Genomic DNA, 72,089 nt, shown 5'->3' on the forward strand with positions numbered 1-72,089 from the left:
CCATTAACTTTAAAGCACTATGACCACATCAAAATCTCTAACAATAAGTTTTAAGTGTAAAGCCATAACATCATACACTATATATTGGCACATAAGGTTTTCCATTTTTTAAGATGTAATAAAACTCAACTAATAACTAGCTTGGATCAAAAATAGGATAAATAACTTATAGTAATATTATCCCATTTCCATGACACATGATAAAGACTCACAAACCATTCCCTAACATCATCATTCTAATTATTATCATTGTACCTTGGCCTTGGTTAGCTTCTTGGGGCTTGTTCAAATTCTAATTAATTTTCTCTTTCCTAAAATAATACTTGTTACAACTTTACATATTTAATGATGAGTACAATAAAAAAGTGAAATGTTTGTGTTACCAAAGAGTTATTGCATATTGGGTGAGTAGGCAACCTTATCCTCCAAATTCAAAAAAAAAATCTATTGATTTTTAGTTTTATATTGAAGGCGAAGAAATTCCTTGTTCTCAATATCAAGATTGGGGGAATGGGACTTTTTCAATTTTGGTATGCTCCATATCATAGACAAAGGTGTTGTATATTTTGTCCATATAATCATCATAACCTTCCAAAATGACCACTAAATGAAGGATTTATTCTTTTATGGCCACATCAAAATCTTGATCCTTTTCTTCATAATATGCATCACCTAAATTATCATAGATATCCATATCTTTAAGCTTATTCATAGTGTATCTTAGTGAAAATTTATTCTGTTTCCCTTTTTTGTATAGAGCAAAAGAAGAATTCATTTCCCTTGAAGTTGCCTAATGTTTAAGATCCTCTTGAAAATAAATTTCCTCTATACCATCCTAAGTCATTAATCTCCACCATAGGGATTTATATTTGTTACCCTTCTTCTATGTGTCTAGTCTTGATAGGATTAGCCTTCAAAGTAGCATTTGTTTTAGGGGTAGCGTTTAGAAATTTAGCCTTTAAGGGATTTTTAGCGAGGATTAAATTTCCAAGATTGTATTTATTATTCATACTGGGGTACTATTTTTCCTAGAGGAGATCACTCTCAATCAGTTTAATTGGTGATTAAATTTTAAATTAGGTAGTAGATAAGAAGAATTATGAGGAGGTTATTTCAAATTCAAAATAGTATAAAAAAACATTAATGCTTGATTAAATGTGGGGAAGGTCGCTTTATTAACTCTATTAAATAGGTTGGTGTAAATAAACATTGGCATATCAATTTTCATGTGACTTTGTGATGAATATGATTAAGTGTAGGAAAGGTAAATCCATGAATAGTTATTTATTTTCCTTATTTAATAAAGAGAAATATTTTATCATATGAAAAATCACCAAAGAATAAGGATGGTAGAGAAAAGAGTGATAATACTACTCTTTCAACAACCATCATTTTAGGTTTTTTAAAAAAGAAACTTCTCATATAAACCTTGCAATTGCATGAGCTCCTCTTATTTAAATTCTCACCCTTACACTTAAGCTTCATAGCTTGTGTCATTAGTTATGGAATCACCCTAAAATTATTGATTTTGTCAAAATGTCCTTATGTTCTTCATTCTACATCAAATCCTTGTAATCTTTTTCGTAACACCTCTTTAGAGGGATCTGATTTCTTTCAACTAAACATGATTAAATGAAGGATGACAGGTTTGCATTTGGAAAGGCCTACGCTTCAAATCAATACTAGAAATAGGAGACACCTTTCTTCCTTTTTTGATAATGACCTCTAGAGAGTTATTCAAAAGGACTTTTGGACATGCCTTGTGATCAATTATATCCCACATGGAATAAATTAACACTCTATTATGAATTATTTGCATCATCAACAAGATAGTGATGTGAATCACAAGATATTGTTGGCATTAGTATTAAGAAATTACCAATAGACAGATTGGTAGACTTTGTCATCAAAGGCGTTTATATTTCTGGAAACATAAGTGAAGGGATCATGATTAGTAGATTAGCACAACTAAAAAGGCACATCAACTTGTGATTCTAACATTCAAAGGAATTTAGGAAAGAAGACAAGTCTAGTAGAAGGGATAACAAAGGTAATCCACTTTAACAAAGAATGCTAAGTGAACTCCACTCAAGAAAAAGAAAGACAAGTGGAAAAAGTACAAAATAGAACAACAAGGTGACTCAATATCATGAAGCACAAAGAAAGATACGTGTGACTAGCTAGTCATATAGAGGATAAGATTGCAATTGACATCAAATTTAATGATGATGGGAGAAAGGACTATGGAATAATCAAAAGAAATTAAATTTGAATTCTTTACAACTAAAGCTAGTCACCTAAAATATGCTGCATCCGTGACTTTTGTACAAAAATACCACAATCTAACAAGGGTGGTGCATCGCCATAATGGGAGATTGAGTCAGTAATAGGGGGTAAACTAAAATTTTGAATTCTTGGATTGATTCTTACAAGAGAAGAAAGAAGAGTATAAACATAAATGAAGTTGATAAGGAGAAGGTTAGATTTCTAAGTGAAGAGGTTGAGAGTCAACATTACTAAGTGAAGTGGAATCTCATAAAAGGAGAAGAGTGATTAGAGAGAGATCATCTTCAAGGGAGTGATTGTGCTAAGCGGAGTGAGACTACTCCTAATACAACACAAGGAGTATTGTGTACTCAAGTTGAGAGTAAAATACACTATTGAACTTATGGTTGTTCTAGGAAATTCTTGTATGCCTCATCTTACATTTGGATATGACCTCGTCCAAGTTTTTTTTCATTGTATTTGAATTATGATATAGGATTTTCTTGCTAGTTCTTTCCCTATGGAGTTCTCAAACTACTTTTTATATTAATAAATAATTATCTTGGGCCTTTGTTTCTTTTGCTAAAATAAAATAAAAAATACACTAGCAGCTGGAGGTAAAGTTACGGAGCCCAAAGATGGAAGAGCAAAATTTTAAGAATGGTCAAGTAGAAGAAGGATCTAAATCAAGAAATTTTTAGCAAATAATCTGAAAGGCCATTTATCTATAGTTTACTTATCTATACAACAATGAATCCTATCGATGGAGGACCCTAACAGATTCTTTGTACAAGTCTCTTAACAGAGTGACAAAATAACTTGTATTCAAAAGTCCTTTAACTTTGTTTCTCCTAATAGAGAAAGATCTTAATAGGAATTATTAAAATCCCCTAACATGGTGGCACCTCACAATATCATTGTAATCTCATAATAGGGATAAGCCCTTAATCTAGCACACTTTGGAAGAGTGCAACCTTGTGAGGATTGACTCACACACCATGGCTTTAACCCTAGTGGGGTTTCCAAAAGATGAACACTATGTTGTGTGATGGTATTTTAATTTGATATGTTTTTGCTTAGCCTTTCTCTAGTTTAGTTATAACTTACCTTAACATGTGAATAACTAGTGAGTGTAATTTGAAGTAAAATATTGTGCATAGTGAGTGTGATTTGAAGTTAAAAAATTGTACGTAGTACATAGTGTGATTTATTGATTGGGACAAAGAATATAGGAGTTGTTAGTTTCCATTGTATCATATTTAAATGCCTTTGAAGCCATACTTATTCAACACTTTATAGATGAATTATTGAGAGACATTATCACAAGATTTAGATATATCAAGTTTAAGGTCCATACCTAATTTTTTGCTAGCCTACATTGAGTGAATTATCTCAGTAGTGGTGATGATCACATAAATGATATATCTTCCTTTGACAAAGGTCCTTCAATTTATAAACATAAGTTTATGAAGGACCAATTTCACTTTGTTAAGTTTAACCTTTGAGAATTACTTTTGCAAAGTATTACATTGGCTGATAGGTCTATAGTCAATAATTTTTATCAGGTAAATCACCTTAGGGTTGAGGAAATGAATATCTTTCTAATAAGTCTTCAAGATCTAAAAATATATCTCATTACTCCCCGCGGCCCCCCCCCCCACCAAATCTGAAAGCTCTTGCAAGAAAGGTGAGGAAAGCCATCAATACTAAGAGATTTGAGGCTCCAAGGTAAACACAACATCCTTGACTTATTCAAAAGAAACTTTGTCCATCAAATTTTAATTATCTTCCTTCATCATCAAGCATGGGTTAACATCCAACATATCAATAGGATCAACAAGTAGAAGTTTAGGAGTCAATTAATTTTTATCAAAGAATGAAACAACAATATTAGCTATGTCATCTATATTTTGTCAATAAATTGGTGAAAAATATGTGTATTATCGTCCTAATCATTAAGCCATTAGAAATGAAATCTCTATTTTCATAATATCTCTGGAGTCCTTTTTAAGTTTCATAAATTTCTCCTTAAATTTATTTCTTCTTGACAAATTTTAAAATCTTGAAACCCCTCTATCAGAACAACATTTTTACAAAAAATGTTCGTTCCATTCTTTCATCTTGTCTCTAATAATATTGAACTTCTTACTAACTTGAAACAATTAATAGCCATTTCAAAGAATCATCCACCACTAGTGCACAAGGAACCAAAAAAAAAAAAGAAAAAGATTTTGGTTTCACATAATCTTATATCTGAAAGGAGAACGTCACTTTTTCTCCTTCTTCCCAAACAAGAATTAAGACATTGTGATCAAAGTCAAAATTGGATTGAACAATAGAGTGAAGTTGGCCAAATTAATCCAGTTTGAGGATATTAGGAATCTATCCAACCTAATTTGTATAAGGTCCTTTACATGCCTCCTATTAGACCAAGTGAAAGGAGAACCCATCAACTGAATATCAATCAAGCCTGTATAGAAAATAAATTCGTCACTACCCAAGACTTCTCTAAAGTGTTAAGCTTCATATTGAAAACATTTATATCTACTCTCTAATTGCTTCTTTTCTTAATCAAAAACTCTCTAAAGTGATTTAGCAATAACCAACTTTAATTGTTAAGTGTCTCGTTGTTTCTTCCTCCTCCCTCCTTTCTATGGAGGAGTAACATATGTTAACATTTATTGTAATATTGTGAACTATTTGATGTTGTATTGTATTCTTCATACTATGTTTGTTTTTTCCAAATTAATGCTTTAAATCTATTATTATATATTGAGAAACATTAGAACATCGTAATATTCCCATGTTATCTACTAACTGTTTATGATATGGAAGTCTTCTGATAATATCGGCGGAAGTATTCCTCTGCATGCTCGGCTTATCCTTAAATTATCACAGTCTCCTTCATCATGCATATTCCTCTTTCCAAATGGATTCCTCTAACTAATTCAACACTTTTATCCGATAAAACTCATTCAACGCACCTTTTCTTATTCTAGGCTAGAAGATAATGGAGAAACAAAAATATGCCTTGGGTATATCAACGAATGGATAGGTAACACATGCTGAATAGTCCCTATTAGTTCGAATAATATTTCATCACGAGAGAATAATTTTGGCCTCACTTTTAACATCATCGTAGAATGATCACTCAAATTATTCCTCCTGTCATATCATTCACTGGAACGCTAACCATTGTATATACAGTGCTTTCTTCTTCCATGTAAATATAATTTGCACTCTCTTCTGCAATGGCTTATAAGAAATATATGTATTTTCATCATCTTCCAACTAAGAGTGTGTTGGATAGCCGAGAATGGCTTGCCCGCATCGTAAAATGAACAAACTGTTTTATTTATTGTTTTATAATATGCGGGAAGTCATTCTCGTCTGGCTATCACACTTTGCTTTACAGGGTTACATGGTGATCATCTCTTTGTAATTTATAATATTTTTGCGTACTGATTTCATAAGGTTTTATTAGGAGGAGGATTTTCAAACAGTTATATATCTAAAATTAAATATTATAGTTATATATGTAATCTAGATAATTTATTTGATTTGATCATTTTTTATTTTTTTTCTATAATTAGAATGTAATTGAAGAAGCAATCTAATTATCATAATGGACTATAGAATATGATCTGAAATGTTGATATGACATCTTGAAAGGAATACAAAAGAATGCAAATTGATATGGTAGAATGCGTAAAATCAATGTTGTTGATTAGTTTTATTTTACAGCTTAAATCTTTATATTCTTTTTTTTTTTTTCTTTTTTAGAGAGCAGATTGTTGCTTGTTTATAATTTCATTCATTTATACTAAATTTTGTCTTCTGGTTATCTTTGAAACTATTTGACAAGTTCATTGTTAGTTTTACTTTTTTTTTACATTTTAAAGAATAATATTAGATTTCACCTATAGTAATTCATAGCATGGTTTCAATTATGAAAAGAAAGAAAGTTTAGATGCCAATTTTTTTATAGAAATCATGTCAGGAATAACTAATTTCAAGGTTATTCTTTCTTGATGTATAACTTTTTAATAGTATCTATTATATAAAATCTTTCAATTTGCACAATTCATTCATAAACACAACTTGGTCTAAGGGCCCTTGGTCTAGTGGTGAAGTTGAAAGGCTTACAAAGAGCCCACCGGGAATAAGTCTTGCTCAAGCCCTAGCAAATTTGGCGGAACAGATACCCCTCAGGCCTTAGTTCTATTATATAGAATCTTTCTATTTGCACAATTTATTCAAAAACACAACTTTATCTAAGGGCCCTTGGTCTATTGGTGAAGTTGAAAGGCTTACAAAGAGCCCACCAGGATCAATTCTTGCTCTCAATGCAGCCCCTAATGCCAAATACACCTCAGTCCTTAGTCAATAAGCACAATTAAATTAAATTTTAGAAACTTTTGTAAATGATCTCCTATTATATTATATAAACAAATTAAAAAATTATATTATATAAAAAAATTATAACTGATAATAAGAGATTAAAAAAATTGCTCTTCTAGGCATGCTTCCTTTTTGCATGAGTTTTGGGCCTACTTGGGTAGTGCTCCCGCCAAGTCTTCTCCTCTACATGTTGTTTGGATTGCTGGCCCATCTTTCATTCTTTGGCATAACTGGCTGGAGAGGAATCATCGAATCTTCCAAGATGTTTGGATTGATGTTATGCATCTTTAGTGGAAGATCTCACATTCTCTTTAGGAAACTATTCAAGTCAAGTGTGCGCTAGATGGGAGTATGAATCTGACTGATCTTGTTGTATGCAATCGCCTCAATTTTTATCTTCAAGATGGGGTTGCAGCTCAATGGTATCAAAGAGTACCCAAACATCCTTGGAAACAAGGGAAAGGATGGGTGAATTAGGAGGGACATTGGACTCCTCCTCCTCGTGGAGTTCTAAAAATTAACATTGATGGTTCCTGTTGGTATTGGGGGAGTGGCTCATTGCAGTTCTGGTGAAGTTAATTTTTTTTCTTAGTGCACAAGGCTGACCATACTAACAATCTCATGGAGGCTTAAGCCATTTTATATGTGGTGGACTAGTGTTGTTTGTGAGGAGGGCACAAGATTATCTGTGATTCTGACTCCCAAGTGGTGGTGAACTTGCCTTTTTCATAGGAGCTTGAGGATGTTAGTTGGTAGTTGGCCACTATTGTTAATTAGACTCTTCTCTTTTGTACCTCTCATGACTTCATTAGGTTTACTTATATTCATCGTGAATGGAATAGAGCTACTGATTGTTTGGCCAAATGGGCTTCTGGTCATGCTCTGGGCTGAAATATAATGTATAGTGGGTAGCTTCCTCTTGACCTGTTACATGAATTTGATGAACTTGTTGCTTAGGATAAAGCTCCTTATTGTAATCCTTTTTTATTTTAATAAATTTTTACCCCTCTTTTTCCATTGACAAAGTCCAGAGTTTACAACAAATAAATACTATTTCACAATTTAACGAGTTTGATTTTAAGTTTTAAAAGAAAAATTTAAGCAAATATGTTTGAAAATTTTGTATTTTAATGAAAACCATGTTAATTTTTATATGTATTCAATATACCTAAAATAATAGCATTTTTCATATCCGCCTCACAAGTTTTGACTCTCTTGTATTAGTATATTAGTTTTGTAGTCAAATATTTGAATTTATAAAGTTGAGACACTTGTTGTTTTTGGTATAGTATATAGTTTTTGTGATTTCGTAATTAAAATTTAATAATTAATGATGTTGGTTTTAATGGGAATAGCTTAAATATCACACACTAAGCTTAATTCCTAGAGCAAAAGTATTAAATAGTCAAAGTTGACTTGTTTTTTCTAACTTGTTTTCCCTAAGCTTAATTCTTCCGAGTGTGATGTCTAAGGATGGTTTTTTTAATGTATTTGTTAATGGTCATGCATTAAATTTTTATATATGTTTATTTCAACTTATTAGTACTTTTCGATAGACTAAGTAGTATTGTGATACTTTTTAGATTTTATGCTTTGACTAGTGATTAAATTTTTTGGTTTCTAGGACTTAAAAATTAATTGATTTTAATTTTTTTTACCAAACTAATATGTTGCATAGTATAGATGCATGATTGTTAACATTACAATTTAAAAAAATTAATTTTATAAGATTTGATTGGTTGAATTTATTTAGCTCTTATATCGGCCGTTGTAAAACTAATAATTTTTAAGAGTTAGTTTTTATTAAGGTGAATATGATTAATTAATGTTTAATATTTTTTAATGTAAATGATTTGATTTAATTTTTTAATAATTTAATATCATATTTTTATAATATAATATTTGTCATTCAATTAAAAATGATAAAAATATAAAAAGATATATTTCATATATTATATAATAGTTTAAGAAATACTATTATATATTATTATTATAAAAATATTATTATTTTATATTTTGATAGATTTCTAATATAATATTATTAGATGACATATATACAATAGTACATATATATTACTAATTATATTTATAAATAAAATCTAAATTTAAATTATAATTAATATAATTATAGAAAACTATGATTATAATATTTTATAAACTATAATAAATTTATCAAATTAAAATCATATTTATATAAAAAGTAAAGGCAAGTACTAATCTACTATATGGCACGTGTTACTAATCATTTTATTTCATTCGCATGTCAAGTGTTTTTTATATAGACAATTTCAATGAATAGCATTTATAATTGTAATTCTCATTTAAAAAAATAAACAACTCTCTCCACACCAATATCTACATGACGCATTATTAACTCTAATATGTTATGCCTAGTAAAATGTTTGAAGTTCTTGGCAATCACACTCATTTCAAATGGACTCTTGATGTGTTTTCCTTGTACAAAACAAATGTAGTGGAGTGCTTTCCAAAAGCCATCCCTTCCCTTGGTGTACAAAACAAGTGTAGTGGATTTATACAAGGTAGGCCATTCATAAAAACCGTGGAAGAAGAAGAGATTGACATATGATAAGATTGAGTTCGCAGCATTGTGCATTGTTGTATATATAGAGATCCATTTACACACCATTGATGAATTAGTTGATAATCTTGTGATTGCGTACATGTTCTCCAAAATCAAGACTATATAAATTGGAGCCTATCGAAAACTGCAATAATATTAATACTTCGTGTAGTTAAAACAAAAATTAATTTAAAGTTAAAACAGTTTAAAATTTACATCACCCTTTGGTAATTCTTTAGCTATTACGTGTTGAAGTTGCTTCAACTCCAAAGGCTAATTCATGTAATTAAAGCATAATGAAATAAATTTAAAAGAAGAACATGGTATTTATGGAATTTATTAAATTAATTAAAAAATAAAGTGTGAATAATTTTTTGATAAAGCTTTTGGTGCTTAAATTGATGGACTAGGTTTCCTATGGAATGATGATTCAATTATGGGAACTCCTAGTAGCAATTTTCCAACTGATAGCTCTCACCCAAAATGGATGTGAACCTTTGCAATTTCAGCTTTGTAAGACTGAGGTTGGTAGGCCTATACCTCACACCCTCAAAGCTTTGAGAAAATTACTTGTGGGATCACAAGTGTTGATAAAAGATAAATGAAAAGGTCAAATGTTAAATAAAATTTTAGTGAGTGGATATAAATGTATGATTTGTCTATCTCCATTACTTGGATGTATGTTCTTTTTGCAATCAACATGAAGATTCAAATAAATACATCAGACCAATGCCTTAACCGATACATTCTTTATCAAATTTCTATCAATGGACTTCATAATGCTTATTGTAACCCTCAGAGACAAAGCAATAAATCCCTTTGAGATAGATTGTTTTCACTTTAATGAAGTATGAATTGTTTGATATTCCCAAGAAAACTTCAATATCAAATCTTACTAATTTTAACTCTCCTCAAGAGGCTAACAAGATAGAAATAAAGATTAATTAATTAACACAAAATCACTATTTTTCAAATACTAAAATCCTTTAATACATTCATTCAATTGAAATATTAATTAGAGAAAACTTTGAAAAATTGATCAAACGAAACAAAATGAAAGAGATAGAATTGATATCACCAAAAGATCAATCGAGCATATAAGCCTTTGTATTAAATTCAAAACACTTCACTACAGTTTAACATGTGTTATTGGTGCATATAGTTGACAAAATCTAGAGTGAACAAAAAGATTCAACTCCTCTAATATATTATGTATGATATTCTATGATTTGATATGATATTGATTTTCTATTATAAATCCCATCCTTATAATCATCGGATTGGTTACATATTGAAAGGACATGTCCATTTATTTACAAAATTTATAATTAACTGTCAAATGAAAATTAAACATGATTATGAAATAGAAGGCTTATGATGTTGATTCTGATGATGATGATTTGATGAAATTATTGTACTACTTGATGTGCTCCACATACTTTTCATCCTCCATTAGATCTACATCATTGATTATCTCTTGGGCTTTGACCTCCATCTCAAACATGTCTTCAATCTACATGTTGGCCTTTGTCATTTCCATGTCATCATTGTGTGTAGCTTCTAAGGCTTCTCTCTACATCGCATGGCTCAAATCCATCCATCTCCCATGGTTAATGATATCACATTTTTCTTCATGCTAGGATATAACTCCATGCTCCTTTACCAATTCCTCTATCAATCTGAACGAAACCTTGAACTCTTGTGAGTACACGATATGATCTTTGATTAACTTTTTGGCCTCCTTAATATCCTCATCCTCCTTGAGGGTATCCTTTTCCTTAACCAATTTCTTATACACTTCATTATGTGTTAGGGATAAAGGCTTATAAACATTGTAAATGTCCCATACTTGGCCCAACTTGACAAGCAATTTTTTGAAATGATTTATAATCAAAGCCCTAGAAACATCTTTTATAATTATTGAAACATCTTTCAATTTGGAATTTTCTTCTTGTAACTTCTTCAATTCAATCTTCAGGGCATATTCATATGATTGTATCCTCAGTTGCATTTGAGGTTAACCAGTCTTCAACATGTTCTCATACAAAGCTTTCCAATAGTCTCTTTCAAAGGTCACTTGTTTCACACTCACTTGATTGAACAATGCAAGATCCACTTACATGTCTACAACATTGTTAGGGTCTATAACACCTACCTACAATGTCATCAAATGACCAAATTCTTGATCAACATCAATGATTTGTGGCCTCTTATGTGGAGGATATAATACCCATAACAACATTGATTTCATATCTTCAACAAATCTTGAACCAATTATAATATCCTTGACCCGTTGCACATCCAATTTCATGTCCTATTTACCTAACTTGATCAAATTGGCAAAGGTGTATGATGCACTCAAAGCCAAACCAAGAAGAACCATCACTCTTGCTTCATTTAACAGTTGCCTTCCTCTTGCCAGAGTTATATGTTCAACTTACCTCTTGATATCCTCCTTTAGATTTGATATCAATTCTCGCTCATTCGCAGGGGAGATATTCTGGATACTTTGTCTCAGCAATTTGTTGAGTTGTGCTTATACAATATAGCTAGTTATGAAGGCATCATCATTACAAATGTGATGGACTCTAGAGTCTCTCATCCTTCTTGTCATCCAATCTCTCAAAGATTTGTACATCATGCTCCAAAGGTTGAAGTATTGGCCTTTCTATAGTTCTTGAAATTAGAATAGGAGAATCTAGAACTCTCTATATGTCTTCTCTAGATTTCTCCTTAGCCTTTTTCCTTTGTTCCTTCATTTCCCTTTCTTTTCTTCAATCTTTTGTTGCACGTCTATACATTCCTAGTCCTTAAAACTTTCCTCATATTCATTTTCATGGTGAATATAATCTCCCAATCTCTATGAATTCCTACATCCATGAATATATCCTTTTGAATTATAGTGATTCCCAGAATCCATGGTATACATGTGATACTCATTCTATAGTTTTTCTCTTATCTTGTCATATTACTTAGTTGCATATATAGTAAAATCTCCAAAAGATAAAGTTGTAGGAAGGAAAGATTTATTTCTTGGTTTTCCTCCAAAATGTTGTTTGTTGGATTATGTTGGATTCTGACATCTTCCTAATAATATCTAAATAAGCAATTCTAATAGACATCATTGCTGGTAACCTATATGGCCTTCCTTCAAATCCAAACACTCTAATGAAGGTGATGTATTAATAAGCATACCAATCTTCCCAATTATGCTTTATCTTCTCTCCCATCCCATTGTCTTTAGATCTCAAAAAAAATTAATGTCAGGGCTAATTTAAGGAAAAGATTGGTGTCCAAAAAAAGTATACAAAGATTGAACAAAGTGATCCTCATTTATAAGATAATAGGAACCACTAAGCCTATAATCCTTATTTTTTAAAAAGTTTAAAATCTAATATAAAATTATTCATTTTAAAAATAAATAATATTATTTTTCTTATATAATCTTTCTTTAGTCTTATTTTTAAAATAATTAATTAATCAATCATTTATAAAATGTATTTGAATTTATATTAAGTTTGAAATAGAGTAAAGAAATTAATTAGGTATGGAAAATTAAATTCCAAATAGAGTTCGCATTTTCCTAAGTATATGTTAATTATTTTTATATTTTGATATCATAGTGTCAATTTTCCTAATCATGTACATGTTAGATTAAATTATTTCATTTATTTTATTATCTTATTGTAATGAATTATAAAAGAAAAAAATTTAATACTATACAATCAACTAAATTGCAATAATAAAATTAGTCAAATTTGTTGATTTTAAAAATAGATTATATATATATATATATATATATATATATTTATATAATCTTTCTCTGGTCTCATTGTTAAAATAATTAATTAATAAGTCATTTTAAAAATATATATGAAAGACATACATCTAAGTATTAAGTTTGAAATAGAGTAAACAAATTCTAAATAGAGTTCACATTTTCCTAAGGTATATATGTTAGTTATTTTTATATTTTGATAAAGTTATAGGTGGGTTTTCAATTTCTATTATTTTCATCATACTACCAATTTTTTTAATCATGTACATGTTAGATTAAATTGTTTAATCTATTTTATTATTTTAACTGTAATGAATTATTTTTAAAAAAAAACAAAACTATATAATCAACTAAATTGCAACAATAATATTAGTCAAATTTATTGATTTTAACTAGTATGATACTAAAAATTTGTATATTATTTTTTTTCAATTGAAAGATTTAAAGAACGCTAAATGAATTCAAATAAAATATATCTTTAAAATTGAATCAAATTATTTAAAATAACTTTAAAATAAATAATAAATTAATTCAAAAAATTTAGTTAAATATTTTTTTTTATTTTACAAATTAAATTAGATAGAAGGTAAAAATATTATAAATAAATAAAAATATTATAAATAAAAATTAAGTATAATGAATAAACCATTTCAATGTAAAAAAAATCTTCACAAAGATAAATATTATATTATATTGATAGTAGAAAGGTAAAGTAATTTTAAATCTAGATTGATTTTAAAGACTGCCAATATAGAGTGAATGACATACATGAATGATTGGGCTATGCATCGCATGAGGCAGGGAATTCGTCGGCTGCATAACAGGCTCCTAACTTCAAGGCTAAGTCCATATGATTTAATGTTTATGTTTTAGAACTAGACTCTTGTTAGCTAACTTTTAGACTTTGCCCACATGACCCTAGAAAAGTCACTTTATCCTCCCATTATTTCTTTGTTTAGATATATTTTTTAAGTATCTGAATTATTTTAAATAAACTATTTTTCATTGCAAATTTAGTGAACTATACATTGAAATAGAGGTAACATCGTAATATTCCTGTATTATCCACTAATTTTTTATGATATGCAAGCATTATCATAAAATCGGTGGAATTATTCCTCTCCGTGCTTGCCTTATCCTTAAATTATCACTGTCACTTTCATCATAAATATGCCTCTTTCCTAATGGATTCCTCTAGATAATTTAACACTCTATCCGGTGAAACTCATTCAACGAACTTTTTCTTATTCTGAGAGAAGATAATTGAGTGACAGTAATATGCCTTGGGTATATCAACGAAGGGAATCGTAACACGTATTGAATTGTCTCTATTGGTTCGAATAATATCTCATCACGAGAGAGTAATAATGGACTCACTTTTAACATCATCCCCGGCTGGTCAATTAAATGATTCCATAAGTCATATCATTCACTGTAACACCAACATTATATATACAGTGGCATTCTTCCTCCATGTAAATATAGTCTGCAGTCTCTTCTGTAATGGCTAAGAAATGTATGCATTTTCATTATCGTCCAAGTTAGAGTTTGTTGGACAGCCAAGAATGGCTTGCCTTATTGCAAAACAAATGGATTGTTTTAATTTTAGTAATATACGGGAAGCCATTCTTGTCTGGCCATCACACTTTGCTTCACAGGGTTATGTGCGATCATTTCTTTGTATTTTGTTATATTTCTTGCGTAGTTAATTCTTCAGATTTTATTAGGAGGAGGTTCGCAAACAATGATTAATGTAAAGGAAACATCTTTTAAGGAAGGAGGAGTGTATCCACGATAAATACTACATTTTCTGAATGGAGGAGTGTATTATGCACTGCAAAAAGTAATAACTATGATTTTAGATTAATGAGTGAATTAGTGTTCGTAAAAAATGTTAAGGAAGATGTTTACCAGTTAAATTTTATTCGGTCAGACATACCTTGGAGAAAATTCATTCAGAATGTGCTTGAGTAGAGCCTGATACGGTTGAGATCTTTTAAATTCTCTACATATTCCATGTGATGGATGAATTTGAGCCTGAGATGATCTCTGTGAGTTTTGTTTTTACTTTTCTTGTGATGTTTAGCCTTCAAGTGGGACTTTTTGTTTGCTTAAAGTGGAAATTTCAGAAATTATTTTAAGAATCCAACGATTTCACGGAGACCCAAGCGAAATATTTGATACGACATCTCCCTGGCCACGGCTTCGATGTTATCAGAGACCAGTTGCCACTAAGGCTTGAATGGTAAGGAAAAACCCTCATTTATGCCTCTCTTTGGAGGTGTTGATTGCTATTTTTTAAATCATTATTAAACTAATTAAGGAGTCTGTCATTAGCTTAGCTTAGATAGGTGTCACTGTCATCTTAGCAGCAGCCATGGCCACACGCACACATCAGGCTTTACTAGTAGAAAAATAATTGGCAATTGGAAAGATGTGGCTGTGTTTTTCTTTCCTTAATTTACTTCCAATTTATTAACAGAGACGACTACTTCTTCTTATGGGAAAGAGATGATGTATGTTCAGATCTTTTTCTTCTTCCCTTATAATTTTTGGCATCGAAATTTCAAAAAAGACTATTTGTTTTTGCTAATATTATGATGCTGTGAAGCTTTTGTTTCTTTGCTGGTTGTAAAATCCGATCCAAATGGGGTGAACTATATTGTTTTTCTTGGTATAACAAGAGTGTAAATAATTCTTTGGATAAGTGTGTTGTTTTCTACATACCATGTTAATCTATTCTACATTTTGAATATAGCTGTAGTTTTTGACTCGTTAGATTTAGGATGTCAAATCATCTTTTGTTTTAAAAATTAATTTCACATATTCAAATGTTTTTAAATCTGATTTCTCGAGTTATTTCTTGAAATTTTTGAAAGTTATTTGGGCAAATTCAAAAAAAGTAAGGACTTGTAATGATGGCACACATCAAGCCTGCCCTAACCACACATATTATTAATTGTTTCAAACTAAAATAGCAGAAATTTAAAACTGGGATAGCTTACTTTTGCAGATATTTAAAACTGGGATAGCTTTCTTTTGTAGATATCACAATTCTTGGACATACAAGGTGCAAGACAGCCTTGCATTTACATTTTTCTTCAAATTTAGAGGCATTAAATTATTGTTAATGTATTGTATTCATGTGTCTAATTTTCTTTTAAAGAACTATACTTTACAAATTTAAGCTTTAAAATTGTATTTAAGATTTAAATCTTAAAGTTTATATATTTCAATGAATTTTGTTAAATGTCTTAGATATTTAAAATTAAGAATTTTTATTTGCATGTATGTGACAGTAAAATTGAGGTTTTCATGAAACTTTCAGTGACTATTGGCTTTCCAAAAGACACAATTTAAAGTAAATAGCTTTTGGTTTCACCAGTTTCTATTTCTGTTTTTTTTAATATGATTCTAACTTTTCATTTCATTTTCAATTAGTTTTGTTATTATTTTTAAAATATGAGAATGTATAGTTACATTAAATAAGTTCTTATTAGAAATAAAGGAGCTCATTTTCATGATCCTTAGTTGATATCATCTCCAACACACTACAAAACAAGTCATCCTGACTGTTCAACATCATCCCACTGATCCGTGATCCGGGTTCAAATAGGCCAATTGCAATGTTCAAATGGATGAATAGTTATGTTAATTTAAAAGGAAGACATTAGTTTGCATTAGTTCCTCACTTTCTTTTGTATCATCTAGAAAATCTTTCAGCATAGTAATAACATTTGCCACCGAATGCATACAACAATTCTTTTGAGCTGTTCAATTCACAACAGCCACCCTTCATCACTTTCGTATGCCTTTCCACATTCTTGGGATTGACTTAATAGGACATGCTCATATTTCTAAGCTAGTCACATTTGTTTTTAAGAATATAGTAACCTAATGGTACCATATATGGATCTTCTTCAAAAGAGAAAATGATAACACATATGGAGAAAATGTTTGTTAATTCCGACCACTTTTTTGAAATAATAATAATAATAATTTAAATCTTTTAGAGTGTGCATTTGTATTAGAAAACATAAGCTATTCCAATAGAAAGTAATAGAAAGGAACTCAAAAAGAATGAATGCATATTTGATGCTCACTAACAATGTAGTTTTAATAATTACAAGATTTTTTAAAATATAGTAGAGAGGGAGGAATGAGTTTTTGATAGATTTCTAAATTCTTAAATTCTATTTGAATAGTGAGAATATAAGGATAGATTTTTTTTTAACCATTATAAACATTTTAAAGTTTCTTTTCAATTTACTCTTTCTTTTTTGTTATTGTTTTTAAAGTAAGGATAGTTAAAATATTGAGGTTCTCCATTTTTGATTTTGTAAAACTAGTGTTCAAAGCATGTTAATGAGTACTTCATTAAGTCACTAAGTTGGAAGAGTCTACATATAAAAGTTTCATGTGTGTTGTTAAATAGAAGAAATTCATGCTTATTTTATTTATTTGGCATTTAATTATACTATTATGATTTATTGACATCTAATTTTGTATGAAAACAAGTTAAAAAAAACTTAGGATATAGATGACAAAGCTCAATCGATAGTTGAAATATCAGAATAAATTTATTCAATTTTATAATTCTAGAGAATAATAATAGTGTATGGACGATTATTTTTTATCATTCTTTATTCCCATGACACCCATGCATCTACCGTGTTGGACCCCATACTATTTTTAATAAAATTAATATTACATAATAATGTACTACAAAAACACTGAATACATAAAAATATCTCTTTGTTGGATTTTTCTTGCAATGTTTTGATTGACACTTCTCTATACTAATTTTTTATTCTATATTGTAGAGTCACCTTTCAAATTTCTTGCTCTTAAAAAGTCTTTAGGGCTACACAGTTTTTTGGATGCTCAGATCACATAATTAGAGATTCCTCCATATGCAATATTAGAAGAACTTAGATCTAAGGTAAGTTTGTGTTTAAATGTTTCATATTCTTTATTGGAATATTAGAAGAACTTACATCTAAGGTAAGTTTGTGTTTAAATGTTTCATATTCTTTATTGGGTTCTTACCTATCATCGTTCTCATTCTCTTGACATGCAACTATTGCTAAGCTTATTCAATATTGTTCATGACATTTAAAATTGGATGTTTTATTTAGTTGGGTCCATTAGGATTTGTGGTAGGTGAGGTTATTGAGTTCAATTTCTATATGATATATGTAAGTCATTTATGAGGATATAATAAATCATGTTATGTGCAAAAGAAAAAAGAGCTTTAACTTAAAAAATATATAAATATAACCTAGGTAGTAGATGATTGCATGATTTTGGAAGAAAGCTCATCTATAGTAGAATTTAAATTGGGGCCCTCAAATTAAATACAAATAATAATATAAAAACATATTTTCCACATTTTTCAATAGTATGAGGTTGGCTAGTGGAGTTATATACAACAAAATAATGTTTCAAAAATAAGTTATAAAAGGTTCTTAAAAATATCATAGACAAAGCTAATGAAAGCTTAATTTAAAGAACATTCATCAATGAGTTGTGAATGATATTCACACATTATAAATTGATGAAAATTCAAAATTAAAATTTTCATAAGGTAAGACATTCTAATAATTTAGTTATTTCAATGAATATCTATGACATTGACAATGAATTGAAATAAACTGTTATTCATTACTAAAGAACAATTAGTTTAAGTTTACAAACTAAACATTAAATATCAGTGCATAGTAACATTGAGAAATTATCAGATAGATATTCCATGACTCATCCAACTATTTTACAAAATTATAATGTACCCAAAGTTTCATCAACTTCCCTTTACTCCTTGGGATCTACATCCCCTTGTGTTACATGACCTCTTTGTACATCTCTCTTGAAATATGTGAAACAAGCTTCATTCACTTTGCTTCTTCACTTTTATTGAACTTTCTTACATAACTCTCTTTAAATATGTGAAACAATCTTATTCACTTTTATTCAAGCATTCTCTCCTCATACAAGATGCATAAAACTATCTATTTATAAAGTATCTATAGCAAGAAGATGAGCCTTTTTTTTTGAAGAAGGTGACAATAATTTCTATTAGTGAACTATGTTTTCTTGCAACATATTGGATTGCTTAGCTGAAATATTTGTATATTTTTTCTATAGGTCCTTTTTGAAGACCACCATGACTTCTTAATCATCAACATGAGCAACCCATTCAACCTCAACTTTCCCTAGGGTTCTCTATAAACTATTTGGGTGAGTTTTCATATATGACAATTTTTACAAAGGCTTTAGATTACTATAACATCTATTCGATGATTGAGTGAGTTATCATCATTAGATAAGTCAAATGTGTAGTATGTATCATGAATTGTGGCCTTCATTAGGTTAAGCATACTATCATCACACTTTAGATCTTGCCTTAGGAGTGTTAGTGTTCACAAAATGAGATACAATGGACATATTATATGTCACATTGGACAAAAAAAATCTATAACCACCATATTTTTCATTGAAGGGACAGTCTACTTAGTAGTATCTATGAAATAATGGACTTCTTTTAAACATTTTTTTCAGGGAATTTTTTCTCCCCATCAATGTTAACTAAGAAACATTAAGAGAGAACATGCCAACAATTATTTTGGGTGTATCATAATTTTCAGCTTGTTTCATGTTTGGTGAGATTAAAATTCTTAATCTTGAATTGCATTTTGAGAAAAAAGTTCAATGGTGCCTCCAGGCTTCTTTGTTAATCAAATCAAATCAAAACTATCCACTCAATTTTTAACTAACAAACTTTTATTTAAACCACCATCAATCTATGTTTCTAGTAATTTATTTTCTCTAAAGACATACCTTCCAGTAATTACAAAAGGCAAGGACTAAAGCTTGAATAGAGTTTTTGTTTGCTTAAGTAATCATTTTTAAGTTTTTGATTAATGATTTATCAATGTTCAATAATTTTAAATGTACTAATTTAGTTTAGGTTTTTGTTCTTCTGATATTTTTTTTTTTTCAGTGTGCTCACTGTCAATCAATTAAAAATGTTAAAATAATATTATATACTTTTATATTATATAAAATTTTAAGAAATATTATTTTATATTATTATTATAAAAATATTATTGTTTTGATATTATAATCTCTTTATAATATAATCTTAACATATGATCTACATACAATAGAAATTGTTTACCGATAATACAAACAAAAAATTAAGATTTAAATTAATTATACTTTATAATTAAAAATTGATAATTATTGATATAATTATAATAAAAATATTTATTATTATAATTGTCAAAACTATAACTATATAATACATTTATTTAAATATTTTATATATTTTAATAAATTTATTAAATGAAAAATAATTTTATATTAAAGTCTAAAGACAAGTACTAAGCCATTATGTGCCACTTGTTTTGTGTTCTATTATCCGACTTTTTCTCCCTTTATTGAAATAAAGTTTTTTTTGGTATTCAATGATGAATCCATACCACTCCAAATTTAAATAAGAAGGCAAAAATTGTTAGAGAAAAGGGTTAATTTAATTTCATTAATTAAATTACCTTTTCTCTCTTCTTAAGATTTCACTTTATGCACCTTTTGCATTCATATTTAATAACTAATTAGTAATTATTAAATATCATTTACCTTTTAGGGTTTCAGTCTCTTTCTATAAGGATAGGTCATTTGCAAGTATCTTGCATCTTTTTCATTTTTGAAAATACAATTTGTATATTTTCAAAGCAAAACTCTTGCCTCCTCTCATCTGTTTCTATTGTGATAGGTTTTTCCATATAGGTATTCTTCAAGCTTTGTGGATTTGTTTTAATCAAATCCTTCATAGTATCAAAGCTAGATCTTTTGTTGCTTGTATGGTAGTTGGAAAAATAAAAGAGAATGAGGGTTTGATAGATTAGATCTAGAGTTTTTCAAGTATTTCTCATGTAAAGAAGGGGGTCACTTATTTTTGGAGTAGTTTGATGCCAAACAGACTTCATGAATGAATTCAAAAGGAATTAAAACCCCTATTTTCATATAAAATTTGTTGATTTAGAACAATGTTGATATGGGAGGCAAAAATAATTTGCCCAACTAGGTTGTACGACCTCTGTATGCACTCTAAGGCGTTATTTTGTTGAAAGAAATTGCAAAAAAGAGGTTGTTGGGCCACTGCAGTTAGAAAATAAGCATTGACAATCACTAAAACCACTAGGAGTTATGGTAACTGCTAGCTATGACCACCAATAGTCCTTCAAACTACTACGATTGGGTGACTACTAGCCTCCTCTATCACCTCTTACAAGTGGCTCTGTCGTTGTCTTCCCACGCTCCATCTAGTCATCACTTTGTAGTGTCATCGCACATCTTTTTCTTGTCACCATCGGCAGTAGTTCTGCCCGGCCTCAACCACTGCTCCACTATGGTGGTTATGAAAATTTTATTTATTTATTTAAAAAGAAAATTAAATTCTTTTTATGTTCTTTTGGGGGCCTATTAGATTTTTTGAGATATCTTGAGCATACAGTTGTTTTTTTTATATGGAAAAAGCATTAGAAAGTTGGTTCTAAGATGGAGACAATGGTGTAGGAAGTTTTGGGTTTTGATGTAGTTTGGTTTCCTATTTAGGCAGCCAAAGCTAAGTGTTCTATTTTTCACTCTGGAGGGCATATTTTGAACATCTCAACTCTATTTTTCAATAATATTATATTTTTGGAAGGCTTGTTTAGTTCTCTTTTCAAAAATGCTTGTTTTTCTTCTAGGTTCTAGTCCAAGCTATTTCTATTATAGTTTTTTCTTTATTGATCCGTGGTGGATATCTTGGGTGTTTCAAGTCTGGAGATTATTTTCATGGCATGGGATTTCTACTTTTGTGTTGTACTATCTTTTTTAACAACTCTATGCACTTTCTAAATATTTTTTATATAATTTGTAAGCACCTTTATGTGAACACCCTGAGATAAAGTACCTCTCCTTGAATTTAGGGATCTTGTTCATCATTGTGACTTATGTACTTGCACTACATTATCAAGTTCCATGGGGGTATTGTTGTTTTCCTTCTAGTACATTCTTCCTTTTTCATGTGAGTATCCCTTTCATGACATTAGCCCCATGATGTGTTGATGACACATACCATTATAGGAGTGTGTACCTCTTTCTCACACTCAATATTCTTCATTGTTTCTTTTTTATAAGAGTTATTAGCCCACTTTATCAGTTGCCTCTAAACTCACCATAGTCAACATTAGGTGGGTTCTTCTATTGTTTCTCATGTTGTTGATCTCAGATTGGTTTTGGCAAGGAAGTGTCAACACACTTAAAACCATTTACTTAGTTCATGTTGAACTAGTAACACATGTTAAGAACAAAATTCAAATATTAGACCATGCTGAGTTACAATGAGTGCCAAGTCACTCATGTGCTGAGTCACTCAAGTGTCCATAAGATAGACCATGTTGAGTGAATTCAAGTGTCAAGTAAACACTAGATGCCAAGAAATTCAAGTTCTGAGTTAGAAGCAAGAAATATAATGTATGTCGAGCATCATAAGCTTCATATTCTGAGTAACATAGTTTGGACATATTTTTTTATAATGGCACGAACAACTATGTAAACCATTTTTAGCTAACTTAAGGATAGATTATAATGTTTTGGAGATAAGAATGAATCTATATGGGGATTCCCTATGCAATTGCATGTAGCCAATAAGAAAATGGGAAGGTTTAAAAAAAAAAGGATGAATCTTAACCGTAGATTCATACCTAACCCTAAGCCACCAGAGTCTTCTTAAGGAGGATGAAGCCCTAAACTTTTAATGATAAGAATAGTACACAAGGGGTGAATGATCATATTGGAAGAGTGAACAAGATAGTTTGTAGAGCATTCAAGGTGACTTAGTAGTAAGAGTAAATTGCAAAATTAGTTAAGTAAAGAACATAGGATAGAGAAAGATACAACATTGATACGTTAGATTGTGAAGGATCAATCAAAGATTAGATAGAGGTGATCTATTATTAGGAAAGCAAGTGCCAACTGCAAGATCTATGCTAAGACATTTTAACAGGTGCTTTCAGTTAAATCTCTTAATAGAGTATTCCTAACAAGCTGTAGGAAATCCTTTTATAGGGTGCTTAATTGTAAGTTGAAGTCCTCTAACTAGGCACACTTCTAATAGGGTGTTAACATTCTCTAAAAAAGTGGGACTTAATAGTTTTTGTAAGCCTTTAATAGGGTAGGCATTTGATAGGCTAGATCATGATTCATGGTCATACCATTGTAAACTTAATTGGATACACTTTATTGCTACAGTAATGAATATTTGTGGGTGTCACCTGCACCCCATTCTTACCTTCTCACTTAGAGGGTTTTTGGAAAATCATATTGGTGTTATATGTGTGTTTAATTACATTTTTACATGATTCATGCATATGATTTACATGTAATTTCAGTTTATTAATGCATGTGATGGATGAATGGTGAAAGTTTAATAGATCCAACTTTAAACTTCTAATTCACCCCCCACCCCCGCCCCACCCGTCCTCCCATACCATCCCCCCTCTCCCCAAAAAAAATAAAAAATCTAATCTCTTCCCACTTGTAAATCCAACAATTGGTATTAGAGCCTAAATGCCTAAAAGAGAAGCTTTGCAGCTTAGAGAAAAGATCTTAAAATGGAAGTTTACAAGCTGGGGAAGACTATTGAGAACTAGGAGATTGAAATACATCTCATACTATACCAACTGAATAAGGCATGAGAGGAAAATAAGAAATCCTTGAAGAGAAGGAAAGAGATTGCTATTGTAGAAAATGGCACACTATACAAAGAGATAGACACCACTAAGCTACTTGCAGATGGTAACTCTAGTGAATTTGATGTAACAGTTGTAGATCGCATGGAAAGGAACATAATACAAGCTAAGGAAGTTAGAAATCTCAAGTTGGAGCAAGAATCACAAGCTATACTACTATGTGACGTGACTAAACATAAGAAGAAAACCATGGAAGACAAAGCGATGACTGAAGAAGACAAAAGAATTTTGGCAAACATATTGGAAGAAAAGTCAAAACAACTGAACAAGATCTTCAACATGAAATTGGATACTCTAAGTGAAATGATGAATGCCAACTATGAACTGAATGTCAAGGACATTGAGTAACCACATTGAAGTTGTAGACTGAAAAATTACAGAATGACCTAAAAATAGAAAAGGAATTTGCTAAAAGTTTCAACAAGCCAAATGAAGCCATCAAATACTTTGAGAAATTACTGAGATCCCCTAGATCCGACAAAGACACATTAGTATTGGAGTACACAAGCACTGAAAAGGAGAATCATCCAAAGTTGCTAAGAAAAGGAACATCAAAGGTAAGAACTCCAAACCTACTTGTCATAATTGTGGAAAGAAATGAGATACTGCTAATGTGTACAGGGGAAAAAATACAAATTAGAATGTCAAACCCAAGAATATGACCCATTGTCATAAGTGCAAGAAGTTTTTGGAATGTTCAAATGGGAAGAGTACTTCTAAGAGTGGGGGGCGGGGGGGGGGGTTGGTTAATCAGAAGTAAATAGTTTTTATCCTTTTAAACCCTCATTAACACATAATTGAAAGTAAAGTACATGCATGTAAACATATAAGAAAACATGAAATGAAAACATGCATCAACACATGACACAAGAGATTTGGTAACCCAGAAACCCTCCAAGAATAAGAAGGTAAAACTGGGGTGGGGATGACACCCACAAAAATTATTGTAGCAATATGTTCAACCACTTTTGAAAGTCCGCCCTGTTAAAGGCCTACCCTATTAAAGGCTTTACACTATGTCAATATTGACCTAGTTAAAGGATTTACAAACACTTTACAAGAAGTGTCACCCTATTAAAGGATTTACAATAGGTCGTTAAACCCACCTAATTCAATAGGATTTTCATTGCCTTCTCCAAAGGTTTTCCCACCTAATTGTTATGCTAACCTATCAACATAGGATTTTCATCATCTAATACAATGGTAAGAAAGTATTAGAACATTTGACCTGATAGAGTGCAATCTTTAATTGTTGGGTTCACATACTAGATTTTCTCTTCCTATTCTAATCTTTGCTTGATCTGATCTTTGTATGTGTCCCCTATTCTATTCTAATCAACTAGACATGTAATTGTTGCTCCTTTCACAAAGTTCTTGACACCCTTTTTGATTGGTTTGTTCTACAACAATCTCTTAGCAACTTCATAACTTCAACAACCTCAACATTATGGTGTCCAAGTCTCCTGATAAAGACATTGTGGACTTAGGGTTTGCAATGTAATCACAAACTTAAAATTTCAGCTCAAATCCTTGGATTTCACCTATTGGTTGCATGTTGTCTCCAATTTTTTGATTAGCTGCATGTTGATATCATAGGTAAATGCAAAGGCTTGATCTTATCTTCTTATCCCTTCATGAGTTATGCAAAAATGGTTTTACATCTTAGTTTGTGAATGCGCAAACTATTATGATGATTCTGTGTTACTTGACACATATTATATTACTGGTGTTGTAATGTCCCCTTTTTGGACATTAGGTTTAAAACCTTGACTATATAGATCTTTTCTATTATTTCCTCTCCGATATCCTTTTTCTGTCTTTGATATTAGATATTTATATGTGTTTTCCAAAGTGTCACATCCTTCCAATAATGATTATTATATTAAAAATATTGTTATATTAATTAATAAGGTTTGTTATATTTTATTAATAATAATATAATTATATTAATAATGATATAATTATATTATTAATATATCAAGTATATATTACTATATTATAATACATTTATTAATATAGGATTTTCATATTAAAATATATCTTAATCATAATAGTATTATTTATTATATCAGATTATTATTACTATAATATGATATATATGATATTATAGTATAATATTACTTTATCATTTTAACAATATTATTAATATTACCTTAAATATAATACTTATTTATTATTTAAATTATATATTAGAGTGGGGACATCAAAGTCCTCCCCTCTCGAATTTACTTGCCCTCAAGCAAAATCTTTCATACACAAACAAAACATATTTGCATTCAAAAGACAAGAGAGATTTATGAAATATGAATGAAAACACAAAGCATACACAATGTAGATAGATGAAAACATGAAGTAGACATGATGTAGAAAGATGAAGACATAGAGAAAACATGATGCAAACACATCATACATTATTTTTCACAATGAAGTAGAGCAAAGGAAATAATGTATAAAAAAATACTTCTCCAGTATGCTTTTTGATCATAGATCTTGCAACACAAACAATTATTAGCATGTACATGTATATAATAGCTTCAAAGAAAAGATTAGTCATGATAAATTAGTCTTGTACCAATATCCTACCAAGCCCAAGAGTAGAACTTTGGCCCTCTTGGCCTTGATGGCAGCCTTTGACATCCATCAAGGTGGTCTACTTGGCAAATTCTTAACTGAATAGAGTTGACATGATGTCAAGTCTTAATCAATCTAACCCCAAGATCAAAACTTTGGCCCTCCTAGCCTTGATGGCAGCCATTGACATCCATCAAGGTGGTCTACTTAGATGGTAATCTTATTCTTCTTGCCTAAGCCCAGGAGTGGAACTTTGGCCCTCTTGGTCTTGATGGCATCTAGTGACATCCATCAAGGTGGTCTACTTAGGAGGTAATCTTATTCTCCTTAAACATCCTACTTAAGTCCAAGAGTAGAACTTTGGCCCTCTTGGCCTTGATGTCAGCCATTGACATCCATCAAGATGGTCTACTTAGGAGGTAATTTGATCCACTAACTTATAATTTTCAATATTAATATATCAAAAAAAATCATATTCTTATAATTTCAATTTACATTCAAAATAAATACAAAATAGTTTGTATGTATGTTTAAGTCAATAATAATTCTATGTTAGAATTGAGATATCTTATAATATCTATTTTTTAATAATACCTTCTATAAGAAAAGTTTTCTTTCTTATTTAATAAAAGATATTACCTTTGAAAATCACATACCTCACATAATGGACTCCTTATAATTTTGAGATTTAAAGTTGCTTCCTATTTGGTAGGTTTCATTAGAGTCAAGTTCCTTATGAGCGATAAGTACTCTTTATTCAAATGGAATGTCTTTTTTTTTATTGACTCTCGTTCAAGACATTTTTAGATTTTTCTAGCATCCACATTATCGAGTGTTGCTGCAATATCTTCAAAGCCAAATGCGGATTCCAATGAACATCTTGTACCACCCAGCACTAGTCAAAGAGTTTAGAAGGGTTGATTAAAATCTTCAATAATGCTACCCATCTCTCCAACTATTAACCATCATCGTACGATTTAGCCTCATCAAAATCTACTTGAAGATAGCTATCAAAAACTTCTGTCGACTCACTTATCACTATCCATTCTCCCTTGTTGAACTCTATTAGAGTACTTTCTCTTTTGCTAATAGCAGCATAACTTCAATTACATACAAAATAACATACCATAGCTGCATAGTGCAGTTTTAACTCCCACCATGTTAAACTCTTTCTCAAAGAGGGAATACTTTATTCATTCAAATATTCATCCTTGACTGGTTTCACAATGACAAGTGACAAGACAAAGAAAAGTGAAGGGTTCCAGAATGGAGTGAATGCAAGGGAAGTTCCTTCCACATAATGTCATTACCCATGGCAAGTACTTCTCCATCTATTGTGCCCACGTCTCATCTACGATTGGAGTACTTTGTACTTATCGTGACCTTTACCTGATATCCTCGACCTTATGAAAATGGATTGATGCTTTAAACTTTTGTAGAAGTGTGCACTCCATATGTCTAGCACATCTTGTTTGCTAGATACTCTTCTCCAAAAAATTGATATCATCATCATCTTCATCCTCCTAATGAAGCCTATAGTTTGGCTGCTATATTTATAGGTCCTTATACTCTCTATGCCTGTATTCACCAATGGGTGTCTCTAATGAAGCCACCATATGAAGCCCTTGACCAGTGTAATGATCATTAACAAGATTTATTATTTGTTTGCATGCTTCCTGATATTTTATAAGTTTTTATCCATTCATCCTAACGAGAGACTAAATGTTTTCAATTGTAATGAGTTGGGTGCTATATTTATTTCTAATTCAATCGATTAAGTCAAAGGGTGATTCAATCTAATTAAACAATTTTGAAAACATAATATTCTAATTAGAATGTTGATTCTGTTATATTGTGTCATTGCTGAATTTTCTTTTTGCTTCTCTTTATCTTCTAATTTCCTTGATTTATTCACTAAATACTTTTCATAGGATGGTAGGAAAGATGCTTTGATACCACTTGTAATGTCCCCTTTTTGGACATTAGGTTTAAAACCCTGAATGTATAGATCTTTTCTATTATTTCCTCTCTAATATCCTTTTTCACTCTTTGATATTCGATATTTATATGTGTTTTCCAAAGAGTCACGTCCTTCCAATTATTGTTATATTAATTAATAAGGTTTGTTATATTTTATTAATAATAATATAATTATATTAATAATGATATAATTATATTAATTAATAAGGTTAGTTATATTAATGTCATAAAGTATATTAATAATTATATTATTAATATATCAAGTATATATTATTATATTATAATACATTTATTAATATAGCATTTTCATATTAAAATATATCTTAATCATAATAGTATTGTTTATTATATCAGATTATTATTACTATAATATGATATATATGATATTATAGTATAATATTACTTTATCATTTTAATATTATTATTAATATTACCTTACATATAATACTTACTTATTATTCAAATTATATATCAGAGTGGGAACATCATAGGTGCTCGGCCCATAAATGTTCCTATATTGCTCAGCACATATTACATTTTTGGATTGCTTGGCACCTATTACACTCTCTATTGCTCGACACATGAATATTCCTGAATCACTCAGCACATACTATGCTTTATCTTTCTTGGCATGAACTGTGACTCAGCACCTATTAAGATTCTGACTCAGCAACTACTATAACTCACTCAACATACATAGTGTACTCAGCATATATGGTGGAATTGGTTAAGTGTTTTGATACTTGAATGTCAAGACCATTCTAATACCAATAATCTCCCCCTTTGACATGAGTGTCAAAAACACTTAACTATGCATTAATAAACTGATCTAATTGAGTAAATTCTTTATTCTTGCTTGGCATACATGCAAAATTTCAAAAATTGTTCAAAATTTTGTGAGTAACAATATACCTTATGACTCCCCCTAAGTTGATTATGCCTAGTCCATTCTTGAAACTAAAATTTTGTGTTGATGTGCCTGATTCTCTCTATCCTTTTTCCCATTCCTATTCCCTATACTTGTATATTGTATCTGATCTATATGAGTTCCTTGTTTCAGATCTATATTCCACATGCTTGTCAAAATTTTGCATCTCCCCTCCACTTTTTCTTATTTCTTTTCTCCCCCTTATCAAAATTATCAAAATTTGGTATTCTCCATATATCTCCATTTATCTCCCCATTTATTAATATCTCCCCCTTTTTGACATTGATGTTAAAGGGTTCTAATGAGTAATACCATACTTAGCCAAAAATGTACTATTTACCTCCAAGAGTATCTTTGGAGTTACATTCCAATTCTCGAATGCAATGTGTAGTGACTTGTGCTAGATGGTAGTCTCTATAGCAAGGTGTAAAAGTTCATCTAGGGTAGAAAGATTTGGATCTTTCTTTAGGACTATTTTTCCATATGCTTGCTCCTTGTGGAGGACCTCTAAGTGTGGGGTTATGGAGGACTGGATTTGCATCAATTTTTCCTTTATGTTTGCCTCCTATTCTATTAATACAACTAATTCCCTTTGTGTGTGAAGTGTCTATGTAAAATGCTTCTCACTCTAAGCTAGATTTGTTGGAAGTTGCATGCTAGAAATCTTTAGATTCTTTTCCAAGCTCATTATTCTTTGTCTAGTCTCTTGTGTGAAGTTGGAAAAATCATAGAGTTTGTTGTACAATGAAAAAGTGTTCCCAAGTACAATTTTCATTCTTTCTATTTTCTTAGCCAATTCAACTTGTGCTAATCCTATATCATTTGATATTTTCTCATTTACTTTTTCCAATTGTATCATGGCCTACATTAGTCACCTGGTCAACTATATTTGATAGTTGTTCTATTATAGGCCTTGTTTCATCAAGTGACTACAAGCTGAAGGCATCCATGAAGATTTCCTTTATCTCATTCAATGCTTGCCTATACTTGTATTCTCTTCTCAATACTTCTTGTCTCTTTCTTTTGTTTAGTGCACCTTGTATTTCATTTAACTTTTCTATGGTGAGGGTGTTGGATTCATAGGAGGGAATGATGATCTCTTCATCAAGTTTAGGATCTCCAGAGTGAAGTATCCTGGCTACCTTTCTAGAGCTCAAGTCTAGTGTTTGAACTTGTATTGATATCATATCAATGCTCAACTTCTAAAGAGTCTGAATGGGAGTACCAATTTTTGGTAATTCAACCAATGTTTGTATTATAGCTTGCTCCTCATCTCTTGTTTCTTCCTTATTTTCTTCTGATTTTCCTTTATCACTAAAAAATTGTTGGGGGTGAACCTATTGACTATTCTTGTTTTCCTCTAACATCCCTTGTTTTTGCACTTGGCATCTAAAGTGCATCACTTACTTCTTTTCGTGGAGATGGTGGTGGAAGTAGTAGGATTTTAGTAGCATCAAAGGTTGAAGGTGGTTCTTGTGTTTACACCTTGACTTCTTTTTGATCTACTATTGCATTGTTTAACTCATCAACAATGATCAACACTGGGTTTGTACATAGGCAAGCTTGTTGTGTAGATTGATCAAGGATCTTTGAGAGATCCTCTGGAGTTAAAGGATTGATGTTTTGACATGAAGTGTCAATAACATCCTTTATTTTTATGTTCTTTGTAGGTGTGATGGTGGCATGAGGAGGGCTAGGAGGTGGCATTTGTGTGTCTTGCACACTTTGTTCTTCCTATTCATCTAATGCCTTTTCCTCTCCTTTAGCTGTATTCTCTTCTTCTTCCTCCTTATTTACTTCCTCTTCTAGTCTTCCTTCCTCACCTTTCTTCTCTTCTCCATCTTTCTTCTCTTCCACTTTCTCTATTGTCTCTTTTGCTTCTTTCCTCATTGAGTTGTCCTTTTCTTTGTATTCCTCGTCAAATACATCATCAATTTTCTTGTATATTGACTTCCACAATTTTGTGGATTTATTTACAACATCTTCTATCTTATTTTGGAGGATGCAAAATGATCTATATTTAGGAGAAAATTTGCTATTATGCCTTTTATTTTCCTTAGCTATTTTACCTTTAGTTAGGTTTGGTAGCACTCTAGCTAGGGTTGATTCTCTTATCTCCTTTTCCATTTGTAAACAAAAATGCCACTTATCTTCAACTATCTTGTATAGCTCCTTGGGCATTATACTATCTAACTCTAGATGTGTGTCTTTGTATTCGGCCATCATTGCATACAATGATTCCTCTATTTTATTTTGTTCTTCTTTAATGAGCTTATTAAAGTCTAGTCTTTAAACCATTCAAGTTTTCTTTTCTAATATTTACACATAACTTGTTAATGGCAGACTTGGAGGGACGACTTACCACTCTAAACTGGTTGTTCTCATCTGACTCTATTCTTTCTTCATCTGAGTTTGGTTGGGCAACATATTTCCTTCTCTTCCTTGGTTCTTCACCAGTCTGCTTTGTGGCTTTCTTCTTCTCTTTGGGTTCATCTTTTTCCTTTTGAGTTGCAGCTCTAGTGGTAGCCCTTGTAGTAGGCTTCTTTGTTTTGATTGCAATGGGATTTTTCCCCTTCTTTTCCTTCGGCTAGGATGCAAGCTAACTTTTGGCTTTCCTTTTGGTGGCTTTGGCTTTAGTGGGTGCTTCCTCAACTTCTTCTTCCTTAGCACCTTCTTCTTTGTCCTCTCCTAGGCTTTGTGTCAATTCCAATGGCCCTTGCCTTGGTTCATCTTCTTATTGTTCACTCTCATCTTCATCTTCATTTGTTTCTTCTTCTGCTATAGTGCCTGCTGCTTCTATGTCAGCTCCAAATATTTTCTTGAGCTTTCTTATCATTTTTTCTTTCTTCTTCATTGTAGAGGCTATCTTCAAATCCGTTATCACCCTAAATTTGAAAATATCATAAGTCCCAAGGGGTTTTGTAGCCTCGTCTATCTCCTTTGCAAGTAAAGTAGTGATTGTAGCTAAAGCTTGGTCTACATCAAGCTCATATCCAAGTGGCCTAAGCCATCTTACTCTAGGTACCACAGCTTGGATTTAGGTGTAATCTATGTCAACCAAGAAACAAATGTCATTTACATGTTGCTCAACCAGTGATACTAGTATCCTCATCCTTTGTTTCATGGACTTCTTGAAGTCCTTAAAGTAGCTTTTCATCTGAGCATCAAAATTGTCTCCAATTTGCTCAATAAACTCATTGACTTGTGTGAAAATTGTCTTGTTAGGATCCCAATTTACCTTTCCAATTGATGGAAATTATTTCATGACATAGAAAAATATGCAAACCAACACTAATCCAAATTTTCATTAAGCTCCTTTAGATTTCCTTATGGCTCCCAAATTTTCATTGATTTGTTGTAGCATGAGCTCTGGTAGATCATAAGTGTGGTCCTTCTTCACAAGTTTGTATGCAACATCTACTACTATACATGGCATGCTGTTCAATTTGCTTGATTGATAGAATTTGTGAGATATGACTTTGATGGAAAAATCAAGTAGGGGTTTAGTGATGGTGTTAATGGTCATTCCCCTATTATTCCATTTGGCACTAGTGTTTTCCTCTACGGCCTCCCTTTTGTCACTTCTCAGGGTCTTAGGCCAATCTAGGGTTGGGAATCTAGTATCCCTATGAAAATTTTTCTTTGTGATCTTCACTGGCCCTATTTCTAACCAAAGTGATCTATCATGAATTTGGCTCAACAATATATGAATCCATTCAGTTTTAAATACAATAGGGAAAACTAGGGCATTAGTTAAACCCTTCTTCTCAACTACTGAGAACCCATCCTTCAATATACCTTTGTCACACAACTTTTCAGAGGCATTGAAAATTTTTATGTCACCTTTGGCTCCAATCTTATAGTTATAGCATTTCCTAATGTCTTGGACCATTACTACTTTGTCTAAAATGACTGACAAAGCACCAGCTGGGTCATTTTTATACACGACCTCAGGAATGGGTTTAAATTTTGGTTGCTTAACCTCATTATTGACAAGTTGGACTTCATGACTATCCTTTGCCTTTGTGGTTTTAGACCCAGATGCCATCTTGACCAAACTAGGGTTTAATATTTAAATAAACCTTCAAATACTGAGTAGCTTGGCACTTGATCAAATACCTTTGAATCCAAGAGTTCGAGTTGAATTGTTGTTCAAATTGGTGCAAATCACTGCTAAATCACTACTAAATTGTTGTTTGATCACCTCTTTTCTCTTCTCATTTTTGAATGGCTTGAAAATTAGTGATTTTCAACTTTATTAGTCTCAAAACCTAGCATTTATTACATAGTGCTTATAGCTGTACACTCAGCATCCACTATTTTCTATTTACTCAGTAGCCACTAACATATCTCATTTGGCATCAACTAGACTTTCCAGCTTGACATATACCGGAGTTTCACTCAGCACCCAAGGGTAGCTTGGCATCTTCTACAAAATTTTCAATTTTTAACTTGACATCTTTGCTCATGTAGATTTCTTCTTGGTAGCACTTCTTTGTTCTTTTGGGTTGATGTATGATACATCTTTATATATATCAGCCCATGAAGTGTGATCACTTGACCTCTTGGGTGAAGTGATCTCTTCATTGGATGTACTTGATCCATCTCTTCTTTTCCATTTCTTTTTCATTTCTGCCCTAATTTGTTCCACATCAACTGTTTCTTTACCTTTGTTGATTTCTGACTTGAGTGCCTTGGCCTTTGTTGAGCAATAATAGCTAACATGTCCTATCTTCAAGCAACTAAAACATGTGTTTTGGCTTAACCATTTTCTATAATTTCCCTTGAAGTGTGTTCTTATGCAGTTACGAGGAACATGATTTTATTCCTAACAGAAGTGACAACTTTTCCTGGTATTGTAATCCCAATTTTAGTGGTGTTCATAGTTGTTTCTCCTTGCAGGCTAATTAGGTGTCCACATAGGCTTTGATTTGCACTCAAAAGCTCTATGTCCATACTTTTTGCAGTTGTAGTAGTGACCATCAAAACTTGGCATCCTCATGGTCTTGGTTCTATAGTCTTATGTTGAGTGTCCTTGCATGTTACACTTGTGACAATAACCTTTTTTTTTCATGTGTCCTACTGATTGGTCTTTCTACTCCTATAAACATTAGTAGTGTGCTCCTTTTTACTATAGAAGTGACAAGTGGGTTTATAGTTCTTACCTTTGTCACTCCTTTGCTCAACACTCTTTGATGTTTTACCTTCTTTAGTATTGGTGAATCTTAGTACTGAAGTGTCATTGCTTGATCTTGGTGATTTTAGCAACTGCTCAAAGTACTTGATGACTTCACTTGACTTGTTTGAAGCTCTCTGCTATCTCTTTTGTTCTTTTCAACTCATTTCGCAATTTTTCATTATGCATTTTCAAGGTAGAGATCTCAATGTCCTTCATGTTTAGCTCATGATGAGCATTCATCATCTGACTAAGTGCATCCAACTACATGTTGGAGATCTTTTTGAGTTCTGTGGACTTCTCCTCAAGTCTATTTGCATGGTTTCCTTTTCCATCCTCAAGCATGGCTCTATCCTCAATTTCTGAATCTTTTGTTTATTTATTTCACATAGCATCATCACTTGTGATTCTTCTTCCATTTAAAGAGATCTTATGTCTTCTGCATGAGCTCTATTTTTCTCCATGAATTATGCTATTTCTGCATCAAAGTCCTTGGAATCTCCATTGGAAAACACTTGTGTGGTGTCAATCTCCTTGTAGTGTGTGTCATTCTCAACTATGGCTAAGTCCTTTCTTCTTTTCAAGGATTTTCTCAGTTTCTCTCTAGCTTCCTCTACCTTGTCTAGAGTGAGATGCACATCAATCATTTGATTGTCAATAATCTTCCCAAGTTTGAAGACTTCCATCTTTAGACATTTTCTCTAAGCTGTTAGGCTTCTCATTGTGAGAGCCAGAGCTCTCATACCAATTTTTGGAAAGTTCAAATGGGAAGAGTACTTTTGAGAGCAGGGTGAATCAGAAGTAACTAGTTCTTATCATTTTAAACCCTCATTAACACATAATTTAAAGTAAAGTACATGCATGTAAACATATAAGAAAACATGAAATGAAAGCATGCATCAACACATGACACAAGAGATTTGGTAAACCAAAAACCCTCCAGGAATAAGAAGGTAAAACTAGGGTGGGGATGACACCCACAAAAATTACTGTAGTAATATGTTCAACCACTTCTAATGGTCTACCATATTAAAGGCCTACCTTGTTAAAGGCTTTACACTATGTCAATAGTGACCTAGTTAGAGGATTTACAAACACTTTACAAGAAGTGTCACCCTATTAAAGGATTTAAAATAGGTTGTTAAACCAACCTAATTCAATAGGATTTTCATCCCCTTCTCCAAAAGTTTTCCCACCTAGCTGTTAAGCTAACCTATCAACATAGGATTTTCATCATCTAATACAATGGTAAGAACATATTAGAACATTTGACCTAATAGAGTGCAATCTTCAATTGTTGGGTTTAGGTACTATATCTACTCTTCCTATTCTAATCCTTTCCTGATCTGATCTTTGTATGTGTCCTCTATTCTATTCTAATCAACTAGATATGTAATTTTTTCTCCTTTCACTAAGTCCTTGACACCCCTTCTACAATAATATCTTGGCAACTTGATAACTTCAACAACCACAAAATTATCACGTCCAAGTCTCCTTATAAAGAAATTGTGGACTTAGGGTTTGCAATGTAATTACAAACTTAAAATTCTGGCTCAAATCCTTGGATTTCACCTATTGGTTGCATGGTATCACCAATTTTTTGATTGGCTACATGTTGATATCATAAGTAAATGCAAAGGATTGATCTTATCTTCTTAACCCTTCATGAGTCATGCAAAAATGGTTTTACATCCTAGTTTGTGAAGGTAGAGACTATTATGTTGATTCTGTGTTACTTGGAACATAATATATTATTGGTGCTCAGCACATAAATGTTCCTGTATTGCTCGACACATGTTACATTTCTAGATTTCTTGACACCTATTACACTCTATGTTTCTTGGCACATGAATATTCCTAAATCACTCAGCACATACTGTGCTCTGTCTTGCTCGACATGAACTATGACTCGACACCTATTAAGATTCTAAGTTGGCAACTAGTATAACTCACTCGACATACATAGTGTACTCGACATATATGGTGGAATTGGTTAAGTGTGTTTATACTCAAATATCAAGACCATTCTAAGACCAACACAAGCAAGGTCATTAGGCACATGAATGTAGAACTAGGACCATGCATAAACAAAGATTCGAAGGATATTGCTGCAACTATCAAAAGTATGGACATAGAGCCTTTGAATCCATATCCAAATCCATGTGGTCATCAAAGAAGCCATCAAAGGCAAGAGGCTATGGAAACTTTTATAATTGGGATTACAATACAAGATATAACTGTCATTATTGTCTAGAATATGGACATGTTCTTGAGAATTGTATAGGAATATGCTTTAATGGTATTTATAGAAGATGGTCAGGTCAAACTACTTGTTTTAGTTGTTGGAAGACTGGTCACATTAGTAAGCATTGTCCAACTAGGTCAAAGACACCAAGTTGTGAATTTAATAAAGGTAAAGGTAAGGAAAATGTTTAACACATCAAAGATGAGATGAACAAGACATGGAAAAAGAAAGATTCTTGCAGCACATCAAATCCAGAAAGGATCACTTCACCCAATGGGTCAAGTGATCACACCTAATCAAACTAGACAATCAAGAGGTATGTGGGACTGATATTTAAGTGTAATATCATACATTAGTTCTAAAAGGAGATAGTACTAAAAAGACTACATTAGCATGAACAAAGGTGCAAGATGTTGTTGTAAATTCAAGGTGAAATATTTAAATTTTTCATGTTGCTGAGCATGAAATGTCTTTTGTGTATGCCAAGTGGAATGATAGTTGATGTTGAACTACTAGACTATCTAGTTGATGCTGAGTTTGTAGTGGCTATTGAGTGATGGTAATATTAATGGATGCCAAGTGATTCTAAAATTGAGTTAACACCAAGTTTATAGTTGTACAAGCACTAAGCATTAAATGCAAGGGTTTTGAAGGGTATATGATCATTTTTCACTCATTATTTGTCATTTCAAATTTAAGTAGAGTGAGCAGAGAAAATGGTGATTCAAAAACTTGTTCATGGCATTTGTGAAGAACTTAACAACAATCTCACATCAATTCTATGGATTTTTAAAGGTATTTATCACAATCTAAGCTATGTAGTTTTACTTTACATAAACCCTAGTTTGACAAATAGTGTCTAGTTCAAAGAAAGGAAAAGGGAAAGAGTTTTTGAATGTTTATCTTGTCAATAGAGAAGTCAAACAAACCCTATTAAGGCCATTCCTAACATAGCCTACAAACAAGATCCTTCTGGCACCTTATCTATGATCTCGTCAGATGTCATACTAGTGCAAGGTGTAAGGAGATGTTATAATTGAAAAATTGTTAGCATTGGGGACTTAGATATAAGAGAAGCATATGATAGATTATGTGAAAATGGTATTCTAAAGGAAGAGTATAAAATCATTGAAAATAATGTTTTGATACGTGCCCTAGACTTTCCTAGTGTATTCAAAATTGAATGGATCAGAATTGTGTTGAGCCAAATACATGATGGATCCTTATGGCTAGAGGGTGGACCAATAAAGATCACCAAGAGGATAATTCATAGGATAAATGGCTACCCAACCCTAGATAGTAAGGAGTGATTCCAAGGAAGTGATAGAGAAAAATATAGGGGGAAAATAGAAGAAAAGAGGCATGACAATAGATACTATTATCGATCCATTGTTAAAATTTGTTGTTAAGTTAATCTCTCAAAAATTCTATTAATCTAGAAAACTAGATAGTGTACCCTATATTGTAGTGGATGTTGGCTACAAGATTGTGAAGAAAGATCATACTTATGATCTAGCTAAGCTTCAACTCCAACAATTAATGGAAAATCTTTGAGCAATCAAAAAAACCAAGAGTGCTCAATATAAATTTGGTTCAATCCTAATCTGTATATTCTTCTATGTAAAAAATACATTTCTATCCTTTGGTGCAGTAAGATGGAAAAAAAAAGGTCAATATTAGCACAGATAAATGAATTTCTTGAATAGATGGGAGAAAATTTTGAATCATTAATGACAAGTTATTTTGAAGATTTTAAGAAATCAATGAAGGAAAGAATGAGGAAATTTTTTTGGTTGGTTGAGAAACATTATAGTGATATATGTTTTCTAGTTGATGTTGATTACACCTTTGTATAGGCTGCCACACCAAGGGTCATATGGCTAAGGCCACTTGGGTATGAGATAATCATTGATGAACCATCAACATTAATAACTGAACTTCTAGCAAAGGAAGTTGACAAAAGTGCAAAGATATTTGGAAACTATGAAATGGTAAAATCAAAGATTACTATTGAGTTGAAAAATACCTCTACACTCAAGTCGAAAGATAAGCTAGTAAAGAAGCTAAAGGATAAATTTGGTGAAGGTGTAGGTGAGGAAGAAGAGGAAGAAGATGAAGAGGATGAAGAAGAAGAACAAGCACAAACACAAGAACCTCTTCCACTAACTCAAGGAATGGGAGAGGATAAGGAAGAAGAAGAAATGAAAGGTTCCAAGGAAGAAGAATCTAAGGAAGAACCCACACATACCGAGAAAAACAAGCCATGCTGAGTGCACCCACCACTAGAGCTAGCACATGAGCCAGAACATAGAAGGACAAGGATAAATCTAAGCAAATAGAGCAAGAAGGCCAAGTGCACAAGAAAAAAAGAAGAAAATATGTTGCACAACTAGATTTAAATGAAGAAAGGACTAAATCAGATGACATAAGCCAATTCAAAGTGGTAACTCACAAATAGCTTTCTGATATTGAAAATTTGTGTGAAAATTGAAAAAATAATGTAGATTTGTCTGATTTAAAGCATATTGATTTTGAGAAACTTGAGAAAGAAGAACATAATTTAGTGGATGAAGCGCTATATGCAATGATTTCTAAATTTAATACAACACTATTAGAATTTTCCAACTCACTACCCAAGAAATTATATGACTTAGTTGAGAAAAAATTTAATTATTGTCTAAATTTAGAAAAAAAAATAAAGGAAACCACTTTAGCCCAAGTAATACTAGAATTGAAAAAAGGGAAGAATGGTAAAGCTACTAATAAATATGGAATTAGGTTTACAACTAAGTATAGAGCCTTCAGGATACTTCCAAACAATATTGAATATGTGATTAGGAAATCTACCCAAATATGAAAACTTATCTATGGGTTGACCACTATTAAACACGAAGAAGCTAATCCCTCTAAAGGTAAACTTGATGACAAAGAGAATGAAAATGATGATGATGATAAAGAAAAGGATGATAAGAAAGATGATATAGCGGGGAAGGAAACTAAAAAGTAAACTAATGACAAGGCTATAGCTGAATAGTAGCAAAATAAACAGAGTGTACAAGACACACAAGTGTCGAGTGTCAGTCCCCCACATGACATAGTGAAGTCTACTCAAACCATTATTATAAAAAATGTCTCTAATATTTTAGCTTATAACATAAATCCCTTGACTGCAGAAGAACTAAAGAAGATACTAGACCAATCAACAGTACATGCTAAGTTATGTGATAATCTAGTTTTGGTCAGTATAGATGAGCTCCAAAAGGTAGTAACTGATGCCATAAGGGACAAGGTGAATCCACAAGAACCACTTTCTACCATCCCTTTAGTTACTCAAGTATAACCTTTGACCTAAACAATAGTAGATACATCTACTAAGGTTGATACATCTATTAAAGTTGACATAGTGGAGTAGAAGAAAACTAGAGAAGAACAAAAATATAGTACTACTAGACAACAAGAAGTAGGAAAAATAGGTTCTTCTATACATGAAGCATAAGGACAAGGCCTTTTTCATGTAATTGTGATAAACAAGAGAAAATCTAAAGAGAGTGAGCAAAAACCTAAGGTAAAGGAGCAAGAAGCCATCCAGGCATTCGTAACTCTACCTACATCTGGCACTTCTCCTGCAAAATTTCTTCAAAAGCCAAGCACAAAAGCTATACCATTTCAAATCTTAGTGCCAGGCTCAAGCTCTTCAAAGTTGAAAAGGTAATTCACTATGGACATATCACTCATGATTAAGAGATTTTTATTCCTAAATTTGATTATGATACAATGACACTAAGATCAAATAAGCATTTTGCAACAAGCTTTAGAGAAGAAAAAGCATCAAGAATTGCTTAGGAGAGAACATAGGTAGAGGTAATAACTTCAAGACATTAAAGAAATATTTCTAGATACATTTAGCCTGCCAACTCTTAAAGAGACCAAGCCACTACTAGAACAACTATCAGATATAGTGGAAAAGGTCAATAATGAGGACATTGAGACTAATGCTAAACTCTTAGAATGGTCTAAAAAGAAATTCTAGAGCAAGGTAAATAAAAAGATATCTAGTGATATAGCACTCACTCAAGTTGCATTAGCAACAAAGGTTGAGGATGTGAAGAAGGTAATTGAGAAGATATTCTCACTATACACCAAATTGTGTAACCCTACACTCTTCACCCAAGAGACTAGACATCATATTTTGAGGCTGGAGAGAAATCTAAACATATCAAGTATAAGGCTACCTCAAAACCCTAATTAGAGTGAGAAGCATTTTCATATATCACTTCAAACATAAAGGGGAAAAATATCAAGCAAGTCAGGGACAAAGTATATCATCGCGGGCATCGAAAACCAATAGTTTGGATTCTGCCCATCCCAGGCGGATCCCATCCGATCGCTTAGGGTTGGCATCTCTACTAGGTGAAGTGGAGGCCCCTGACCCTTCAGGTACTAGTAGCGGTGCTCCCGGTATTTCAAATTCTAGCACTATATATAGTCTGGGGTAGCCACTCTTAGTTCTGTGATTGTGACCCAGCCCTACCAGCCATAAAACTCAATTGGCCATGCTGTTGTGAGGTTCTGTGCAATTGTGTTAATAGAAGAAGAGGCTAGTATAAGAGCCAAATTGACATGTATATAGGCATCCCTCACCCCACACATGGAAATACTACACAAGGAACTAGGTTATGTAGAAACTCTACTAAAGAAAGACTCCAATCTTTCTACTCTAGATGGCCTAGTACACCTTGCTATCCAGATCAAGTCATTGCATGTTGCATGTGACAACTAGGATGTAGCTCTTAAAATCATAATGGAGGTCCATAAATCATTTTTTGGAAAAACACACTATATGTGTATAGCCCATTTGATCTAAGTGTAGAAAATGGGGAGAGATAAAGAAAGGGGGAGAATAAATAGAAAACATTTGGAGAGATAAACCATGGGGGAGGGATAAAGCAAGAAGAAGAGAATAAAGAAAGGTGGAGCCAAAAACAAAGATACAAAAAAAGGAAATATGAGCAAAGGGGGAGCAGTGAAACAAAAGAAAGGAAGACAATAAAATAAAATTATATCATTGGAGTGATATACATTTTTGAGATATTTTTGGAAACACATTTTTGAGGAAAGCAATAAATAGATAGATATAAGCCATGACAGAACATATCAGATGAAAAGAGTATCAGGTCAGATGAAAGAATATCATAAATAGTACATTGAAGTCAGAGAGAAGAATAGATTATGGATACAAAATAGATGCATTTACTTAGGGTCGGTTATGAATTTTGAGGTATATAGTTTATTGCAAAATTTTGAAATTCTTAAAATTTTGTATATATAAGTCAAGCCATGGATATGTTATAATTGAGAAGTTAAGTAGAATATTGTATATTTAAGTGTTTTTGACACTCATGTCAATGGGGGATGTTGTTGATTTCAAACTAGTTTTGACAAGTGAGTGTCAACACACTTAAAACTATTTACTTAGTTCATACCGAACTAGTAATACATGTTGAACACAACATGCAAATATTAGACCATGCTGAGTTGTAATGAGTTCCAAGTCACTCATGTGCCAAGTCACTCAAGTGCCAAGTAGATAGACCATGTCGAGTGAATTCAAGTGTTGAGTAAATAATAGATGCCAAGCAGTTCAAGTGCTAAGTCAAAAGAAAGAAATATGATGTATGCCGAGGATTAGAAACTTCATATGCCAAGTAACATAGTTTGGACATATTTGTTTGTAATGGTACAAAAAACTATGTAAACCATTTTTTAGCTAACTTAAAGATAGATTGTGATATTTTGGAGATAAGAAAGAATCTATATGTGGATTCCCTATGGAGTTGCATGTAGCCAATCAAAAAATGAGAATGTTTAAGTAGAAAAATGGATGAATCTTAGCCATAGATTAATATCTAACCCTAAGCCACTAGATTTTTCTTAAGGAGGATGAAGCCCTAAACTTTTAACACTGAGAATAGTGCACAAGGGGTGAATGATCAAATTGGAAGAGCGAACAAGATAGTTTGTAGAGCATTCAAGGTGACTTAGCAGTAAGAGTAAATTGTAGAATCAATTAAGTGAAGAATAGAGGATAGAGAAGGATACAACATTGATACATCAGATCATGAAGGATCAATTAGAGATTAGATAGAGGTGATTTTTTATCAGGCAAGCAAGTGCCTACCATAGGATCTATGTTGAGACATTTTAACAAGAGATTTCAGTTAAATCTATTAATAGAGTAGTCCTAACATGCTATATGAAATCCTTTAATAGGGTGCTTACTTAATTGTAAGTTGAAGTCCTCTAACCAGGCACACTTCTAATAGGCTATTACAATCCCCAAAAAAGGTGGGACTTAACAATCTTTGTAAGCCTTTAACATGGTAATCCTTTCACAGGGTAGATCATGATTCATGGTCAAATCATTGTAACCTTAATTGGATAGACTTTATTGCTGTAGTAGTCAAGATTTGTGGGTGTCATCTCCACCCCAATTTTATTTTCTCACTTGGACGATTTCTAGATAATCATATCCGATGTTATATGTGTGTTTAATTACATGTTTACATGATATATGCATATGTTTTACATGTTATTTTAGTTTATGAATGAATGTCACAAATGAATGGTGAAAGTTAAAAAAATAGATCAAGTTTTAAACTCCTAATTCCCCACCCCCTGAAGTTTAGTCTCTTCCAACTTGTAAATCCAACACATGCTTCCTTGGTTCAATTGATCAACTCTCCAAAATTTGGTGTTATATGCCATCTATATCTTCAAGTTTAGTTGTTTTCCTTTGTGTGCCTCCTAGTTTGATGCATATTATAGCCTTCTCTACCTAGTCAAGTTCTATTTTAGTGGAGGTTCTTTAGATCAGCAGTTAATTTTGACAAAGCTTTGTGACTTCTTCATGCTTCAATGATGTTTCTTCATGATTTATTTTTCTTCCTATTTTCTAGAACAATCCTCTAGTTGGAGGCTTCGATGTTCCTTCGCTAGGTTTTCAGCTATCTCTTTTTAGAGTAGAGTTTTTTCCACTAGGTTTTCTCTATCTCTTCATTTCATAGAGATTTTGTTATGATTGGGTACCTTATTAGGCCTTGTTGCCAAAACCCAAGTTTTCTTTTAGCATTGCATCATTTGTAGCTACATTGTTGCTCACCTTAAGGGGGTGTTAGAGCAAAAGGTTAATTTAATTTCTTTAATTAATTTACCTTTTCTCCCTTCAAAAAACATTCCAATTTATGCACCTTTTGCATTCATATTTAATAATTAATTTGTAATTATTAAATAGAAATTATCTTTTAGGTTAACCTTTTCGAGTTTTGATCTCCTTCTATAAGGATAGATCATTTGTAAGTGTATCATTTTCATTTCTAAGAATACAATTTGCATATTTTTAGACCAAAACCCTTGTCTCATCTCATCTTTTTCTTTTGTGATAGGTTTTTACATGCAAGTATTATTTGGGCTTTGTGGATTTGTATTGATTAAATCCTTCAGAATTCATTAAGTAATAAGAACTATACCATGACAAAATAGTGGACTCTCAATAGCCCCATTTACTAGGAGGACCAAAGAAATAATTTCAATCATAATAAGATCAAAAGAATGATACTTTCATATTTTGTGATCCATCTCCCCTTTAGACTTTTCATATATATATATATATATATATATATATATATATATATATATATATATATATATATATATATATATATTCATGCTTGTGGGTGTGACTATTCTTACTTGTTATAGGTTATGGATAACTTTTCTTTTACTTTTGAATTGTATTCCCCTTAGAGAATCAAACCTTTTATGCCCTTTGAAGACATAATGAATCTTATTGACCATGTTCATGGTGAAAGATCCTTCTAAGGTTTCAATATAAAGCAATAAAAAGAAGAGTATATTGTTCAAAGTAATTTATTCTTTATATCTACTCTAATATATAGTCTAGATAGTTATCTTTTCATTGTCTAAATTTTCAATGATAAGTTTTAGATATTTCAATTCTATTGATGTTGATTTAAAAGATCTTTTCATTATTTAACTTTTCAAGAAGAAGTTTTAGATATTTTAAATCTACTGATGTTGATTTATAGATAATAAGTTAAATGTCTTTGATTTTAGAATTTTTTTAGTAAGTTAAGTGTATTTCTTTTTTTTAAACATGTTGGTGTAAATGATGATTTTTCAAGTAATTACAATAATTCAATTCTATGAATATCTAGTAGAGATTATAATTGTTAAATAAATTTTGCAAAATAATAATATTTAACCATAGTGAAATCCCTTCCTTAAGTTTCAAGCATAAAGGTTTTGAAATCCAGCATTTAATTTATTCCTATGTTGATCTACAAATTTTCCTCATATTTCATTGAGGTTGATCATTGTATTTTAAAATTTTAAAAGACTAAGGGATATTTTAATCCTATTAATGTTGATTTATAAGATAATAAATTATTATTAGATAAATCCATATAGGGTCCAAACCCTTAACAAAAACTTAACATCAAGCCTCGAGGATTGCCAAAGGAGAACTTAACAAGTTGTGAATTCTAACAAATAAACTAAACATAATAGAAAACCAAACCAACAAAAAAAAACTACACAAAGAACTACCAAAGGGGACCAAAATGCCACACCAAGATCAAGGAGCCAAAAAAAACCAACAAAAAAGAACTCACATACTACTTGTTGAGCTCCTTGAACTTGTTAAGGAAAAGAACGCACAACTTTCAAGGCCTAGTAGAATCCATATCACCAGGGACCACCTCCTCCTTGGACACCTGTAAACAATCTTCTTTTTTCATTCTTTTTATTTTCATTCTTCCAACTCAACTTGGATGGATCTTACGGAGAGATTGGTCTTCCCTTGCATATTTTTATTGTAAGAGGCTATCTACACCAATTGATTTCTCAATAGGGTTTGACTCTCCTTCATGATGGCTAGTGCATTAAGATTTTCCATTTTTATCCTATGAAGGCACCCGTGATCTAAACTTTCACAATTTGGTCATTTTTTTCTAACAATTTGAATTACACTTTGTTTTTTATCATGAGGAAGAGCAAAGTTATGGTCCATGATCAACAAGAGTTGTAGAAGAGCTAAGTTCCTTCTAAAGATGAAAGAGTTGAAAGAGTCATTTAAGTTTTTTTTTGGTACCAATAACTTTTAAAAGATCTGGCTAGAAGATTGTAGAATTTTATTTTAGAACTAGCCAAGTCATGAATAAAGTAGTAGATCTAGAAGGATGTATCATTTTATTTTAGTAATAGCCAAGTCATCATTTAAGAATATTTAAAAAAGTATCACTCTTGAATTGAAAGTTCACATAATAATGCACCAATGAGTTTTGTGGTATAAAAATACTATTTAGAATGTCCAATTGAATTTTATCCTATTTCACAAAATCCATTTCTAAAAGTGCCATATACTTTGTTCTAGAAGTTTGAAGAAGAAATATGTATTAGATCTCCAAAAATAAGAACAATAGTCTCCATGTCAATATGGTAAAGATTACTTTAAAACTAATTGTTGAGCCAAATAGCCTATCTCTTTCTAGTCCCCAATACATTGCAACAATAGACAAAAAGATATGATCTTGATGTTTATGAGTAACCAAATCTTTTAATTTTTTAATTTAAGATTAAAATATGGTTTATGGTAAATGATAAAATGATAGAAGAAGAAAAAAAAAAGAGATCAATTACAAAATGCAAAATTACAAAAATAAATTGTGATAGCATAAATTTTCTTGACCTCATGAATCTTTAAATACTTGACATAAATGAACATTGTACGGCATAATAAAAAAAGATATATTATGTGGAAATTTTAAAATGAAATTTTTTTACTTATTTACCTTGAATCTTAGAATCCACAACCAAAAAAATTACTTATTTACCTTGCATACAATTGCAAGATGTGCATGCTAGAAATGGGAGCCATGGATACAAGTTGCACTCCCAATGTTGTCTTGTCATTTAAATAGAATGTTTGGTTAAAATAACTATTAGTATTGAATTTTATAAGTAGAGAACTTTTCATATGGGAACTCTAGCTCAAAACACTCACTGAGACATTCCCTAATGTCAAACTTAGGGAGGCATTCAAGCATAACTACCAAATCCCCACCATTTTTCACTTTGGTAGACCATAGACCTATGTAGTATATAAATGGATGCACAGAGAAAATAGAAGTAGGGTAGACTAACAAAATGAAAAAAATGAAAACCCCAAAAGATGGATATTAACATGTTCCTTCAATTCCAATCAAATGCCATCAAAGAACCTCAAATTTTTGGTATGGTAGAAAATATGGAAGTCTAGCCTATGCACATAGTATAAAAGGAAACTTCAATGATATATTGATTGGCTGGTTGTAATACACCTCATCACAATTTAATTTGATATATATATTTTTTACAAACTTATTGCATGATATAGTAGAAGCTACTAGTCTTACCAAATAACAAGATCAAAGAAAATGATAGATGGGGGATAGGGTGGTGGGATTGAAGATGATTAATAATATAGCAAGGGTAAATGAGCAATGTAGCAAGGGTAAATTCAAATTCTGAAAATATAAGGCATGAAGCTGACCTTATTTTGTGGTAGTGTTATATCACTAGGAAAATGACTTTTTCTCTAAGTAGTGGTTGTGATATAGTTTCCTAATGAATCCATAAAAAAGCCATCCAAAAGCACAAGATTGGAATCATAAAGAGTTTTTCTTCAACTCCCATGTTTCTAAAATCCCACTATTGCAAAATGATATCTTAAAATATTGTTACTCCGCAGAAAACAAACTCATTGTTGATACACAAATGCATAAGCCTTAAAAAAATAATGGCACCTCTCCCCTTGTTAAATTTTTTTTTAGTGACCTACAATAGACACATTAGTCCCTTGACAAAGCACACAACTAGCATTCGATATCTTCAACTTGTAAGCCAAGGTACCCTTCCACAAAGGTTGCCAAGATGACTAAGTTGATATTTTAGTTGATATTTTAGTTGATATTTTAATAAATCATATAATATTGTTGAGGAATATGCATTCCCACTTCTCAATAATAAAGGCATAGACAATTAATATTCCTTCATTTGTAAGAACATAAAACCCAATTACTCATTATAGAAAATTTTTTAATCTCAATTAAAATAGCCTCTCCAAAAATGGTAATTCTAGACATTGGTTCTCATTTTTGCTTTCTATTTTGGGGCATTCTCTTGCATCAACATTATAAAACCTACAATCTAACAATTAAAAATCTATCAACCTCTATATTGTATAGGAAATTCTTAAATATCTATCATCTTCTATTAAAAAATAGTAAAGGAAAATGTAATGATACAAAAAATATAGAATATTATTGGATGTTGAGTAGTTATTGTTTAATTTACATATCAATATCACAATAATTGCGAGAAATATAATTTCACAAATTTGAAATATTTTTTGGCAAAAAGTGAATGTCAAGTGATAGGAAATGAATGGAAAGTGAGCTTGGTACGTTAAGGAGTCAAGTAGAGCTTTCTTGCCAGCTCAAGATGTCAAGTTGTTTGGCAACAATGGGACCCAAGTTAACTCAGTCACCAAGGGAAGTGAAACTTAGCAAACTCAACACATGGCCAAGACTATGACCAAATAGACTCAGTCAATGAAGAGATCAAGTGACATGGTCTACATAGCAAGGAAGATACCAAGTGAAATTAGTAAGAATAGATACTGAGTAAGCTTAATAAGCATCTCAATAGGCTTAGCTATAACACAGTAGGAACAACAAGACTTACACTGACTGAGTTGTCAGAAGAAGAGCTTGGTTAAAGAGTAAACCCAGTGAGTTAACTAGAAACTTGCAGTCTAATATTTTCCATTATTATGATAATAGAGAACATGAAACTCCAAACTTCTCAAATACTAAGCACCATGCATAATGAATAGAAGGGAGACAATGATGACACAAAATAACTAGATTGACTAGTATGCCTTATTGCTTGCTTTCCATTCATAAACTGATTCAACTAAAAACAAATCTAGGAGCATAGGGCTCCAATTAGAAACAAAATACTTTAACATACAACTTCTACTTGAAATATAAACTTGTAGCACTAGAAGACTATATATAATAACACTTGGGGTGACCACTACTTCATAGGAAAAATAGGATGAACTTTAAAAATGACAAGGAGATTCAACACATGTTGTTGCATACTCTGAAATTAAACCTTCCTTCTATCCTCTCCCTTTTTTCCCTCTTTGACTAAGCTCTTTTTGCCTCTTGCTCTGCTCTGCACTTAATGAATAATACATTCCTTTTGTCCTTTTGTTTTATCCAAAAAAAATTCCCTCCCTTTTCTAGATTTGAACTTACCTATTGACTTAACTATCCTAATAGGGTAGATGGGCCTATGGCTCTAGGGACAACTGACCATTTTCAAATCTCTAATGCTACCCCTTTCTTCCAAGCCATATGAACAAGGATCACTCTTGATCCAGATCTACTACACCAAGACTCCTTCTTAGGTGCACAAAACTTGTTATGCCCAGAGGCTTAGCGAAAATTTCTGGTAGTTGTTGCTCAAACTCACAAAATTCTATTTCCATGTCTCCATTTTCCAACAATTCTTTGATGAATTAATATCAATTTTCTATGTGCTTGCTTCTCCCATGAAATACTAGATTCTATGACAATAAAATTGAGCAAATGTTGTCACAAAATATTTTGGTTTCATCCTCTTATATTTCATTTAGATCTGGTAAGATTCTCCTTAACTAAATAACTTGACATGTTGTTGCATTCACTGCTATATATTTAACCTCTATTGTAGATTGAGAAATAATAGGTTGCTTCTTGGATTCCCATGAAATAGCACCAGATCCCATATGGAACATTTATTTAGAAGTGGTCTTCCTATCATCTAGGCTTCTACCTCAATAACTATCATTATAACCAACCAACTTGAAATAATTATCTATAGTATACAAAATGCTTAATCCCTTGGTACCATTCACATACCTTAGGATCCTCTTTCTCTCTTCCCAATAGGAATCCTTTGTTGTTTCCATAAATCTTGAAATCAAACTCACTGCATTCATCATGTTAGGCTGAGTTGTTGTCAAATACATTAAGCTTCTAACCATACTCTTGTATAGTGTTGGATTCACACTTTTGTTGCAATCTTCCTTGCTCAACTTCAGACCTATTCTTGGTTTTGTTGGGGTTTCCTTACTATTCTTCATTTTGAATCTCTCAAAGATTTGGTTTACATTCTTTTCTTGAGAGATTAAGATCCCATCATGCATTTATTTTACTTCTATGCTTGGAAAATAATTCAAGAGACCTAGTTCTATCATTTCAAATTCATTCTTCATGGCATTTTTGAACACATCAATTAGAAAATTATCATTTCCAGTGAAGATTAAGTCATCTACATACAAGGCAACAATCAATACCTTGTCATTTTTTTCCTTGATGTAGAGCGTGAGCTCGCCATCACTTTTGCTAAAGCCTTTTCTCATAAGGCATAAATCAATCCTAATATACCATGATCATGGAGCTTACTTGATCTCATATAGAGCCATGGAGCTCAATTGATCCAATATAGAGCTCTCTTCAACCTATACACCTTGTGTTCTTCACCTGCAACTTTATAATCAGGTGGCTACTCCACATATACCTCTTCTTTCAATACACCATTCAAGAATGAGAATTTCACATCTATTTGATATACCTTCCATTTGTGTTGTGATGTGATTGCTATGCTAGCATGCACATTTTCCATTCTTGCAACTGAAGCATATGTTTCATCATAATCTCTATCATATTGCTGCTTATACCCCTTGACTACTAATTGTGCCTTCTGCCTATCTATCTTTCCTTCAACATTGTACTTGGTCTTGTAAACCCATTTCCATCCAATTACTTATTTCTTGGGAGGAAAAGTAGTCAACTCCCATGTCTAATTTTTTTCAATAACATCTATTTCCTCATCCATGGTATTACACCATTTCTCCTCCTTCATAGCTTCTTTAAAGTAGATTGGATCACTATGAGAAAATATTGCAAAATTAACACTCTCATCATAATCTTCATCATACCTTTCTTCTTGGTATATCTACCTTAGACTATTAGTATTTCTTAGCAATAGAGAGGCAAGAGTGGGATCTAAATTTTCAATATTGTTGTTGCTACTATTTTGCTGCTAGCTCAGGGCCGTCTTGAACTACTAGGAGCTCAAACTTGGCATGTTTGAGGTTGCTTTTTTTTTTTTCCTTTGTTTGAAACTATCCATGTTTGCCACTCCATCTTCTTCCTGATCACCAATGTCATCTTCTTCTTTAATGGTTGAAACTTTTATTGAAATGCTTGAAGATTCATCTAACGATCCATCCCATGACTGATTTTAAAGAAACTCCACATCTCTTGAAATGATGATCTTCTTGAAGATTGGATCATACAACCTATAAGCCTTTGATTCTGATTTGTAACCAATGAAGATACACTTCACACCTTTATCATCTAGTTTCTACCTTTGTTCCTTTGGCACATGTGCATATGCTATGTATCCAAACACTCTCAAGTTTGCAACCATCCATCTATTTCTTGACCATGCCTCAAGAGGGATCTTGTCATGAATTGACTTTTTAGGACACCTATTTATCAAGTATGTTGTTGTTGCTACAATGTCTTCCCAATATTTAGTTGGGAATACCTTTTTATTTTATCATGCTCCTTGTCATTTTTTCTTCTCAATAAGATCAATAACTTGGTTCTAAAAACACAACTCATGGATTGGACATCTAAAATGAGTAGCTATATTTTTTATGGAGAAAAATCATTTAAATTGTCAACCCGAGGACGTATACTTGAAATAAGTCTACAAAGTATATGCACCATGAAACTCTCTAAGATACTCTATAGTTGAAAAACATAAACTATAACAATGTTGGAAATAAATCTAAGTATACAGTAATGATTGCAAGAAACTACAAAATAATGTCTGCAGAAACTATATATTACAAACTACAAGTTTCTATCTATCTCCATATACATGTCTATCTCAAATGTTTGATTACAATTTATAATATATATGCTTATTGACTCTCTAACAACCATCTAACAAGTTTTTCATCATTCTTTTAAACAAGGAAGAGATTTATTACAAAACTAATGACTAAGTGTGTTAATTTTCTATTCCCCCTTTTTAGCAGTAAACTCAAACACATGGTGCTCCTTCATTATTATGAATTAGATCAAACCATTTCACCAAGCTCTTTTTCTCCTTTCTATCTATCTATATCATTTTGAAAATCTAAATTTCATTAAAAAATGTGGAAGTTATGATCATTTTATTGAAAGTGGTTTTTTGTTGCCTAGAAATGTGCAACCTTTTACCCAGTCAAACTCTAATGCGTGGTACTCATTAACTATTCCAAACTAACTCAAATGCTCAAAATAATTTGTGAATCTTTTTTTCTGCTTTCCAAATCTATAAGCCATTCTTAATTTCATTAAGAATTGAGTGAGATATGCCTATTTTATTGAAACTAACTTTTGAGTTTTTCTACATTTCTTGCAACTATTGAATATTGACAATTGTCAACTTGCTTCTCCTTTCCTGCATCATGAATGACTCAAATATCTCACAAAAAATATGTTGATTACCTCAAGATAATTATTATTCAATAATAACCATTTATCAAAATAGATCATCACATTCTGCCATCAACTAGCTACACATGCAAGTGCTAATCAATAAATCATTTATCATAGTCAATGCTTCATAAATCAAGTTAATATATGAAAATGGCTTGATAATATATTGAAAAAATGGGATAAAGTGTTATAATAAATGTATATAGATATGACAATTTATAGGCTCATAATTCCTCCCAACTAAAATTTTACTTGTCCTCAAATAAGGGATAGGCATTAGTTAGTCATGAAAGCTATTATCATTCCATACTTGAATGATAATATATGTATGAGGGTAGAAGAAAATAACTTATGAAACATATAATTTCAATAATAATAATTGAGAAGAAAAATTCAATGCATATGTAATCAATTACTAAAAATGATAACTACGGTGAATAGATGGATGTCAAAAACATAGTACCATTTGTGTTGTTGTGAGAAACTTCAAACTTTGCAAATAGCTGAAAGTATGGGTTTCTTGATTGTTGAAATTTAGGTCCTCCAAGAGTATTGCATATTTACTATGAGTAATATCTTCATACTTTCTAAAAGTTATCTCTCAGATCACATAGTACTTGCTACAAGATTTTCTATTGAATCAAAGAGTAGTGGTTGCAGGAGTGATTGTTAAAACTAGATAGTAGTTGTTGCAAGATTGACTATTACAACAGGAAACCTACAGATAATATCAACTAGACACCATCATTGAATAGAACATTCTCGACATTATGATGACTCAATTACTCAATGAAACCTTTGGAAATATATGCAAAGACTCTCTTCCAAAATTAGAAACTTGACTTACTCACACCCTTAGAAAAATGGTATGAAAATGTGAGCACCAATTAGTTGTTAACTCTTCCAAAATAGTCATTGAGACAAGAAGAACTAGGAAACAAACCAAACTAGACAACTACTCACTCTAAGACATTTTGTAACAACACTGATTGAATGAAAAACCTACCCTAAGCTATCCTAACCTACACTAACCAAATAACATAACCAAATAAAAAAAAACCATTAACTAGTTTTTTGAAGTATCTTCCTCTTCTCAAAATCTTCTATTGCTTCGCATGCTTATGAGCAATAAGAAATAGTTGCAGCATCAATAATAACATAACAAAAAATAATTTTTTTGAAAGACATTAAAAAACTCACTTATTACTTCATGTTGACAATATATATTTCTATATTGAAGTACATAAGTAAGCTGAAATGTGTCCCCTTTTGATGTTTCTATATGTTGAGGTTTATCTTTAGTTACAACTTCTTCTTTTTTTGTAACCATTGTTTATGATAACATCTTTTCCTCCATAATGAGATGTCTAATTGGACACCCTCATGAAAGAACAAATTTTGAACCCCCCTTTTTGGCTTTATGTAGATGAGTTGCTTCTTCATCCTCTTCTTGACTTTTAAAAACCAATTTGTGTGGCTGATTTGATAAAAGTATAGGAATTTCTATGCCATCTTCATAAGGCTCATAGTTTTTCTCTACAAAATATCTTGTTTTTACATCTAATGTTAAGTAAAACTCTTCTAAATCATCCCAAAACTAATCTTCTTCATTATCTTCTTTACTTTTCAGCATGAGAGGACTAATTTTTTCTTTATTACAACTATCTTCTTGAAGTAGGATTTCTAATTTGACATCACATTCATCTTGAGATGCAACCTTGTGTATGGTGATTTCATCATTTTGCAAAACAAGGTTGCCTTCATTTGACTCTTCAAAAATCAGCATTTTGTCATCAATATAGAATAAAATTCCTCTATGATACTAGAGAACATGTCTTCATTGATTTTCAAACTTGTTGAAAATGAAATTGGATCTTCATTCTTATCCTCCATGGATCTAAAATCCATATTGTGCTACTGCAAACTTTTCTAATCCTAAGTGCTTTGAATAGAAACCAAGATTCTAGAAAAATGACAAAGAGCTGCTAAAAAATTAAAGACTTTCATAGCTTGACTTGTCCCCAAAAATGGTGCCACAAATTTTGGCTTCCAAATAATATCAATAACTTGGTTCTAAAAACACAACTCATGGATTGTACATCCAAAATGAGTAGCTATATTTCTTATGGAGAAGAATCATTTAAATTGTAAACCCAAGGACGTATACTTGAAACAAGTCTATAAAATATATGCACCATGAAAATCTCTAAGATAATCTATAATTTCAAAACATAAACTATAAAAATGCTGAAAATAAATCTAAGTACACAGTAATGGCTGCAAGAAACTGCATAGTAATGGCCACAAGAACTATATATTACAAACTACAAGTTTCTATCTATCTCCATATGCATATTTGTCTCAAATGTTTGATTACAATTTAGAATATATATTCTTATTAACTCTCTAACAAACATCTAACAAGTGTCTCATCATTCCTTTAAACAATGAAGATATTTATTACAAAACTAATGACTAAATGTGCTGATTTTTTTATCTACCTTTTTAGCAGTAAACTCAAGCACATGATGCTCCTTTATTATTATGAATTAGATCAAACCATTCTAGTAGGTTATTTTTCTTCTTTTTATCTTTCCCAATCATTTTGGAAATATGAATTTCATTAAGAAATGTGAGAGTTATGACCATTTTATTGAAAGTGGTTTTTTGCTACCTAAAAATGTGCCACCTTTTACTTAGTCAAATTTTGATCCATGATACTCATTAACTATTTCAAATTAGTAAAACACTCAAAAGGGTTTGTGGACTTGTTTGCAGCTTTCCAAATGTACAAGTCATTCTTAATTTCATAAAAAATTGAGTGAGATATGCCTATTTTACTAAAATTGACTTTTGACTTTTTTTGCATTTCCTACAATTGTTGAATATTGACAAGTGTCAACTTGCTTCTCCTTCTTTCCAACTGCATAAATCTTTTAATCATCCCAAGCTAATTATTATTCAATAATAACCATTTATCAAAATAAATCATCACAATCTAGCATCAACTAGCTACACATGCAAATGCTAATCAATAAATCATTTATTATAGTTAATGTTTCATAAATAAATTTTTTTTATGAAAATGGCTTGAGAATATATTAAAACCATGGGGTAAAGTATTATAATAAATGGATATAGATATGACAATTTATAGGCTCATTAGTCATCTCAACAATGGTCCTATTCTTCCTCTCAGCCATCCCATTTTACTATAGAGTATAACTGGCTGTCATCTCCTTCTTGGTGTCATTCTTTCTACAAAAAATTATATAGTTTCAACCTAAGGAACTTGATATAGTTTCCACATTCTTTTTTAGCGAGGGCTTTGAATTTAACAAATTTATCAAATGCTTTAGATTTTTTTTCAAGAAATACACCCATGTCCTATGATTGAAATCATCTATGAAAGTACTAAATTAAGTATTCCCCCAATAGAATTGGTTTGTGTAGGGCCAATTAAATAAGAATGCATTAATTTTAATCTTGCCCTTTCCCTTCTAGAATTACCAAAATTAAATGAAAGCCCACGTTTCTTACCCAAAATACAAACCTCACAATTTTCACATGAATCTATAATGGTTGACAAAGCATCAACCATTCTTTTCTTAGACAACAAATTTAAACTAGTAAAGCCAATATGTCAATACCTAATATGCCATATCTTGGAGGGTTCTTTAATCACACTCCTATGAGCTGATTGTTGATGTACTATCGTACATGCATGCTTGGGAGGTGCAACACTGACTTGAGAAGGGAAGCATGTCTCTATTTTCAAGGGGAACATTTTGTTCTTTTTCATTTGGACGGCTACAGTATTCTCTTGCTCACATCATTTTCATGAATGACACACTTATGATTTTCCATTAGCACCTTGTAACCATTTTGAATGAATTGTTCAACACTCATCAAATTGTGCTTCATACCTTGGGAAGAACATGAATTTTGTATCTCCTTCTTCTCACCTTTTGTTGGTGTGGAGCATAATAGATCCTTTGCCTATAATGGGTATGGTTCCATGATTTTCCATCTTAATTTTAGAGTTGAAACTTCTATCAATGAAAGAAAATAAACTTTCATTACCACTCATGTGGTTGCTACAACCATTGTCCAAGTACCATACCTCAGGGCTACCTTCTTCACCAATGTTTTACATGATGAAGGCTATGGGATTGTTTTACCTTCTATCTTGACTAATCACATTGCTTCTTCAAAAATTCACTATCATAATGCTCAAACTTTTGATAGTAGTAGCATTCTACATTTCTCTTATTAGATTTGTAATTCTTCGTACCTCCTCTACAGATTTTTTGAGAGTTGTTTTCTCCATCTTGATTGCTTGCTCATCTTGAGCTTTCTATACCAACATTTCTTTGACCATTTCTTCCACAACCTCTAATTCTTGAGCCTCTTTCTGAGCCATTTCTTCCACTTCCCTTTCTTTTAAATTTTCTTAAGCCTTGAAAGATTGTTCTTGGGAAGTTGTTACTAATATGTTGATTTGGTGCTCATGGGTTTGAAGAGTTCCCATCAACTCATCCATGGTCAATGTGGTGAGGTCATTTTCTTCCTCAATGATCATTAAAATATTTCCATATTTTTTGAGGTAGGCCCCTCAATATCTTCTCCACAATCCTTTTCTCTTCATACTCTTCTCTAGTTAACTTGATCTAGTTTATTAAAGTAGATATTCTTGAGCTGAATTCTGCAATAGGTTCATTTTTTCATTTGAAAGTTTTCAAACACCATTTTGATCATATGTAACTTCACTACTCAGACATTATTAGTTCCATTAAAGTTTGTCTCAAAAATATCCCATGCTTCCTTTGAGTAATTTACTATTGCAATCTTGGGAAAACTAGTTTTTGTCATTACTACCTCAATTACACTTAATGTTTTTGCATCCTTTCTTCTTGACTCCTTCAATTGAGTCTTATAAGGATTTGTGAGGGCAGCATACTAGGCTAGGTCGATCACATTATTGAACCCATTCATCACAATCTCCCACAAATAATTAGCAGCAATGATGGTTCTCATTTACTTTGTCTAGGTATCATAATTATGTCCATTAAAGGATAGTGGCTATTGTCATGTCTTTCCTACATCTCTTGCCATGTCAAATACACAAAAAATAAATGTCCAAGCTCATGATAGATTCAGAGCCTCAAAGCTCTAATACCATGTGAGAAATATAACTTCACAAATTTTAAATTTCTCTTTGCAAATACTGGATGCTGAGTGAAAAGTAGTGGGTGCTAAGTGAGCTTGACATGATAGGAATTTGAGTGGAGTTTTCTTGGCAGCTATGGATGCCGAGTTGGTCAAAAATAATGGGACCCAAGTTAACTCAGTCACCAAGGGAAGGTGGAACTCGATAGACTCAACACACAACCAACACTGTGGCTGAGTGGACTTGGTTAGTGAAGAGACTGAGTGATGCAGTCTACACAACAAGGAAGGTACCGAGTGAACTTAGTAAGAATAGAAATTGAGTAAGCTCGGTAAGAACCTTGATAGGCTTAGCTATAACTTAGTAGGAATAACAATACTTACATCAATTGGGTTGTTGAAAGGAGAGCTTGGTTAAAGAGTAAACCAAGTGAGCTAACTATAGACTTGCAATCTGATCTTTTCCACCATTAAAATACAAGAATGATAATAGACCACATGTAAATCTGAACTTCTCAAATACTAAGCACTATGCATAATGAATAAAAGGAGACAACAATGAGCCAAAACAACTAGATCAACTAGTATGCCTTCTTTCTTTCTTTCTCTTCATAAACTGATTCAATTGAATACAAATTTGGGAGCATAGGGCTTCAACCATAAACAAAATACTTTAACCTACAACTTCTACTTGAAATATAACTTACAACACTACAAGACTACATACAATAATTCCTAGAGCAATCACTACTTCATAGAACAAACAAAACAAACTTAAAAATGGTAAGGAGATTCAATACATGCTGTTGCACACTCTGAACTTGAACCTTCCTTCTATCCTCTTCCTTTTGTTCTCTCTTCCACTAATCTCTATTTTCTTCTTTATCTACTTTACACTTAATGAATAATACATTCTTTTTGTCCTTTTGTTCTCTACACAAAAACTTTTCCTCTCTTTTCTGGATTTGAACTTACCTACTGACTTAATTCTCTTGATAGGATAGGTGGGTGTGTGGCTCTAGGGACAACTAACCATTTTCAAATTTCTAACATCAATAATAATCAATTTTCTAGCTTGCCTAAAAATTTAATTAGTTTTTTTGGTAAATTAAGCAGAGATATATCTAATTTAAAATATGTAATGTTTAGAAAACTAAATAAAAGAAAGAATAATCAAAATTGATGGATAAGAATTTTGTAATTTGGTTCATTCAATTTTAGTATTTTATAAATAATCTTTATGACATCTAAAATACTATTATATCTATTAGATTTCATAATTTACTATTTACCTAAAATCTAAATTGATTTTTTACATTAGCGAATAAAAAATATTCATTCTATTCCACTAAAAGAACATAATTTTATACTTAAAGTTTTAAGTTATTTTAATTAATAAAATAAATAGAAACATCATAGAATTAATAATTGAATATACACAAACAAATAGATTTAAAAAAATAAGAATTGAGTTACTTATTAATAATTAGGAATGCAATAATAGCTACAAGGATGATAAAAATGGTTACAAAATTAATTAAACAGAATCTTATTAATGTTGAGTATTATTAATATGATTTATCTACCATTTTAATATGCATCACAGTAAAATGAATTTTTTTTCAAATGCTAGAAAGTTTACATTGATGAATGCTTCCACTATCTCTCTACTATAAAACATATCATATGCAGAGTCTCTTGGTATCAAAATGTGGCCAAATAAATAGGATGTTAGCACTAGAAGCAATAGAAGTAGACACAATGGAAGTTTTGTCTCCTAGAGTTACTAGGAGGAGCCAAAGCATTTCAACTAGAAGGTAATGGTTAGCTATGTTCTAAGTGTGTGGAGGCCTAGGAAAAAAACAAAATCCACCGTCCACTAGAAGATTGAAATAAATTAAAACCCTAGCTTTATGGGGGCTTGGAAAAATGGGAGGAAGCTACCAAGGATTAAGTTGAATTAGAAGCACTAAGCGAAAGAATAAATCCAACATTTTTGGAGGAATTGATGTGAGAGACTAGAAAAAATCAAGACTAGAAAAACTCATGCTTGTCACTATACCAAATTCATGTGTTTTGTATATCCATAGTTCGTATGCTCTCATTATCCTACACAAGGCTAAGTATCCATAGATGGGTTTGTGTTAATAGATCTTCTCTTTTAACAATCCTAATGATTGATATGAATGGACATGCTATACAGGCCACACTCTCACCTAAATGGAGAGGGAGTAGTTCTAATCACCAACTAGTGTATTTTCACTTTCTCATCGAAATGATAGACCCAACATTCCAACAATGAGATCATCTGCAGCACTAATCCCAACTCTCCTTCAATTTTTGCCTCTTCTCTTGCATTAAATACTGTAGAAACCTAGGACAGTGATGATAATGCACTAAATGGGGTGGATGAATTGGATCCACAATGATAATTAAGCACAAAAATACACACTACAAGCACCTATAGAAATTATTAAAAAAATTCATTGCTTGATCAATAAAAAAACATTACATTGTGCCTCTCTTTTATAGAGGTCTTTGATTGTTTATTGAAACATCTAAATTAATGAACATAGAATAAGTAGACTCTTCTAGAACTATCTAAATATAAATGCCTTCTAGAAGCCAATCCTATTCAGTAATCCAACAATTTCTAGAATTGTCTATTACACCCTTACATTTTATTTGAGGGGAAATTACACATTCCAACACTTCACCCTAATTTCAACCTCAAATTTTGTTGTATACAAATCTAAATCCTTTCTTTTTCCTAATGTCAAAATGCTATTTTCCAATAATCTTCATATCCATTAATTTATTCATGAATAGTGTCTTCCAAGGCTATGGTCTTTAATCTCTACAAACATTTTTTCAGCAATTGGTTGCCAACGATTTCCTCATTTCATAGGATTCATAGATAATCTTGCCTCATCTATCACAAATGCTAGTGACAGGGTTCACTAATAACCTTTTTCCTCTATGATGCCTTTCTCTAATATGTTTGCCAATGCTGTTGTATTCCTTCTTACACTTGAACATTTGCACCTAAATAAACCACTAATCATTACTGCAATTCTTTGCCAATTCGATTTATAGCTCCATCCACAGTCTATTTTTGTACATGTCATAAAATATTTATTACACTCTCTATTCCAACATGTCTTATCACAATGATTTTTCAAGCCACAAATATTACAAGGATGCACATACCAACATCTCTCCTTTGTATGCCCTTTCCTATTACAATGTGAACATTGCACAATCTTTATGCTTTCAATTGATTCTCTTGAACCTTTATTCATCCTTCCACTACCTACATCATATCCAAGACCTTCATATTATGGTCTAATTGTAGGCTCAATTAGATTCCTTATTCCTTTCTCATGCTTTCCTAGACCTTTACCATTGAAACCCATTCTTTGCATAATATTCAAATCAATTTTGTCATTATAATAGCTCGAAGTTCTATCAATACAATTTTCATGTTCATTATTGCACTCCTTGTTGCAAAAAAGTTCAGCAAAATCACATTTCTCAATCCCATAATCACTCAAATCATTTGTGTCACAAGATACATCACATTCAAACATTCTTTCTCTTGTTTCAAAGTAGACAATTCCTTCTTTAACATATTATTTTCTTCTTCCAATTTCTTCACATTATCTTCTAAAACTTTGTTCTTTTTCTCAGCATCATCAAAAAAATTTAACTTTTCTTCTAATTCTTTATTTTTCTCTCTAATCTTGCATGTTTCCTTCACTTGCCAATTATGTACTTATTCCACAAATTTTAGCCTATCCTCTAGCTCTACCATTCTCTCTTTATACTCATTAATTTCATTTAAAAGTTTAAATTTTTCTTCTGACCTCTCTCTAATCATTGCGACCTTTTCTGTCTCTAGTTTCAATAATTTTTCTTTTAAATAATGGATCTCAAGAGTCAAATTTATATTTTCTTTTAACACTCTTTTACCTCATTTTCCCATTTTAATAAACTCAAATATATCAAATGAAAATCCAAGCTCCCTCTTAAAACACAAATCTAAAATCCTTTTTCATCATTAGCTATTAACATCGAATTCCATATTTACCATGATTCATATTGACACTCCTCAATGATAGTGACTATGATCTCTTTTCATCAACTTAATGCACTCTATAAACACTTCAATGCTTTCTTCACAACAATAGTCTCTTTCATGGAAACAATAGAATTCATCCACAAATAGTTGCTTCCAATAAAATTCTCACTCTTTCTTTCAACGAGAGTAATGATTTTCTTCTTCTCCAAACAAATTTCTTCACACCAACAATTCTTTAGAACTTCTACATGATCTGACTCATTGGCTAGACAACAACAACCATATACTTCTCTATTTCAGAAGATATTATCTTCACCATATGAACTTCGCAATCTGGCTCTGATACCAATTGTAGAAACCCAAGATAGCTCTGATACCATACTGATGGGGGTGGATGGATTGGATCCATAATGATAATTGGACACAAAAATACATACTATAGGCATTTATAAAAATTATAAAATTATTTCACTGCCTGATCAATAAAAACATTGCATTGTGTTTGTCTTTTATAGATGTCTTTGATTGTTTTTGGAAACATTTAAATTAACAAACATAGAAAAAATAGAATTTTCTAGAACTATCTAAACAAATATGTCTTCTAGAACCTAACCCTATTTGGTAATCCAACAATTTCTAGAATCCTTTATTACACCTTTACATTTCATTTGAGGGGAAATTACACATTCTAACAAATATAGTGAAGCTATTGTTCTCGTCACTAGAAATGTGCCAATGCCCAATTTGGACTATCAGATAGTAACAAGTGTGCATCTTCCTTTATTTGAAAAGGGGAAAATTACATGATGATAGTCAAGCAATATAGTTATTCATTCAATGAAAGAATAATAATGGGTTATGCCGAAGTTCTAAGCAATAGTTCTCTACCACAGGAACTAAAAAGAGAAAAATTGCATAGGTTCAAGCCAATTGCTTGGTTTTCATAAGCATGTTTTAAACCTTACTCTTGTTTTTTAGCTTCACCATTGTTTGGACTCTTTTTAGGAGTTCCGATTTAAAAACTTGTACTTTTGAGCCCCATTAAATTGTTTCTTTCCTTTCATACTATCGCTAATGAACTTTTAAATTTGGTCATATATTATTTTTGTTTCTCATATTTCGAGACAAAATAGCAATGAGACAATAAGTACAAATCTGGAATCAATTCTAGAGTTTGCACTATCACAAAAGTTGACAAAGTGGAATTGTTTCTAAGGTTTTTCCCCACATGGGAGCTTGTTTGATGTATGGGTAATCTTTGCATAACTACAAATATGTTTCATAATGTAGGGAAGCACCATTATGGGAAGATCAGCTTAAGCTTTGAAATACTTGGAGCAAGCTTACAAGGTTTTGTTTCCTTGTCCATTATTGTATTGATTCTAGTATATAATTGGGTTTTTGTTCCATTTTCTAAACAGATAACTTATTGAGTAGGACATAACCTTGCTTCAAAGGATAGGTATAGTATTGGTAGAAATGATAAGGCTTTAGGTTGCAAAGGATCATATTTTAGGAGGCCTTCCTAAGAAAACAATTTCATTTAGAATTCTTTTGGTTGCTACAACAATGTATTCTCCTTGGCATTTTAGATATATTTGCACAAGTAGAATTGTAAGAGTTCTTTTACTTTTATGACTAGATTCTTATATGATAACGAGCTTGGGTGTTGCTTCGTACGTGAACATTTTAGGAGTTGATAGTTTACTACGTAATATTCTCCTTGGCATTTTAGATATATTTGCACAAGTAGAATTGTAAGAGTTCTTTTACTTTTATGACTAGATTCTTATATGATAACGAGCTTGGGTGTTGTTTCGTACGTGAACATTTTAGGAGTTGATAGTTTACTACGTAATATTTTGATTTCCATTGTTGAGGGTGTTCAATATAATTATAGCTTCGATAAAGATCTTATGGTTGTAACTATCCATTGTTTTCTACTGTTATAATCAACATTTCTTGCTTCTCAGTCTTCATAGTCTTCAAGGGGTTCCTTGTATCTAGTTTTAAAGTTTACAAGGTGTCACCTTATTTAATACTTTTTCTTTATCATGGTTCATTTCTTATTATACTCCACACTGGCACTCATCTACTGTCAATGATGGACATCAAAATTCGTGGTTTGTGCTTTGTTATTTTCCACACTAGCTCGACATGTATTATCATTGTCAGTTTGTATAAAGAAAACAATTCTTTTGGTCAATTAATCATCTTCGCAGTTAATGGTCTCTTGCCAATTCACCTTCTACATTCAATTTGGTTAATCTTATCTTTTGTTTTGTCATTATTCATATGCAGGGATGTAAAAATGGAGACATATATTATTTTGCTATTCAGCTTTGCGTGTGATGCTTTGAATCAATTTCAAACTATTTTCTCAAAGATTGTCCTGGGTTAAAGTTCGAAGGGGGATTGACATTTATTATATTATCTCTATTTTAGTTATTTTGGTGATATCGCATTCTCTAAGTTTCAGATATCATCTAGAGTTTATTATGAATTGTGGAATCCAGTCTCAGTCCATGAAAACATTAAGTGCATGATTTTATTTGGTACATTCGTATTCAGATCATTATGTCTGATCTTATATGAAGATAGAGTTTTTGAAGATATTATTTCAAGTGCAGCGACTTTTTAAATCATTGAATATTTTAATAAAAGAAGGATTTTTTGGTGGGTTGGGTTGTTTTTATTGCCAAGAAGGGTTTTTTCAACAAGTGTTCTTTATATTGAGTTATTGTTTATGCTTTCATATTTCTTCATATTTCTCGTTCAAAATTAAACATGGTATCAGAGTGGGTTTGAAGCATTTTGGTCTTGAACTAGATTTTACTTCATCTTGTTAGTTCTTCTTGATTTCTTTTTTTCTTCATTATCAAGTGAGTGAAAAAGGTGAATGGCTTAAAGGTTAAAGATATGTTGGAAAGATCTTCAAACTTTGTTTCTTGGAAGCCAAGTGTTTTCTGATTTCTCTAGAAGAAAATGATCTTTTGGACTATATAAAGTTTGATGTTGTAGAGTCATCTAGTGACCTCAGTAAAGCTCAATGGAAGAACAATACAGTAATGGCCAAAAAATCATGATTAACTTTGTCAAAAATCATTTGATTCCAGTAATTTTAAAGTTCAAATCTGTTAGAGAAATGTTCAACACTCTAAAAGGTCTATATATGAATTTAAGAACACCAATATATCTCTTTCTCTAAGGCATCAATTGCTACACAATAAGATGCCAAGAGGAGGATCTATAGTTTCTTATTTCATGAAAATTATAGAGCTGAAAGATCGGCTTGCTTCTATTGGTGAAACTCTTGGTGAGAAAGATCTTGTTATGTTGGCAATAAATGGTCTTCCTCACTCCTAGGACTCGTTCATTGAAGGCATTAGTTGGAGATATGATCTTCAAAAAATTGATCAATTAAGGGTTGATTGCATTCAAGAAGAATGTAGGTTAGAAGAAAGAGGTACAAAATGAATAATGAAGATGATCATGTTCTTGAAGCTCACACTTCAAAAGGAAAAGGGACTAAATAAAGCTTCAAAATATTTAGAGGTAAGAGTTTTGATTTGGCTTCTAAATTCAAGAAAATGAAAAGTGAGATATCTGCCAAATTTAGTGCTTTGGGTGTAATAAATTTGGTATTTTTGCAAGAGATTCCAATGTGAGACAAAAACCTTCTCATGGAGTTTCTTTTGTAGATCTGGAGAATTATTCTCCTCAAAATGAGTTTTGCATTAATTTTGAAGGTTTTTCTTTAATTGTTAGTATGAATGTTGAAGGAAGATTTTGTTAGCATGCTTGGGGAGATTATTAAGTTATTAGTTCTTGTATTGATTTCTTATGTGTTCCATTCATGACTTAGTTTATCATTAATGTCAACGTATATGCATTATGGTTATGACAGTTAGAGTTGCAAAGGAAAATTTGTTTAGAAAGGTTAGAGTATGGAGAATTTGTTATGAATTTGTTTAGTGCTCACCTTGGGATTTGTGACAAGGGATTAACCACCTCATGTGTACTATAATTTGATTGGTTGTATCAAGCATTTATAGATTAGTCTTTTGGTGCAATAGAAACCCCACTCTAACAAGTGGTATTAGAGCTTGGTCATAGGTTTGGGTCCTCAAACTCTTGAATAATGTTGAGGACAAGATTGTTAGAAATTTTCTAAATGCTCCCCATGGGATTCGTGATAAGGGATTAATTACCTCCTATGTACTATAAGTTGAGAAGTTGTATCAGGCATTAACAAATTGGTCTTTTGGTGCAATAATCGTATACTTTTATGTTTACAGGCCAAAGTTTTAGCACATGAAATTAAAAGTATATACTTTATATGATATAAACCATCTTGATTGATGGATCCATTGTAGTAATGAAAAAGATTTATCCAAATTTGATCGAATCGATCGAGAATATCATCATCTGATAGACTGGTCCAAGACAATTTACTAATTGGCCACCCTGAGATGTCACAAAACTTTTCTTTAGCTAAAGAAAAAAGAATTGATTTAATCGGAGCTGTTGAGTTTAATTCATTGGTAATAAGATCGGTAATGAATAAATCATCTAGCATTTTGGCTCTAACCACGAGAGGTCTCATTTTAACATGCATAAAAAACCCTAAAAAAAAAAAAGAAATCTTGGATAATTCAAGACTGCATATCCTATACGGTTGAAACCAAAGATGAAAATAATATTGCCAAAAATGAAACAGATGATATCTACATTTTTTCACTTGAAGATGCGTACCCTTTAGAGCTATAAGGGATCTTTCTCCATATCTCACATAATGGATGAAAGAATCCTTCAACAAACAGATCTTTTTTGTTGAAATTTTTTGAGGAGGAAATATAAAAATATCTTTGATCTTTTTCTCAAAATGAGTTCGATCCGGAAAAGAGTCATATAACAATGACTGTGAATTAAAAAATTGTTTAATAAGAGGAATTAAAAATGATTCGCATTCATACACATAAGAATTCCAAAGGAACAGGGAGAACGTATTTTCTCTCTGTGTAATCAGAGATTTCTGCAAATTTTCTTTACTAAAACTACATTCATGGAGAATCGATCGTAATAAATGCAAAGAAAGAGCATCTAGGATCCAGCGACGAAAAAGTCGAACCAAAATTTCTGGATGAATTGAATAGGGCACTCGTATATCTGATATATAATTGGAGAACTCCATTAGTAGAAAAAGTGTTTCATTGAATAAGATTTTTTTAATATATGGCCAGTGATGATATATTATGAATATCAAGAAAATCAATAATTGTATTATCGGTGATATAATGAATAGATTCGGATTCTATCTTTTTGCTTTATAAAATTTTTTACCCAATCTGGTCTTAAACAGATCATTTGGATAATGAGTTAAATATGAATAAAGTATACGATTGGTTCGAAGAGCGTCTTGAGATTCAGGCAATTGCAGATGATATCACTAGTAAATATGTTCCTCCTCATGTGAATATATTTTATTGTCTAGGGGGAATCACACTGACTTCTTTTTTGGTACAAGTAGCTACCGGTTTTGCTATGACTTTTTACTATCGCCCCACCGTTCTAGAAGCTTTTGCCTCTATTCAATACATAATGACTGAAGTGAACTTTGGCTGGCTAATTCGATCGGTCCATCGGTGGTCGGCAAGTATGATGGTTTTAATGATGATTTTACATGTATTTCACGTTTATTTAACAGGTGGATTCAAAAAACCTCGCGAATTAACTTGGGTTACGGGTGTAATTCTAGCCGTATTAACCGTATCTTTCGGTGTAACCGGTTATTCTTTGCCATGGGATCAAATTGGTTATTGGGCAGTCAAAATTGTGACCGGTGTGCCTGAGGCCATTCCGTAATAGGAACTCCTTTGGTAGAGTTATTACTCGAAAGTGCTAGTGTGGGCCAATCGACCTTAACTCATTTTTATAGTTTACACACTTTCATATTACCCCTTCTTACTGCTGTATTTATGTTAATGCATTTTCTAATGATCCGCAAACAAGGTATTTCATGTCCTTTATAAAAAGGAAATCTACATTTTGAATCAGTATTGAAAACCTATTATTTTCTTTTTTTCTAATAGATCATTGCCGCGAAAAACATGTTTCTCGGATTTCTCCTTTCAATTATTAAGTATTATTAAGTATTAAGTATATTTAATACAAAGAATTGAAGTAGATACTGATCTCAAATGGAGAAAATGGATTATGGGAGTGTGTGACTTGAACTATTAGTTAGACCGTGCAGATCAATTTATAGGATCTGTCATATAAAGATTCAGATGGAAATGTGTCTCTATCCCAATTGAGCTGGTCCTAATAAATCTATATGCACAAGCTCTGATTTCTCCTTTTTGTTTTCCTTCCCAGTCTTTACAAACTCACTCTCTTTTTTTTTTCATACACACAACTTTCACAAAAATCCATATTAACACATTTTAGACCTGGTAAAACTTTCTTTGAATGAAGTACTTTCATACCTTTCTCACTCATGTGCCCAAGTTTGTTGTGCCACAGTGATGTATCAGAATCTACAATAGCCATTTGTTCTCCTTGCTCAACTGTAGCAATTGTTCCTAAACATTCATTTTTCTCTGAAACAATCAAAGTAGAAGGAACAATATGACCTGTACAAAGATATAAGGTTCCTACTTTCACACCTTTTGCTACTACAAGAAAACCTTTTGAAACCTTCCACTTTTTATCATTAAAAGTAACTACACAACCATCATCACCGAGTTGCCCCACTGAAATTAAATTCCTACTCAGCCTTGGAATATGTCTTACCTCATGTAGCAGCCAATGATTCCCATTCTGTAACTTAATCTTAATTTTTCCCTTTGCAAAAATTTGATAGGGTTCATTATCCCCCAAATAAACAAGCCCAAAATCCCCTTGGACTTAATCAATGAAATAAAATTTATTAGGTGTAGCATGAAATAAAGCACCATAATCTCAAACCCATGAATCATCAACACTTTCTAAAGACAAAAGTGAAGCATCCTCTTCGGATTTGTTACTTATCACATTTGCCTCTTTGTCTCCATCTGATATATCTCCTTCATTTTTCTTTTGATTCCAACAATCTTTCTTTTTGTGCCCTGGTTTCCCATAGTACTAGCAGTGATTTGGTTCTCTCAATTGAGACCTCTTCCCCTTTGACTTTCCTATTGATTTTCCATGATTTCAAGAGTTGCTTCCTCTCTCAGTTGTTCTTCCCCTGCTTTGTGCATTCAAAGCACTTCTTGATGTATATCCACTTGAAGATTTTCTATGAGTTTCCTCACTCAAAACAACACTGATCACATCATCATATTTTAGGGTATTAGATCCAAGAACATAATTACTCATAGTCATTACCAAGGCATTCCAGCTTTGAGGCAAAGAACACAAAATCAAGAGAGCCCTAATTTCTTCATTAAAATTGATACCCACAAAAGATAACTGACTAGAAATAGTATTAAACTTAGTTAAATGATCTGCAACAAATCCACCTTCTGCCATTTTCATATTAAATAAACACTTCATGAGAAATACCTTGTTTGAATCAGAGGGCTTTTCATATAGTATTGCTAGGGTTTTCATCAACTCTTATGTCATCTTTACTTTTGTAATATTAAATGCCACCAATGGTGCTAGGCATAACCAAGTTCTTCCAAGTGGTTTTCTATCCAAAAGATCACATTCAACATTTGACATAGATCCCTAATCCTTGGCTTTGCCTTCAAACAACTTCCATAAATCCTTCTGATAAAGATAATCTTCCATTTGCATCTTCCATATCTAGAAGTTCTACCCATTAAACCTGTCAACCCTTAGTTTATCCTCATCTGTCATCGCTCCCACTCAACCGTGAATCTCCCACATAACCATGAGACTTTCCTATAGAGGATAACTAAAAGACAACCTCTCTCTGATACCACTTGTTAGGATAAAACCATGGACAAAAATAAAAAACTACATGCAAATATAACCAATAACATAAAAATAATAGATCACACAGAAATGAACACAAGACACCAAGATTTAACATGGTTCACCCAATCCTTGGGTTACATCCACCAAACAGCAAGTCTGATCTTATTACAATCCAGTGATTACAACCTGATTATAGTCTGTAATCCCTTATAGCTCAATACTACCGCAAGAAGCAATTTGGCATCACAACATAATGAAAATACCCAACCCTAAACCCTTTTATACAAGTATTAAACCACTTTAGGGTTATAACATCTTGACCATAAATTAGCCATAACTTTAGTGGTGAATCTATGAATGGTGAATCCATGAATAGTACTAAAAAAAATACTAACTATGGAGTATGTACGGTACTTTCCTAATCAGTCACGATATTCTAACAATCTCCCACTTAGGGACTAATCAGACTCCATACTAAACAACATTCTCCCACTTGGAGACTGATCTTGTAGCAATACCACTACCACATGGGGCTCCCACTGGATCAAACCACCTTGGACTCTATTGTTCTTTTATTCATGTTCAGTCTAAAAGACCAGCTGAAGCTGAAGAGGAGTTTAGCTTCTGCCTTGTTACAACCTTTGTCAACATATCTATTAGATTGTCATTTCTATGTATCTTCTCTAGCTTTAACTATCCATCCTCCAAAACTGACTGAGTGAAATGGCACCGCAACTGTATGTGTTTGGTCTTGGAATGCAAAGCTAAATTATTTACAAGATGAATGGTACTCTGACTATCTATGAGAAAATAATTATCCTTCTGAGGATGTCCCAATTCTTCCAAGAAGAACTAAAGCTATATCATCTCTTTGGCTATCTCTGTAGCAGCAACATACTTTGCCTCTAGAGTGGATAGAGCATTAATCTTCTATAACCTAGAAACCCAACTCATGGCTGCCCCACCAACAAAAAAGACATAACATGTAGTACTCTGCCTGGTATCAATATCCCCTACAAAATCTGAGTCAACATAGCCCTACAAATCAGTAGCAGAGCCCCCAGAGTGTAAACACTTATTGGATATTCTTCTCAAATATCTTAGAACCCACTTGACAACATTATAATGCTCAAATCATGGATGAATCATATACCTGCTAATGACTCTCACTGCATGTGCAATATTTGGCCTAGTGCATACCATAACATACATCAAGTTTCCTATAGCTAAAGCATAGGGTACCTTGGACATCTTATCCTCCTCTTCTTGTGTCTTAGGACACATCTCCTTAGTCAATTTCAAATGACCAGGTAAAGGTGTGTTGATAGCTTTAGCATTCTCCATAGAGAAATGTTGCAACACCTTCTCAACATAACTAGCCTTAGATAGCGTTAATGTTCTATTCTTCCTATCTTTGCAAATCTTCATACCAAGAATTTTTTTTGCTGTCCCCAAATCCTTCATAGAAAATGCATGTGCTAACTGGCATCTCAGCCCCTTAATATGATCCATGTTACACCTAGCTACAAGCATATCATCAACATATAAACATAAAATAATGTAGCTATCATCATTGAACCTCTCAAAATAAACATAATAATCTAAATAACATCTATTATAGAGATGTATGCTCATGCATAAACCTATCAAATTTTAGATACCATTGTCAAGGTGCTTGCTTCAAGCCATATAAACTTTTTTTCAATTTGCACACTAAGCTCTCCTTACCTTTGACCACAAATCCCCATGGCTAAACCATATATATTTCTTCATCCAAATCACCATGCAAGAAGGCTATTTTAACATCTAGCTACTCTAAATGCAAATCTTCAGTAGCCACAAGACTTAAAACAATACGAATAGAAGTCGTTTTAACAACAAGAGAAAATATCTCATCAAAATGAATTCCCTTTTTCTGTGCAAATCATTTTACAACTAACCTAGCCTTAAATCTTTTCTTACATCCTTCCTCTTCTTTCAACCTATAAATCCACTTATTCTGTAAATCCTTTTTACCTGCAGGAAACTTGCACAAATCCCATCTCTTATTCTTTAGCAAGGAGTCCATTTCATCTTTCATTGCAGACTCCCACTGAATCTTAGTATCCACATGCACAGCTTCATTATAACTTTCAGGTTCACCAGCATCAGTAAGTAAAATAGAATACAAAGAGGGAAAAAATGTTTGTGGAGGTCTAATTTGCCTCGTTGACTATCTAACATTCAATGGTGTGTGTGGTATTTGTTGTTGCAGTTGTTGCACATCATGAGGAATGGTTGGAAGATTAGCTTTTGGAGTATCATCTAGCACTACATAATCATCTTCTTTCTTCTCATGTTGCTGCAACAGATCTTTGTACAATACTTTCTCATTGAATACGACATTCTGACTTCTTACAATTTTATGATTTTCAAAATCCTGATGCCTATAACCAAACTCATTAATGCCATATCCAACAAAGACACCTTTCTTTGATTTAGCTTCTAGCTTGGTTCTATTTTCAGAGTCTTTATGAGCAAAAGC

The sequence above is a fragment of the Cupressus sempervirens genome, chromosome 11 (assembly GCF_028749045.1).
Source record: "Cupressus sempervirens isolate cs-2001-9-10 chromosome 11, ASM2874904v1, whole genome shotgun sequence".
In the NCBI taxonomy this organism is placed as follows: domain Eukaryota; kingdom Viridiplantae; phylum Streptophyta; class Pinopsida; order Cupressales; family Cupressaceae; genus Cupressus; species Cupressus sempervirens.